The sequence below is a fragment of the Mytilus californianus genome, unplaced genomic scaffold, assembly GCF_021869535.1.
Source record: "Mytilus californianus isolate M0D057914Y unplaced genomic scaffold, xbMytCali1.0.p SCAF_12, whole genome shotgun sequence".
Lineage (NCBI taxonomy): Eukaryota > Metazoa > Mollusca > Bivalvia > Mytilida > Mytilidae > Mytilus > Mytilus californianus.
This window is the reverse complement of record NW_026262604.1, coordinates 34186966-34259054: the sequence shown is the minus strand read 5'-3', so window position 1 is coordinate 34259054 and position 72089 is coordinate 34186966. Positions and strand designations below refer to the sequence as shown.

The following is a 72089-nucleotide window of genomic DNA, read 5'->3' as shown; positions in this document are numbered from 1 at the left end:
GATTGTTTAAACACATGTTTTTACATATATACATAACATTTTGTACGTTTTTTATTTCATGAACGTATATATCACTTACCATTGTTGTGAGATCTCCGCATCATTAAAAACCCGAACGGAAAAAATATAAAAAAAAGTGAGAAAATCACAAAAAGCCGCTGTCAGATCAACAACAGAGGGTTCAGTGTACAATAAATATCCATAAACATAATTTAAGATTAGATGACATAAAACCGATTAAAAAACATTATAAATTAAGGCAACAGTAGTATACCGCTGTTCAATAGTCAAAAATAGATTGAGAGAAAACAAATCCGGGTTACAAACTAAAACTGAGGGAAACAACGAAACAACAGAAACACTGAAGTGCAACAAAAAAGTCCAAATGACAATGCAACATACATAGAAACTAACTATTAGATAACAACTGCCACTGAATAAATTCAACCACAATGTTCATTTCTCACAATTGTATAGGTATTTGAGAATAAAATAACTTCATTTTAACCATATTTATTCTTAATGTACATGTACTATTTTTAGGTTAATATGCCAATGTCCAACCAATGCATAACAGATGATCTACTAATGTTGTTCTCTTTTTTCTAAATGCCTTAAAATATTATGTGAATTTGCATTATATTGAAAATTTAATGCAAATCATGGCCAATTAAATTTGAAATAAATGTGGTTCAAATGCGTTTACATTTTCAGCTGTTTCTATTAAGCAACTTTACTTGTAACATTTAGCTGACGTAAACATTAATATCAAAACTTCTTTGTTTTGTAAGAGGTTGCCTACTTTTACAAAAGGTAATTAATGCTGATTGGTAGATTTTTGTTGTGACACCTAGAATGACATGAATTTCGTCCTTAATACTAATATCTATAACTTATGTACTGTTGATGGGGATTGCCAGTTTCCTGTCGAAGTTCGGTGGTTCCTTGGGCACTCCGTAGGCCTAAACCAAATAAAAACTGATCGCCGCTAGATACTTTAGTAGCCAACAGTGCTGAACCGAAAAATGCGTCAAACACCAACAATTCATCAATCATCTTTATATTACAATGTATGTATATGTAAACTATTCAGGAAGTGTATGTATTGTTATTGCGAATTGCTAGAATTTCCATCTAAAAAATTAATGTAAGTAAATATAATTGCGAAAGTCTCAATTAATTACAAGAATTACGTAGTTTGATAGGATTAAATACCTTGACCAGGCATAAAGAACATTTCAGTCGCTAGCTTTTTCACTAAGTTCCTCAGTCAATGCAAGATGGAGTATAAGCAATTAAGAAAACATATAAATATTGAAATATTGTAATATCAAAGTTTCGCTCCAAAACTTTCCCCTAAAAGCATGAATGACCTGTGTATTCTTTCCTTTAACAATTTTGCACATTAAGATTTGTGTTTTTCAACCTAATATTGACTACATACAAATTTATTTAACAAAGAACAGCTAAAAAAGCTATTTTTTTTGTAGATGGCGGTATTTTGGGCAACTGCATGGTTGTTATAATTGGCTGTATAATTAACAAGAAGCGTAATTGGAGTAATCTAATTATGTAAAAAACATCCTAAGCACTAAATAAAGTATGTTATATGGTTTAATAGTGAATAATAGTTGAATCACAGACACAAATTTTGGTTTTCATGCATTTTTGTCATCTTCAATGGAATTTCTGGAAAACGGCGCTATTTATTAAAAATCCGTCATTAATATTTCAAAGTGCTTTTGATAAGTTACTATTAACATCTGTTCTAACAGATTTCCATATGTCCATAAAAATATTATCATTCAGAAGACAGAATATGATAAAAATGCTGACATCTTGTAAAATTAGAAGTTGCCTGTCCTTGACCTTTCGTTGTGATTTGACGGAAACTGCACCATACGAATTTTTGACGACCGGGCAAAAAAGAAGGTACAGATGTTGTGCTTTCGAATGGTATATGATTTAGCCGTATGCTAGGTGGGTGCATTAAAAATAAAAAAAATACGGTTAATGTCACTCGTCTAAAATGTCATAGCGGAAGATTAAACATCAAAGCTGAAAACAATATTTATGTTTGGAATATCAAACACTAATCGAAAAGCTACAGTAGCAAATATTAAATCGTATGGTACTTTCAGCAATTTTAAAGTCACTCAGTATTCTACGCATACTAATCGTCCGTTTATCTTTGGACGATGGAAAATTGTAAACACAGTGCCCCTATGTGTATACTTCCCTAGGTTATGCAAAGTAAATTATATTCTGGTGATGTGTTTTGACAGTAACCTACGAGAAATGGGATTACAATCCGCCGGCTCTTAAAATTGAACATGTAGTGTTATGTATTAATATAAGAGCAAAAAAGTATACATTGATAAGCTTTATACAATGCATCTAAGATCATAAATATATACAGCCATTGGTGACATACATGCCATTAGCATGTAACTGAAACGAAAGATCTGTTTTAACATAAGATATTAACTTTATATACTTTATTCTGATTTAAAACCCCACCACATGCTCCAGGCTATCAGGACTACGTGTTGCCAGTACATGTATGACTCATTTTTGAGAAGGTTCCAGAGTTTTGGAAGGAGTGGTCTTTTGTTCCGAAGATCAGAAGATATGTGTTTCCACCCTTGGTTGTTGGTAGATGTCCAAGCACATCCACAGCGACAAGTTCAGATGGCGCACCAACTTCATTAGTTTACAGAGGATCCCCAGCTTTTTCTCGATGATCGTTTATTGATGCACATTTGTCACATATTCGTACTCAATTGTTGCACTTCACGACTCACACCACACCAAAAAACGACTATTAATTTTACTGACTGTTTTTGCAGCACTAAGATGATCAGAAGTCGGTGTTTGTTTGTATGTTATCATAGTGTACATGTGCTTTTACTGTTTCCAGTTTTTCAGTCCGAGTGTACCACTTCATTATTCTTTTTTTTTTCCATTTATTCATGGCCTGTTCGACGGAAAGTTCAAGGTTATTTTTCCCTTTTCCTCGACCACTATAACCCCTAAAGATGAATCGGTCTTATTTTCTTTTAAAAAAAAATCTATTCTTGCCCTGGTTTCCACAAACAGTTTGTTTCTTTGTCCACTGGTGAAATCTTTGAACATATATTACATTATCAGACTGAATTTCCTGCAATGGTGCTGAACATGCCTGGGGTGAAACTCTGGTGAAGCTGTGGTTTTCTAGGGTGAAACTGTGGTTGCCAGAGATGGTGTTGATTATGCAGACAGATTTTTTTCAACACCCTCTAAAACAATAAATAAAATTTATAAGAAGAATCTGTCTATTATCAGTATGTTTTAGAGGTAGTTATTTTTTACAAAATATGTGTTGTTGGAATCTGAAATTCAAATGTTATACCTGAGGTAAATTTATTTTCGTTAGTTGGAACTTTAACCAGTTGTCTGTGCGTGGTCGTTGTTCGTTGAATGCCTTATCAGCAAGAAATTATGTTTTTTTTTGTATTTAACATGAAGGCACTACTCCTTCCACTTTCTTATTCACACTGCTGTAATCCATTTCTCAGTCTGTAATAATATTTATAATACAACGTCATAGGTAAAGCAATTCGTGACGACAATACTGTTATAAGTAGCCAAATGCTACAAAAAACATGCCTTGCCTTGTGAATTTTAAGAAATAAACACGAATTTCTGTTTACTCTGTCACTGACTTTAACTTGATTGTACATGAAATTCATTATTGTTGTGATCATTTGGAATACAAATTTTAATTTCCTAGCCTATGAATTAATTTTTTTTGGATTTCCAAAAAAAAAAAAAAAAAAAAACTGACAATACCCAATAGTTTTTATGAACAACTTTTTGTATTTTGAATAATTGTCCAAGCGTCAGCAAGTTTACACTTGCAAATTGAGTTTTTCCGCAACACATGCTAAAGCCAAAAAAACAAGATATATTTTGTTTTTGATGTTAATCAATCAAAATTGCATTACTTCATTTGAATGTTTATTGTTATACTGTTCTTTTATGATATCTAAAATCAAATTTAAACTTTAACAAAAACAATGTATGGGCTATACAGTACTAGTATTGACGAATAAATTAAATATTTGGTACATTTATAGATTTGCAATACAAAACGCCTTAACCTTTGGATAAGATCGTCTAACAATTGTCATTTCGTCCTTGACAAGAAACATTAATGAAACAGGCTTACGTTCCAACTCACGTAGCCGAATGAGCTGCATCGTTCTTTGTTCATAGCGTCAATCTTTATTCTTCTTTCGTTGCATATCTTCGCTTTCTTCTTTCTCAGTGAAATATATTTTCTCTCAGACCCGAGATTTTTCGACACTGCAAACATAAGAACATAATTATTATCGGACCAGTTAAAAGTCATGCTAAAGATGTTTTAGTTGATCATGGTAGATATCTTGATCAGGCTAAATTATAAAAGAACAATAATAATTATCTGTGCATTATTGTTTAGTATATGCTGATGCATTTAAGGAATCGAATAGAAGCTTGTAAAAGTTTTGCCTTAGTTTAAGACAAACTTTTAACACAAACGTAAGTGCATTGTTCAACTTTTATTTTATAATGTATCACTTAATTTTATATAATTTAACCCAAAATTGGGCAACCTTATAAACATGTTTGGCTGCAGTTTTTCGACTGTATTTCCAATGCCTAGTGTAAAGAGGGTGTATTTCTTTAAGAAAATGTATGGAAATTAAAATAAATTTCATTTGCGCTTTCTCAATAATTTCTTTTGACAGTGTGATGTTCTACTTTTGGGACAAATTAAGTTATAAAAATATCCACCAGCTCCAACTCAAAATATGAACAATTTTATGTCGAATTGTTTTGACAGATTCCGAAAAAAAGCTATTTTTTAACCTTTTTAGATTGACCAAATCACTACCCTTTTTTACACTCTAATTTCACCCCCCCCCCTTTTTTTCTACTTGCTATTTGAGACACGAAACATTAAGAAATAAATTTGGAAAGGGTATACAAAATTTCTGCATTCTGTTCAGAATCAGTTGCAGTTGGGATATTTAAATTGTCCCTAAGCTTTTTTTTTTTTTTTAAACTGCCTCAAAGTCTTTCATCAATTCTTTGAAATGACCTAGCTACTAGCTTCAAGCTGACACTGATCATTAAAGAAGCTTATGGTAATCTCATCTGCAGGTAAACAGAATGCTGTAGTCCCTCAACAGATTTATTTTAGCATGACTCCATCAACAATTAATTTGGTTTTAAAGATTTTGAGGTAAATATCAAAATGCTGCAGACCTTGACATTGAATTATTTTGTGCATAGTCTAGCTGATCTCTAGTCTTCTCTTAGTCCTTTTCATTCTTAAATGAGCGTCTTTTTTTCTTGCACAGCTATTTGCTCCGGGGTGGGTGGATGACAAGAATGGTGAACCTTTTATATTTCCTATGGCACAACAAAACCAACCGTCTAAATCAGCTATTTAAAACAAGAAAATGTGATGATGCAGTGCCCTGTCAAGAAGATGACAGTTCAACAAAGAAACTGGTTAGTTAAACAAAGTAACACAATAGTTTTACACAATAACAATTGTCAGAATTTGAGCTTTCTGACTCATCTTCACTAGATACATCAGAATATGGGCTTGCTTCCCTTTGTTTCTGTTTATGATCTTGTGTCTGACGAAGTTCTCCCAGTTCTTTGACGTAATTTTGTGCTAAAGATGTACTCGTGATCCATGACCACTTTCGTATCTTTATTTTTTTAGTGATAGTACATGATGTACGTTTGCCAAGTTTCTTTTTCTGCACTGGTGTGTAAGTGCTTTGATTGTGCAACAAAGCTTGCTTAAGCAATTGTATTTTTAACAGTAATTGGTACATGTTCGGACATTGTTTACCAACTTTCGGTGTTTGGTTGATTGACATATGTGACAATGGAGCTCCGCCCCCCTACGAAAAAACTTTCTACATTTTGAACTCTTGCTTCATAAATTACTTCATCATTGCAGTGTTGTTGATTTACTTCATAAAAATGAAGTAATCGACTGTCATTTGAAAAATGTCTTTCCATTTTGGAATGTTCTTCGTTTTTATCCGCCATTACGGTCGGACATTTGGACAGTTACACGGTGGTCACAAGAACAACATGGACCGCAGTCGTCAGTCTTACTAATGTTCAAGGACATATAACAGCAAACGTTGCTGATCACTGTTCATCCATTGAACATAATAATAAATCCAATTAAAGAAGAATAGAATCAAAACTTTCAACAATAAGTTACTAAAAGTTTCCACGTGTTAAACTCTTAAGATCTGATAACGCAGTGACATCTATCTGCGCATGCGTTTCTCATGGGAACTATTGCATAATATTGGTTTATAAAAACTGCCATTATCTCTATTTCAGTAACCAATTTCACTCCAATCGCGAGTTGAACTTATAATAAGCATTAAGCGATCTTGGGCTTGGTAATAGACGTCCTGATTGTTTAACTTTGTGGTAATCAATTGTCTAAACTCAGTCGAGCGCGAGGATTGCCGAATGTTAGAATGTCAACAATCAGAAATCCTCAAGTGAATCCGCTACTCTCACAACGGAATCGGCCGATTTTAAACCAGGGGAAAGTCAACATTGATAGATAGGTTTATTTGATGTAAGCAAAATTTCAATCGAAGACCTGAAATAGTTGAATTAAATAGCTCATATCAATTTTCATAATACATGGAGTATCTTAATGAAAACTTAGTTCAGTAATGGTGGTCATATTTGTTTGCCAATCAGGTCTGAAAAGGCATAAGAAGGAAAACATTTTATCAATGAAATTTATCTTTTTTTTTTTTGGTGATAACAATAAACTATTGGGATATTATTATGCATTTTATACCTTTCTTCTATTATAAACTGTTAGGATAATTATATTCACAGCGTAAGAGAAGATATCTTCAAAAATGTTTATAATAATGCACGAATGACTATGAAAGAAACAAAGACCGAAGCCCAGTGAGGACAAAATTGTGCATGACCAGTGGAATTAATCATTTAATCATATAGAATTCATTCACTGAAACTTATAATAAACCGGAAGGGTAAGCAGATCCTGCTCCACATGTGGCACCCGTCGTGTTGCTTATGTTATTACAAATCCGGTAAATAGTCTCATTCGGTAGGTCACATTCGTGAAAAGGGAAGGGTATTGTAGTTACGACATAAGGAACATATCCGACATCATTTGTGAAACGGTTATTCCATAACGGTCAACCAACTTGTGATAGCGGCCGTAAAATTTACGAAAGGATGATTTCACCTTCACTATTTGGAACTCTAGGTTTAATAGCTTCCTTGTGAGCAGCAATCCTCTATCATAGAAATCATGATGGAAATACAAGCCCGGGAATATCGTATCAATTGGGAGATATATACTCCGTATGAAGGCGCTGCTGGAATGTTGCTACATAGAAATGGAAAGTTCACAATCGGCTGAAATCATCTCTTTTGTCGTAAAGTTTTGTTTTCAACCGACCCTCATTGTCAATTTCTAGATGTAAGTCAAGATATGAGGCAGACTTAACTGTATCTGTAGTATCCTTTATCTCTAGTTCGATGGGATAGATTCGTTTAACATAGTCACCAAATTTTGTATTATTTAGTGAGAGAACATCATCTATATAGCGGAACGTAAAGTTAAAGGATATTGCTAACTTCTTATCTTTCTTCCTAAGAAGTTCCTGTATGAAGCCAGCCTCATAATAATAAAGAAACAAGTCGGCAAGAAGAGGGGCACAATTGGTTCCCATTAGAATTCCGACAGTCTGTTGAGAAACATCCTCCAAACGTAACAAATATGTTGTCAATCAAGAAATCAAGCATCTTGATAATGTCAGTTTCAGAGAATTTTTTGGAGAATACAATGTATGTATAACATGTATAATGTTTTATAATCATGATAAAAAAGACAAAAACATATCTCCAGGTCAGATTTTTGATTTATTGTCTATCATGTCTATATTTGTTTTATTTATATTTAAAGTTTTCTCTCAAATACATTTTAGATATATTAAAAATTATGTATAACACTATCAAATGTCATTTTCATTAATGATTTATAGAATAATTAAAATTTTCTGTCTTTTTTGTTTATCAGAATTCTGTGATAAATTATGATTAGTTTGATGAGCTGAAAGTAAAGACGACCATAAATCATTCTCAAGATGGTTATTTAGTTGTCAAACTGCTTCTTTATAATTAGTTTGCAATTGAAATTACTAAAAGTAATTATTTTGAATGAGTTAATTTACATCATGTACTGCTGCTGGACAGAAAGATGCTGGATCGTCATAGTACTGAGGTATGGAAAAATAAAAATCTGTTGTTATACAGCTGCTGGTCAGTTGGAGTCATCAATAGAATCAAGGTATATTATGTATATATATAGTACTTTCCAATACTATCTCAAGAAAGTTCTCAAATATGTTAGTGATATTTGCTATAAAAACAACATCTGAGAGTATATTTTTATTATAAAGAATTAAGGTGGGCAAATAATAGTCCAATTGATGCATATTGTTTTAGGGGGAGAATAAAGTTTCATTAGAAAAGGGCAAATTATATTTCTTTACAAAGTTAAAATTTCACTTACTAGTATTCATGAATCATCTGTGGTTTGAAAAACAAATTTATTTGTCTTATAAGTACAAGCAGATGTATGAATTATTTTCTTTTTCTCCTGAAGTCAACTTTGGTGTTAGTTTATAATTTTTGCAAATTACGTCTGTAAAATTACTTCCAGTTTTCTGTTCTATGTACGGGACAATTTTTTTCACTACTTTAATCATTTTGCCATCATTGCTAGTTTTTGAAGTGTTGCAAACTGTTGTTGTAAGTTCAGTACATAATTGGTCAATATCAAATATACATTTTGGGGTATTTGTTCATTATTACATGATAATTGTTATATCTTTATTATGTTAGTCGTCCTGAATATGCATGAAATATTTGCCACTGGACGTTAAGCAACCAACAATCAATCAATCAAATATGTTAGTTTTTATGCCCCTGCCGTAGCGGTGGGGGCATTCAGTTTTTACCTTTGTCCGTCTGTCCCAAAATTGGTTTCCGTTCTGTAACTTCAGTTTGCCTCAACCAAATGTTATGAAACTTATACATAATGCTTAATACCACAAAACACAGATCAAGTTTGAATTTTGGTGTCGTCACTTTAACCGTTCTAGAGTTATGCCCCTTTATAAATGGAAAAATTGCAAAATATTTAGTTTCCGTTCTCTAACTTACGTTTGCCTCAACCAAATCTTATGAAACTTATACACAATTCTTATTACCACAAAACACAGATCAAGGGATTCAATGGTGATCATATTTCTATTCCCCAGTCACCCTTGGGGGTTATTCATACATCATTACAAGGAGCAAGGAGAAAATACCTTTACATTATATATATATAATTTAATTTTGGATGTAACGCGTCTTCTGATTGGCTGACGTTGTTTTGTTTATCAGCTCATAGACATAATTTTGTGATGTGACCGTGACGTCATCAACGTTTTTTCATGGTGTACTCCGGTTTAAAATGGAATTTAGAATTGAATTATAAGAAATAACTGTAATATTTTTCTGTCTATTCGAAATAACATAAAAAATGTGGTTCACACTTTAAAATAACCCGCTACATTCAGTGTGCACCACATTTTTGATGTTATTTCTTCATAGACAGAAAAAATATTAGTCATTCCTAAAATATATTAAATGTTTTATAAGTTAAATCACATGCACATATAAATAACGGAGATGTGGGGGTGTATGCAAATTACCATGGCATGAGACAGCAACTGAACTGCAAACACAACAAAAATCATATAGAGGTCCACACAGCTGTTTAAATACAATATGGCAAGCTCTAATTCGTCCAGTCTATATAAAAGTTTTGATTAATATTGAACAGAAACAATAAAAAACATACTACTACCCTGGTAAAAGATTTATACAGTATCAAATCATGTTATATATGAAGTAAACAATAAAATACTGTATCATAGAAAGCTCAAAGTTCTTAACTGGCTTTATATGAAACCAGGCTGTATTATACTCTAAATGTAGGAATTTTTGCGGGAGTGAAATACTGCTCACAACATCAAAAAGCAGTTAACACTGTCTATACTCCTTGTCGAGGATTCGAACCTCGATTTCTCTTCAAAGATGTGCGTAATTGCCAATTATACTAACAAGGATTGTGTATAGATGTCATTAGTGTTAACATACTAAGAAAATCGCATAATTTTACTTTGAAAAAAAAATTAACTGAAACACCTCCAACCGATTTCTTAAATTTCACTTTGTGGCACCTTGACCCGTTGAGAAACAAATGAAAAATTAAAGAATGAAATAAAAGAAATCAGTTAAAAAAAATGGTCAAAATAATCCTTGTGAAATGTTCATATCAAAATAATTCATACATCTGCTTGTACTTATAAGACAAATAAATTTGTTTTTCAAACCACAGATGATTCATGAATACTAGTAAGTGAAATTTTAACTTTGTAAAGAAATATAATTTGCCCTTTTCTAATGAAACTTTATTCTCCCCCTAAAACAATATGCATCCATTGGACTATTATTTGCCCACCTTAATTCTTTATAATAAAAATATACTCTCAGATGTTGTTTTTATAGCAAATATCATACCTCAATGTCACGTGGGCTTTCATTCTTTCTCTGTAACCTGTGGCACTTCCCTTTCACTAGGCATCCATTATCTCCTTTATGCACTGAAAAAGACCAACAAAAAAGGTCGTGCAAAATTCGGTCAAATTACTCCATATACATTTATGTACTGTGCATGTATACGTACTGGTACATATCCTCTGTTAATTATCAACAATAGTTTTTAATTAGATAAAAATTAAGTGATCAAACCTCTGTTATACTTACATTCATATACATGTACAAATATGTATATATGTTGGCAGTTTCAATTTCTTAATGTCTTTTTTAGGGGGGTTTGGGGCACGGGCATACCACATCTCATTTTTATACATATCCAATAAAGTTCCTTGAAGTCACAAACAACATCCACTATACTGATGCATTTTTTTTATTAAATAGAAATTGTATGCAAGTATATATTTGTTAAGAATATTGATTGATTGATTGTTGGTTGCTTAACGTCCAGTGGCAAATATTTCATGCATATTTAGGACGAGAACAAATTAACAATAAATACAATAGGAAGGTTCTGTAATAGGAGTTTCCGGGATTAAGGTCGGAGAAATTTAGACTGTCACGGGAAATGAGGGTATATTGGATAGAGAACAGAAATTTAGCCTTGTAACAGGCCACCTACGGACCCCTCAAAGAGTTGTTGCAAGGGTTCTTTACGTGAACGTGGCACTCTCTTTACACGAGGCATCGGGTTTAACGTCCCCATTCTGACCGGACGTGACTGCGAACTTGTACATCCCGCACAGTCAAACGGACGCCCCACTTTAGCGAGGGTTTTACCACCGGTCGGAGGAAGACCAATGGTGACCATATTTCCATTCCCCAGTCACCCTTGGGGAGTCCCATATATCGATACTAACATTCTTGGCACTAAACATATGTACATATTTGTTTAAAACACAGATTTCGGTTAGTAATTTCTTTCCTGATCAGAAAATTTAACCTGTTAATCGATCTAAATCTATGATATTGTATTAAAAACCAATAAAATTATTCGTACTTTTCCAATCAACATGTACAAGTATATAGTTTACATCAAATCTTTTAAAAAGAGACATTACACACAGGTGTCACGTGCCCCCTCTGCCTCCGGTAAATCCGCCACTGGTAGAAAGTTTTATGTCTTTGTTAAGGAGGTGAGGTGGGTCTTTAAAAGTTGCAGTCCCATCAGAAATGGGAACTGTAATAGTGTTGATATGTTGAATGTTGTGGGGTATGTAAAGTGTACAGAGTATTTTGTTTAATATCTATATATATCTATAACTTATTTTATAAGTGCACAGTTTTTATTGTGTCCGAGGATATTCACACAGTGACAATTCGCAAGGATTCAACAAGAATCTCCACTCTCAACACTGACAACACTTAACAGTGCCAGTGGTTCATCTGATAGATGTGGCAAATAAAGGATAGGAAGGGTAAGGTAGACGAGCAACACCGACATGTTGTATCAATCAAATAAACAACTGTGCATTTTGCTGGATAGTAAACATTAGAATTTTGATGTTTTTTCGTTTAAACTATAAAGAAGATTGATTGATTGATTGTTGGTTGCTTAACGTCCAGTGGCAAATATTTCATGCATATTCAGGACGAGAACAAGTTCACAATAAATACAATAGGTAGGTTCTGTAATAGATTAAGGGATTAAGGTCGGAGAAATTTGACTGCCACGGAAAATCAGGGTATATTGGATAGGCATAGAAATTTAGCCTTGCAACAGGTCACCTACGGACCCCTCAAAGAGTTATTACAAGGGTTCTTAACGTGCACAGAGCGTGGCACTCTCTTTACACGAGGCATCGGATTTAACGTCCCCATTCTGACCGGACGTGGCTGCAAATTTGTACATCCCGCACAGCCAAACGGACGCCCCACTTTAGCAAGGCTTTTACTGCCGGTCGGAGGAAGACCAATGGTGACAATACTTCTATTCCCCAGTCACCCTTGGGGATCTATAAAGAAGAAGAGGACAGTTCACACATGTAATAAATTTCATCGTTGGAAGGAAATACTGTACAATTACCTGATTTTGAAGAAAAAAATAACAATCTATTGAACGATATAGTGATAAATACTAAAGAAATTGTTGATATAATTAAACTTCTAAATCCCAACAAAGCATCAGGTCCCGACACAGAATACTAAAAAATTGTCCCAATAAAATTTCAATTCCACCAAGCATGCATGATATTTGATAAATAAATATTTGATTACAACAGTGCAAGTATCCATTTAGCTGGAAAATTGCAAATTGTTTCGTCCAAATTTATACAATAGGCTAAGAAAAATTATACATCAGCTCTGTTTTTTGAAAATTTAAACCGGCGAGCCTTTAACCTTGAATTCTATGTTGATGACACCGAGTTAGTTTATCGTTAGACTGTATTCCTCATATATGAACACTCATTGCAGATAGAGAAATCGACGTTACATTTTGGGCATTCTGGCGCCAAAAGTATACCACCACTTGGATTGGAGAAAAAAAAATAAGAATAGAACTTGCATTTTTTCTCTTAATAGAAGGAGACTAGATTTCCATTTGCATCTACTTGTGGGTTAACAATGATCTACCAAGAAACATTGGTCACCCGGATCTAAGTAATCTGCTGGTAAGAGCCATAAAATATTCAAGGGAATTACTTAAAATTTAAACTTGTGTTGTGTGTTCGATATATTGGATATGAAACAAACTACATCTGGCCTAAACCAATGGACATTTTGATACTATGTTTAGAATGCTGGTTATACATAATGCTTGTTGAAAGACAATATGTACTATAAATTTATTTCTTTTCAAGAAATATAATCTGCAAAATGACCAATCTTCTGAAGATCAGGTCAATCATAGGAAATTCTTCTGCAACACCATTTAAAGTCTAAAGTGATGGAAGTTTCACCAACAAAAAAGTACAAAAAGGAGGGACAAGATAGTTCGTGGACCATTTTGGGAACTATTATGACCATTAACTTGATATTGCTCTTTCGTTAAAAGATCCATTCTTTACTACGGAATATAACTGCAAAGAAGTGTCAATACGTTGTAAGAAACCTTCAAACTGGACTTTTGGGAAACCTTTCACGTACATTCCGTACATAGGATACCTTCTAAACTCAACTCCTTCAAGCAAAAAGGACTTCAGGTTTATCCTTCTTTTCATACTATCAACAGCAGAAATGCCCGATTCATCCTCTTCCTCGTACCACTCGCGTATTAGGTGGCACATATCTGCTTCGCGTATGAATCCTAGTTTTCTCATTTCACTCTCCACGTCTGTGGAGAAGGTGCGTAGTGCAATAGCATTGTTCTGTTTGTTAATTAAGTCAACTACGAGGCTCTTACGTATCAAGTGAAGGGGTTAACAAAGATGGTCAGATGAATAGAATTCAATTTTTCAAAGATCTACAGGAAACAATGAAACATTGCAAAACATATGATGAAATTGTTGAATTGTGTACCAGTAGAATCGAAGAATGCCGACTATACAAGATAGAAGGAAGTCCTAGTAACTTGTACGTGCTTCATGGTAGATTTGAGGTAGATGAACATTCCTTCGAGATTGCACCAGTAGACGTCCCTGGTGTAATAAAAATTCCAGTAAAAATGAAGGCAGACGGAAATTGTCTTCCAAGGACTGGTAGTGTATTTGCCTTCGAACACGAAAGGTTCCACCAAGATATAAGAGTTAGAATAGTTATGGAGCTAGTTATTAACTAGAACAAGTATCTTGATAAAACCTATCTGAAACAATGTACACATTTGAGAGGTGATTTTGCAAAAACACTATGCTCAATATAGTGATTTGTATGTCCCGGGCATTTGCCTAACAGACATCATTGTGGAAAGGAGTTATGAAGAGGAGGCCAAAGGATGCTGTAAAATGGGCGAATACATGGGCATTTGGCAAATTTTTGCGTTAGCAAATATTCTCGATCACCAGATAATGTCTGTTTATCCTGAATTTGGGCAAAAATCTGTGAGAGCAGACCTACATAGATTCATTCCTACTCAACAGGCCACGTCACATGAAATAGACACCAACAAAGAAGTGAACTACCTATTATGGACCAGCACAAGAAGTGATATGAACCGAATCAACTGGGTACCAAATCACTTCACACCATTGCTACTAATAGAGCAGATACAGGAAGAAAAGTAAGAATTATGATTGATTGATTGGTGTTTGCTTTACGCCGCCTTAGCGCAAAAAGGCTATATCGCGGCGAGAGCTAGTTCGAACATTTAACAATTTAAAGTATATTTTTAAAATCAGACAAAAGGTCTTTCAATATACTTAAACTCAAGTCTAAAGCAAAAATGTTTATTTACAAATAAAATTCAACACTAAGATAAGGTGATAAAAATTTAAATCATTTTCAATTTATACAACATTTTTATATTTTATAACACATTCCAACTTCTTTTGAGAATGAAACAATATTTGTAATTGGAACACTATCAAATAATACATACATATTATTGACATTAAAATGCTTCCTACAAATATCAGCAAAGTCAATACAATTAATTAAAACATGTTTAATAGTATACTTGCAGTTGCAAGGTATACACTGTGGTTCTTCTTCATTTTTCAAAAGATACTCATGTGTTATTCTAGTATGACCAATACGGCATCCAGAAATAACACACTGATCTATTCTGCACATAAAAGTATTAAAAGGTTTAGCTAATTTAGGTTTAATTTCATGTAATTCATTATCAACTTTTTGACTCCATTCATTTTCCAATATATTTAAAACATATTCTCTAATATTAGATCTAAAATCGGTATATGGTATATCAAAGTTAGATAAAGGGTCATCCAGGGCATTTTTTGCTTCTTCGTCTACAACCGTGTTTCCATGGATTCCAACATGACTCGGAACCCATAGAAAAATTATTTTTTTTATGAAGAATTTTTAAATTCCTCATTACATATAAAACTTTTTATCCGGTTTTTAAATTTAGTATGGTGTATAGCTTGTAAGCATGAAAGTGAATCAGAACATATTATAAATTTGGATTTGTCTGAAATGGCAATAAATTTCAAAGATACAATTATTGCATTTGCTTCAGCAGTAAATATGGAATTACAAGAGGGCTTGTTTCCGTTTTTTTTTTGTATTTACGGAGGTCAAATATCATTTTCGGTTTTGGAAGTTCCCATGGAGGGCATTTACAAGTTTCAACTTGTGCAACAGATTTTAAATCAAAAGTGGTTAAATGTGGGTTTAAACGAATGCCTAATTGAGGAATTTTATTTTTCTTGTTTTGCAAATATATCTTCATAAAGTGGATTAAAAACACAGTTGTAGGCAAGATTTTCTGGATATGCTTTTAACTTGACAGCGTATTGAAGTCCAAGCTTCAAACGTCTGTTGGAGAGTTGGTGCTCATCCGCCTCTACATACAGACTCTCATCTTGTGAGGTTTTAAGGGCATCAAGACATAAACGCAAACCCTGGTGATGCACAGCATCGACAATTTGTATGTAGGACTTCCTTGCAGAGCCATACACTATTGAACCATAATCTAGTTTAGATCTAACTATAGATATGTATAAATTAAGTAAAATGTTGCGATCAGCACCCCAGTCAGTGCTGCCGATAACTTTTAAAATATCTAATGCTTTTAAACATCTCGATTTTAACATTTTGATATGGGGTAGAAAGGTTAACTTTTTATCGAAAACTAGCCCAAGAAATTTAGTTTCATCAACCATTTTAATTGGATTTCCGTACAAGGTGAGTTCTGGATCAAGATGCAATTTCCTTTTGTTACAAAAATGCATCCCAACCGTTTTTGAAGTAGAAAATTAAAAACCATTTTCCGAGGCCCATTTTTCAATTCTTCCAAGTCATAATTGTAATTGTCTTTCAATGTTATTCATATTTTTGCCTGTGTTACATATTAAAAAATCATCAACATACAATGATCCTTCAATATTACTTTTCAAAACTTCAACAAGGCTGTTGATTTTTAAACTAAATAATGTAACAGATAAAATACTCCCCTGAGGAACATCCGTTTCTTCATCATACAGATCAGACATGGTTGAATTTACTCTAACATTAAATTGTCTGTTAGACAGAAAATTCGAAATAAAATTTGGCATATTGCCTTTCAACCCCATATCAAAAAGATCTTTTAAAATACCATACTTCCATGTCGTGTCATATGCCTTTTCAAGATCGAAAAAGATTGATTCATTTTTCGCAAAACCATTACGGGTAAATGATTCTAATCGAACTAGATGATCAAGAGTACTGCGGCCTTGTCGGAATCCACACTGGATATTGGCTAATAGCCCATTTGATTCCAGGAACCAAACAAGGCGATCATTGACCATTCGTTCTAGTGTTTTACAGACACAACTGGTAAGAGCAATTGGTCGATAGTTAATAGGATCCGTGTGATCTTTACTTGGTTTTGGATAGGCACTACGGTTTCAAGCTTCCAGATTGATGGTAAGTCACCAAATTCCCAAATGTTATTCATGAGTTGCAAAAGAGCTTCCAGCGAGGAATCTGGCAAGTGTTTTAAAAGTTGGTAGTGAATATTATCAGGCCCACAAGCTGTATCATGGGCCTTGGACAGAGATGTCTTAATTTCTTCCAGAGAAAAGAACTTATTATAAATATCACCATTTTTTTTATTTAAAATTCAACTTTATTTTTTCTTTTTATTTTTAAACTTTTTAAAAATCTTCCCTGTAGTTATTAGAAGAAGTAGATTTCACAAAAGTTTCACCAAGCTTATTGGCAATATCTTTTTTTATTTAAAATTCAACTTTATTTTTTCTTTTTATTTTTAAACTTTTTAAAAATCTTCCCTGTAGTTATAAGAAGTAGATTTCACAAAAGTTTCACCAAGCTTATTGGCAATATCTTTTTCAGATGTTAATAAATTATTGCCATCTTTCAAATGTTTTACCGTGGCTTAAGAATTTTTACCTTTAATCTTTTGTATCATGTTCCATACTTTTGTCATCGGAGTGCGAGATGTTATCCCCGAGACAATTTTTTTCCATGACGTTCGTCGTGCTTGCCTGCAAGTCCGCCGTGCCTTAGCGCGAAAAATACGGAAATTACTTAAATTTTTCGTCGTAGGATGTTGATTAAACCGTCTTTCATATTTTGTACGGTCGTCTATGGCTTGATCACGATCACAAGCGTCATCAAACCATGGTTTACTGGGATGTTTTGGATTTGCCGAGGTCTTAGGAATTGTTCTGTCAACAATAAATGTTAAAGCTGTGTTAAAAGTTAAAATTGAATCTTGTACAGTCTCAAACATTTTTGATTGAAGTTCCGCTCGACAGAAATTCTCAAACAAGGGCCAGTCCGCCTTGTCCAGTTTCCAACGTGGAACTCTCTGTTGAGCAGAAGTAAAAAGATGTTCAAGTATTATTGGGAAGTGATCACTTCCACATAGATCATCATGATCACAACATGAATAATCCAGAAGGAGAGACGGGTCGCAAATAGTGCTATCAATAGCAGAATAAGACCCGTTTTCTAGGTTGAAGATAAGTATTAGATCCATCTTTAAAAATGCATAACCCTTCTTGAGAAACAAAGTCTTCAATGATCTTACCTTTGTCATTATAAGACTTGCTTTTGCTTTTTCCTGCCTCTTTCTGGGGATTTCTGTGAGTTTCTTGATATGTTTTCTGAACCAAACAAATTTATTATTGATTGATTGTTGGTTGCTTAACGTCCAGTGACAAATATTTAATGCATGTTCAGGACGAGAACAAGTTAACAATAAATACAATAGGTAAGTCCTGTAATAGAGATTGATTGATTGATTGTTGGTTGCTTAACGTCCAGTGGCAAATATTTCATGCATATTCAGGACGAGAACAAGTTAACAATAAATACAACAGGTAAATTCTGTAATAGGGGCTTCCGGGATTCAGGTCGGAGAAATTTAGACTGCCACGGGAAATGAGGGTATATTGGATAGGGACAGAAATTTAGCCTTGCAACAGGTCACCTACGGACCCCTCAAAGAGTTGTTGCAAGGGTTCTTAACGTGCAAAGAGCGTGGCACTCTCTTTACACGAGGCATCGGATTTAACGTCCCCATTCTGACCGGACGTGGCTGCAAATTTGTACATCCCGCACAGCCAAACGGACGCCCCCACTTTAGCAAGGGTTTTACTGCCGGTCGGAGGAAGACCAATGGTGACCATACTTCTATTCCCCAGTCACCCTTGGGGACTCCTGTAATAGAGGCCGTCCGGGATGAAGGTCGGGGAAATTTGGACTGCCACGGGAAAATTAAGGTATATTGGATAAGAACAGAAATTTAGCTTTGCACCTGGCCACCTACGGACCCCTCAAAGAGTTGTTGCAAGGGTTCTTAACGTGCAAAGAACCTGGCACTCTCTTTACACGAGGCATCGGATTTAACGTCCCTACTCTGACTGGACGTGAATGCGAACTTGTACATCCCGCACAGCCAAATGGACGCCCCACTTTAGCGAGGGTTTTACCGCCGGTCGGAGGAAGACCAATGGTGACCATATTTCTATGCCCCAGTCACCCTTTGGGGGGGGGGGGGGGGGGGGGGGGGGCAACAAATTTATTAAAAATGATGACTACGTATAAAAATTGCAAACAACTGTTCCTGTTAATTTTAGACTTTAAGGAATTTAAGGATTGCCTCCCACATTTTCAGCAGAAAGTTTTTGATCCTTTTCTTAATGATCTTTGTCCTTTTGAAGATTCAGATGAGGAGGATGGATTGTCATATTTTCCGTCACTGCCTAAAGAGGACAATTTGCTGCATATGAGAAAAGGCCACCAATGAAAGATGATGAGTGTTCCAAACTTTCAAAAGGACATCTATCTCTTTTACCAGGAGTTTTTACATTGTTTTGTCCTCATGGTAAGCTTTTCAATATAATACAATTTTAACCAAAATGTCTTTTATCACTGTTTCAAATTTGTTTGTTGTCTCTGAAAACAGTTTGAATGGGAAAGTCTTTGGAGTCTTTCAGTCATAAAAAAAAGTATAAAAAGCAATAATTGATTGATTGATTGTTGTTTGCTTAACGTCCAGTGGCAAATATTTCATGCATATTCAGGACGAGAACGAGTTCACAATAAATACAATAGGTAGGTTCTGTAATAGATTAAGGGATTATGGTCGGAGAAATTTAGACTGCCACGGGAAATGAGGGTATATTGGATAGGGACGGAAATTTAGCCTTGCAACAGGTCACCTACGGACCCCTCAAAGAGTTGTTGCAAGGGTTCTTAACGTTCACAGAGCGTGGCACTCTCTTTACACGAGGCATCGGATTTAACGTCCCCATTCTGACCGGACGTGGCTGCAAATTTGTACATCCCGCACAGCCAAACGGACGCCCCACTTTAGCACGGGTTTTACTGCCGGTCGGAGGAAGACCAATGGTGACCATACTTCTATTCCCCAGTCACCCTTGGGGGTTAAAAAGCAATAAAAATCAAGACCAACACAACACAACAAAGAAAAAACACACACATAAAAACCTGACCACCAGGAACATGGAGATTCAAAACTAATATTATGCCTATACAAACTAAGCAGTCTGCAAAGTGTATAATAATTACCTGCTTTAGTGATGGTAGTATGTGTTTAGACATCTCATCAATACTCACAAGATGGAAGAATGCACAGCCAGAATTAAAGCAATCTACTCTTCCAGAGGCGATCATCATCAAGAAAGTTACTATTCAGACATTAGTGATGATGACACTATACTTGATTTATTAAATGATTGTAGTAAAGTGGAGGATAGTGGACATCAGTTTAATGCCGATGATTATTTATCCACGCATTCAGAGGGAGACCTTATGGAAGTAGATGAAAATAACAACAAAGAAGATAAGTGTGTTGATTCAATTTGTTCAGATATGGAAGACAACCAAGATGATTCAATTAGTTCAGGAATGGTTGACAACCAAGAAGAAAATGATGTTATAAGTGATGAAGAAGAAAACAAAGAAACCAGGATGGAACACTTTATTGGGACGACAAAACAACAGACTCAAATTTTAACTTTCAAAAGAACCATAAACACTGTAAATGGATATGAACATGTAATGGATAATGACTTAAAATGTAACTATTTTGAAAAAACAATTTAAGAACTTTCTTTGGTCGGGAGAATCGTCGATGGTGTTTTCACAATTTTTAGGTTTCTCACTTCCAAATGTAACAAGTTTTATTTCTTCTTCTTTCTCTCCTTTCAGATTCAGCTTTGATGCAAGATTTTGGGAAATATAAGTTCTCTGTGATCCCGAGTCAAACAAAATTCGTGTCTCCATCTTATTCTTTGGATTGAACACATCTGTTTTTGCCGTTTGCATAATGGATGCGCCTAAGTTTTCATGTAGATAGCAGAGACAAATAAATAGAAGGTAATTTGGCGCGTGTGCTGGCTCGACCAGTCAGTTTAAACCAAATAATTGAGTTTTAGAAGAGATAAAGAATCAGGTGCTGACTTTTATTCTAGTACCAATCCAAAAGTGGTAAATAACTGCAAATACAAAATAAAGTACAATTTTACAATGTGTGGAATAATTATTAAAGTTAATGATTCATCCGGTATGGAGTAACGGCGTAGTCCGGAATGTATCAATTCAATGCTCTGATACGGCGTAGTCCAGAAGGCATCAACTATAATATTTCAAATGTTACTCACGCTATTCAAGAATGAATCCTGCGACAGTCCTTTGTCCAATGATATGACTTGGCAAGGTTGATTTGCAAAAGACGGATGCGAGGCTACGGTAACAATAGAATGTTGTACGGTGATGTCAAAATTTAACTCCGGAAAAAATATAAACTAATCGTGAATATAATTACACAAAATATATAGATAAATTAGTGGATCAATGGCAACACAGTCCCCGTCTGATATCACTATTCGATAAATAAATCTCATATGAATATAAGATAAATAAATAAATCCCAAAATAATTGAATGTGTATAGGAATCATGTCCACTATTGGTCGTGTGAGAAATGTCGGTACACAATTTACGACTTTCACTTCAGAGTTTCTTAGATAAATTTATCCCACAGGAAACTGGGTTCGACACAGTTTTTGTCCTTTAGAAGAAGGATGTATCCGACGGAATCACTGTGATCTATGGAATTGTCCATTATTGCTGTTACGACGGTAGGAACGGTTGACGATGGATCTCTGGTAAGTCAGACGAAAGTTAATACTTGGTCCTCTTTTGAGTTTGCGGAATGTCACATATTTGTGATTATCGAGCGAAATCAACCGTTTCGCCTTAACCTTTAATCCTGCGGATCTAGTTGTTCTGTCTGTTATATGACGATCTCGGTATTTGATTTTGTAGAAGTAATGTCAGACAAAAGGCGTTACTATGTGATAATGTCCAGATAAGATCACTTGTTCCTTTTCACTAAGATTCGAGTCAGACTTGACGCTACTGCTTCCTACCCGGAGTAGTCCTTGCTGGTTCTAAGGCAGATTGAGATTAGCAATTGGTCCTTGTTTCGGAATAGATTTTTGTTTGTGAATGGAACTTATTTCTTCTCCGTGAATTTCAGGTCTTGCTGATTCCAGAATGAAATTTTCGTTATCCATAGGATATTCTATAGAAGTCATATAGTTTGCATTTGGTGACACAATTGCTGTCCCTTTAGAGAAATTCATGAATCTACCAGACTTGGTACTAGGTCCAGTACACTCAAGGAATTGTATGGAATGCGTTTTTGCAACCTTGACATTCGAATTAAAGTTTTGGTCGTTATCCTGACCAACGATTGGATTCTCGTCCTTGAAGGCTATTTCCGGTCTTGAGGCAAGAAGTTGTTCTGGTTGATTGATTGATTGTTAGTTGCTTAACGTCCAGTGGCAAATATTTCATGCATATTCAGGACGAGAACAAGTTAAAAATAAATACAATAGCTAGGTTCTGTATTAGGGGCTTCCGGGATTGTGATTGAAATGTTAGTTATCTTCGTGTTGACTTCAAGTAGAACAGTTTGCTTGTCAATGAATGTATTTCCAATTATGACCCAACCAAGTTTCAACTTTTGGGCAAATGGAGTTCTGGATACTCCTAGGCGTTGTTTAAGGACGTGGTGTGCCTCTATAAGATCTCTTCCAATTAAGAGTAGAATTTGAATTTGGCAATGTTCCTCTATTGGTGGAATGCTTCCTCTGATTTCTTTTAAATGAGGATAATATGTTGTGACTTCAGAAGTAGGAATTTCGTCCCTATTATTTGGAATATTATCACATTCAATTAATGTTGGCAGATCAAATTGTACGTTACCATGTAAAGATTTTATGACGAAATCTATTCCTCTCTTCCCGGAAGTAGCTACTCTGCCGAAGCAGGTTGATAGAGAGTAGTTTTCCGGTTTATCCCGTACGTCAAACAGACTGAAGAATTCGGGCGAGACAAGAGACCGGCTGCTTTATTCGTCAATGATGGCGTACATCCGGATAATTTTGTCTGTCCTGTCCTTGTGGTACACATCCACAGGTAATATCTTGGCACAAGATTTCTCACTCTTATGATCTTTGTGGATCTCTGTGCAGGTTGAACTCACAGAGGTTAACTTGATTTCAGCGGACTCTGTCTGCTCCCCGCGTAGATTGTTCCAGGCGAATTATTTTGAGAAATGGTTTGTGGCTGCACCTTTGTTATGTGTAGTACGGTGGTGTGTCGTTGACTTCCACACTCGTTACAACTGATGCTCGCGTTGCAATCACGACTTTTGTGTATGGTTGACTCACAACACTTGTAGCAAAAGTTGCTCTGTCTAAACAGTTCCTTGCGTTTCTCGATTGATTTGGCTCGGAACGCTCGGCATTCGTTTAAGGGATGCTTTGTATTATGCAAAATGCAAAGACTTTGTTGTTGACTGCTGTCTCCAGGTTGCTGTTCAACTAAGTTCTTATGGACGTTGACTTTAGAATACGTCTGAGGTGTGAACTTTGACTCTGTCTGTTCCTTCCCCCTCCCATCCTCCCTCATAATGGAAGAAGCAATTGAAAAATTTCATGAAAAACCAGAACAACAGAAATATTCCAGAAATTTGATTAATGGCAAAACAATGGTGTTGCCTGTTGCAAAATGGAAAATGCTCTTAAAAGAGTGAAACGGTTTGCAAATGCGGTCAAAAGATTTTAAGCAGAACAAGATTTTCCTCCGATGTTTTTTTTTATATTCATGCTGGTGCTGATCATGCATTTGATACTTTGCTGCCATGAATAGGAAACCTATTCCTGAAATTAGAATCAGTCATCCACATGTTCCAAAGCAAAACATGGCTTGTTTGTTGTTAGATTTGCAGAATGTTTATTGAAGGATGGAAATCTACCTGATTGGAAGATTAAACGTTCAATTGTGGACATATTAAAGAAACATCATCCTGATGACTTAGTCACTTGAGCAGCTGCTGGCATGCAAACGGAATGTAAGGAGCTCAGTCGCAAAAATTTAGGATCCATATTACAAGACAAGACACACAAATGTGTTCTTACATTTACCCGGGACATATTTCAAAAAGCACTTGAAAGTTGTTGCTTAGTCTTTAGTTTTCTATTAGTCTTGTGTACTAATATTTGTCTTTTTCTTTTTTAGCCATGGAGTTGGTTTTTTTTTCGACAGAATATTTAACTTGTTTTAGCTGGGGCAGCAAATGTGTCATTTAGACAGTCATACATTGCTAAATGTTAAATTGTTTATTAATATATTTTGCAGCATTGATGCATCAAAAGAATGCACAGCATTAGGATGTTTGGTAAATCATGGAAGTCTAGAAGCTAATTGTACAATGAAAAAAAAAATTGTTGAAGACAGAAAACCTTACCTTTGTGTATTTGCAAAAAGAATGATAAAAACAGGCGAGGAAATATTGAATGATTATGGAGTAAAGGACCTTCCATGGGGGAAAAAGGTATGTATGAATATTCAATGTGCTGATGTATTCATTTGAGGTGTTGAAAAGATGCCTTTTTTGTTTTTCACTCTATTCGGTCCTGCCTGTTTTTCATTAGTTTATCCTGATTTTTTTTACATATATATAGTCATACTGCCTTTTTTTAACTCAAAACTCCGGTTCTGTTTTTTTTTTTATTTCAAATTTCATCCTAGCCCACCGCCCCCTCCATAATTGAAATGCTTTTAACTGGTTGACACAGAAACATGAAAAACCAAATGAGAAAGATAAAAGGCTGTACAATGAAAGCTGTGGCAATAATAGCAGCTGCCACAGCAATTGCTGTAACGACAAAAACGCACCCTATTCCACAAATATCATCATAAACATGGGGTCACAAAACCAAGTGACGATTGAAAGAAAAGATAGCGCAGATAGTCAGCAACAGAAATTAATACAAACAATAATAGTTACATGTAATTGTTAATTGTTTTATAATGTTTAACTTGTTTGTGTATGTCATGTTTGTCAATGTATTTTCATATGATTTGATTTATTTGTTTAATTTATTTGTGTATGTCATGTTTGTTCATGTATTTTCATTTGATCTGATTTATTTGTTTAAACATTTGTCTTTTTAAAATATATATATATATATATATTCAGAGATGTGTTTTAACAAGATTTAGCAAGATATATAGTAAAAATAAAAATATTTCAAAACTTGATAACAAATCTCTTTTTATTTGGCTAATGGGAAATGAAGATAAAAACATTTTGATAATAACAAAACACTCCACTACACTCACAATGGTGTTTTTGTAAAACTACATTACAATTATCTGTCTTTAAAAACTCAAATAGTGTTTTTCAGATTGATTAACATTTTCAAAGTTTACACTCGGAACGGCTTCTTATTAGTAATTCATCCTTTTCACTTTTTTCTCACATGGCGGGAAGAAATCAGGGGGGGGGGGGCATGTGGATTATAATGACTTTGCTGATTCCTATCTCTGTAAATGCGGTTTTTTTCAACACTCCGACCAAATGCAGACAACGACTACCATCTTATATATATGACTGTAGGTTGGAACTAAAATCTGTCAAACATTACACACTGTTTGGAGATGAAGTGAGTAGGGTCAACCTACTGATGCCACATTTGAAATTTGGAAAGAAAATGTTCCTCATTCAAAGAGCATACGAATCAAAATCGGGTTCTGCCTTACTATTCATTCTGACTTCAATATCCAGGTTGAGACGAGTAGTGACACTACTAGTGGAAATCTTGTCCAGTGGTGAGTTGTTTTAAATCAGAAAATAAATCATTTGGTTGGGCCTTACAACTATATTTAATATATAAGTAGGTGTTTGAAAAATCATCTTGTCGTTGAGATGTATGCAGTATTTGTTACTTTTATATTATTTCCGTGAATTATGGATCGTCCTAAAAGGAAAGTCGCGACTGTAGATTATAACAAATTGAATAATTTTGAAACTCTTTGAATAGATGACATGGCATACGCGAGTTTTTTATTTCAAAAAGTTGGATAATAGTTATTCGGATGAGTTGCAACTTCATGTTGATGAAGACGATATGATCGATCTTATGTCGGAGGATGAGTCTAACAAAATGAATGAAGCCGCGGCTTTATTTTAGTCTACGCAACCTTGAACAAGTCAAGAAGTGATGAGGGTTAACAAAGCGATTGATGAGGTAAATAAATATGATTCGGATGAAGACTTGGAGTTACGATTTAAATTGCTGGAAGAGAAGAAAAAACTACTCAAAAGAAATCAGCTTAACAAACGTATTAAAGAAGCGGAGGTAGATGTGATTTCAATGACAGAAGGAAATTCTAAAAAGAAGGCCAAGAAGTCACAGGGTGAGATTACGTGAACAAATTTAAGATCTTATGACAAACTAAATAAAGAAGTTAATGACGAAATGAAGAGGTTAGGAAAAGTGGCTGATTCCATATCAAGAACAGATTGTGCGAAAAGTATAGTGGATAATAGAGCAGACATCGTCACCAGCCGAATGTGGTAATTTGTCGATCTGTCCAACAAAGAAGCTTCATATGGCAACCATATACAACCAGAAATGTTCTGTCAATATTAAGGGAGAGTTGCAGTGACAACAATAGAAAATCTGCTAAGAGCTGTAAGGGTTGTCTATTATTACGTTTTCCACTCTAAAAGGAAATTAAAGGATTTTAGGAAATATTGTGTTCTGCATGAATGGAAATTTACTATAAGTTGAAATTTAAGATACTAATCATAGATAAATTATGCAATTACAGTTTAGCAATCAATATATGCTGAATACAACATTTGGTTGAGATGGAAATAAATTACAGTTTTTAAATCGTTAAACAATTTGTTTTCTCTGCATCCACACAGCGCGTAAAAAAATTGCATACACAATTGTTTTCTTCTGCATTTGCATGTCTTGATTACAACAAACAAAACTGCCAGTTTTTTGTGAAATATAATTTTCAAGGTCATTGGTTTAAAGGATAACCAAATATAATGGTTGTGCAAACACATGGGACACACTGTTCATGTACACACTACTCCCTTATTAATGAGATGTCATGAATATGTATATAGTTATAGTTATCAGAACGAGTTTATTCTTATCAATATGGTCGATAGACAAGACAGCAGTGGAACACAGGACTTAACGATCGTTCCGTCAATATCATTTGGATTTGTTGAATAAATAATAAAAGGAAGTATTCAGAACCTTGGAACAAAAGAAGATTCCAAGGGTGTTAAGTACTTTGGCGAGAAGGACGTACCCAATATAACTCACATCTTCTTTTAACAGATAAACATTTTAATAAAGTTTGATTTTCGCACTTGAATACATCAATGATTGTTTTGAATAAAAAAAAAAAGGTTTTGTTTATGCTCTTGTTGTAACACTGTTGTATTGTTTTAGGAGGACAATATATGGCCATCAGGATATCCAACAACATAAAAAAAGTGATGATTAAACTTGAACTGCAGATTAAATTGTACAATAACCTCAAGATGGAAGTTTGAAATATCCAAACACTTTGGATTTAGAAAATGTAAAAGACCAGAAGGCACCAATCTGTAAATATCAGATCATCAACATATCTGAAGTTGCAGATCTGCCAAAACTCTATAAAACGTCAATGCATAGAGCTTTTGAACTATAGTGAGATGTAAAGATTGATTGATTGTTGGTTGCTTAACGTCCAGTGGCAAATATTTCATGCATGTTCAGGACGAGAACAAGCTAACAAAAAATACAATGGGTAGGTCTTGTAATAATAGAGGCCATCCGGGATGATGGTCGGAGAAATTTGGACTGCCACTGAAAAATGAGGGTATATTGGATAGGGACAGAAATTTTGCCTTGCAACAGGCCACCTACGGACCCCTCAAAGAGTTGTAGCACGGGTTTTTAACGTGCAAAGAGCGTGGTACTCTTTACACGAGGAAGCGTTTTACTGCCGGTCGGAAGAAGACCAAGTGACCACATTTCGATTCCCAAGTCACCCTTGGGGGTTGGACAGATTGACAAGTTTATCGAAATGTCATGGACAGGAAATAACTGCTAGATGGTTCTGTTAAGGAAAGCAAAACTCCTGCCTTCCTAATCTACATTTCAACATCTCATGACTGAAGTTGTGACTGATGTCATAAAAGTAGCAAGAGATATGCATTCAGTGCATGTTATTCATGACTGTAAGGGTGGGAGATGCACTTTGAAAGAGGGTTCAGTATCTAGCAAAGTGGAACAGGAGGTGCAAAATATGAAATGTCAGTTCATTAAACACTCGATCCTTCATAATATTTTTATTATCAATAAATGCAGAATTTTTCATTCTGTGAATAGATTGATTGATTGTTGGTTGCATAACGTCAAGTGGCAAATATTGCATGCATTTCAGGACGAGAACAAGTTAACAATAAATACAATAGTTAGGTCCTGTATTAGAGGCCGTCTGGGATGAAGGTCGGGGAAATTTGGACTGCCACGGGAAAATGAGGGTATATTGGATAACGACAAAAATTTAGCCTTGCAACAGGCCACCTACGGACCCCTCAAAGAGTTGTTGCAAGGGTTCTTAACGTGCAAAGAATGTGGCACTCTCTTTACACGAGGCATCGAATTTAACGTCCTCATTCTGACCGGACGTGACTGCGAACTTGTACATCCCGCACAGCCAAACGGACGCCCCACTTTGACGAGGGTTTTACCGCCGGTCGGAGGAAGACCAATGGTGACCATACTTCTATTCCCCAGTCACCCTTGGGGTTACTAATGTAGGAAAAAAATTGCAACAATTTAGGTGCTGTTGTTTTTGTACAATTTCTCTCTTTTTTTTTACCTTTAAAAAAATTGTGCTTTATTTAATTTTTTTAATTTGGGGACGATTTTTCTAGAAGAGTATACAGATGATGATTGTGACCACTGTTATATTTTGACACCTGGGTCTGCTAATTACAAAATGTTCAAATCCACGCCAACAGTGTTATTCATTAAAGAAGAGGTATGTTATAATTTGATTTACAAAATACATATGTACGATGTTTTCTGTTTCATTGCAGATGACATACACTAAGAAAAAAAAACGATGGAGATGTCCAATATGTAAAGAACGTTTTGATTGATTGATTGATTGTTGGTTGCTTAACGTCCAGTGGCAAATATTTCATGCATATTCAGGACGAGAACAAATTAACAATAAATACAATAGGTAGGTTCTGTAATAGAGACGTCTGGGATTGAGGTCGGAGAAATTTAGACTGCCACGGGAAATGAGGGTATATTGGATAGGGACAGAAATTAAGCATTGCAACAGGTCACCTACGGACCCCTCAAAGAGTTGTTGCAAGGGTTCTTAACGTGCAAAGAGCGTGGCACTCTCTTTACACGAGGCATCGGATTTAACGTCCCCATTCTGACCGGACGTGGCTGCAAACTTGTACATCCCGCACAGCCACACGGACGCCCCACTTTGACGAGGGTTTTACCGCCGGTCGGAGGAAGACCAATGGTGACCATACTTCTATTCCCCAGTCACCCTTGGGGACAAGAACGTTTTGAAACTGAGGACTTGGAGGACCACGTTTAAACATGTGTTCAAAAAAAGGTCTGCTGAAGAAGAATTCCTCTCTGACATAGTGATTAAATGAGACACCAAAGACACGGGCATCCGAAATCATTGTTATCAACAGAGGACACGGACAGCGAGTGGGAAAAACGCTAAAACATTTTCCTTTTCAGATTTTCACCATATATACCATAAATGTGAATTTTGCTACAACATGTATAAAACACACCTATGCCTGATGTTGATTAATAGATAATCAATTGTGTACCTCACAGTAAGTATTTGTTAATTGTTTTTACTAAAAAATTCAGAATGAATATCATTCAGATAATAAATATGTATGAATCAGTAAAAAGAATGGTGTTTTATATTGACAGTTTGTACTTAAGCTTTTTTAAAACAAAAAATCAATTAAATTGGTTTCAAATGATATATCCGTGTAATACTTGCTCGGATTATTGAATAATAAAACACTATACTTCTGTTCTAATTTTTCAATTATAACAACTCCATATATACAGTTAGGTTACAAATCTACAACCCTCCATGTTTGGCTACACACGCTGTTATCTATAAAGTCATGAATATTCATTAGCTATGTAGGCGTGTCAAAATCGCATACGCAATAATGACAAGCCATTAAACAATGTTATTATTTTGATTTCATTAACCAGTATTAAAAAGATAAATATAACACACATGCGAGTGGTCACAGTTTTTTGTAGGCCATTTCATAATGAAGATGATTTAGAAATGTGTATTTGCTGTTTCTCTGTAATCACATGGCACTTATAATGATTAATAGAAATATCTGGACCACCCTGAGTCAGAAAAAGTTCCATGTTTATACTACAGTGACATCTTACTTATGCTGACTATTACTTTTTGCACTTAAGAATGATAGAAAACTTTCTGTTGGTCTATTTTAAAAGAGCAGGCTGAATTTTCATATTACATGTAACTATAATAAAGAAGATATGTTATGATTGCCAATGAGACAACTCTCCACAAAAGACCTAATGACACAGATATTAACATCTATAGGTCACCATACGGCCTTCTACAATGAGCAAAACCCATACAGCATAGTCAGCTATAAAAGGCCCTGAATTGACAAATGTAAAACAATTCAAACGAGAAAACTAACGGCCTTATTTTTGTACAAAAAATGAATGAAAAACAAATATGTAACACATCAACAAATGACAACCACTGAATTACAGGCTCCTGACGTGGGACAGGCACATACATACAGAATGTGGCGGGGTTAAACATGTTAGATGGATCCCAACCCTCCCCCTAACCTGGGACAGTGGTGTAACAATACAACATATTGATTGATTGTTAGTTGCTTAACGTCAAGTGGCAAATATTTCATGCATGTTCAGGAAGATAGGACAACATAAGAACGAACTATAAAAATCAGTTGAAAAAGGCTTAACTCGTCAGAAGGATACAAATAGAATTACATCAAACAAAAACACAGATAAGATGTGGCTGGGTACTTGTATATCCCAACAATTGTTCTCTTCTTAATTTTAATATGCATGTTAGTCTAGTTTGTTTGTAATTATAGTTCATTTATATGTATATGAGTGTGGTATGACGTCCATTTTCCCTGAACTAGTACACATTTTTGATAAGGGGCCAGCTGAAAGATCGACCCATTGGTGGCCTGCGGTTGTTGTTTTTTACTCTTTGACATTCCCCATTTCCATTCACTATTTTATGTAATGTTAAAATTTAATTCTTATGTTTCTTTAATAAACTGAATCTAACCGTGTATTTGGATTTTCAATTTTGGGCCCCATTTTCAAATTGGTCCACATTAAGGTCCTAAGGGTCAAAATTTAACTTTGTTCGATTTCAACAAAAAATTAATTCTTAGGGTTCCTTGATATGCCAAACATAACCGTACATTCAGATTTTGTTATTTGAGCCTAGTTTTCAAATTGGTCCACATTAACGTCCAAAGGGTCCAATTAAACTTTGTTTCATTTGAAATAAAATAATAATTCTTAGGTTTGTTTGATATACTGAATCTAACCGTGTAATTGGAATTTCAATTTTTGGACCCATTTTCAATATGGTCCACGCAGGTAGGTTAATGCTGTTTCACAGTAAATCGGCTATTTATTCATAAAAAAATCACTGAAATTTGAAATTATTTAGAATTTCAGTCTAGAAACTTTCATACCCAAAACTAATTATGATCATCCCTTATATCATCCAAACTTTTAATTTCTGGTGTCTCAGAACTCCCCACCTCGTTACCATGATTGATTGATTGATTGATTGTTGGTTGCTTAACGTCCAGTGGCAAATATTTCATGCATATTCAGGACGAGAACAAATTAACAATTAATACAATAGGTAGGTCCGGCAATAGAGGTCAATTGGGTTGCAGGTCGGGAAAATTTAGACTGCCACGGGAAAATGAGGGTATATTGGATGGGGACAGAAATTTAGCCTTGCAACAGGCCACCTACGGACCCCTCAATGAGTTGTTGGAAAGGTTCTTAACGTGCAGAGAGCGTGACACTCTCTCTACACGAGGCATCGGATTTAACGTCCCCATTCTGACCGGACGTGGCTGCGTACTTGATACATCCCGCACAGCCAAACGGACGCCCCACTTTGGCAAAGGTTTTACTGCCGGTCGGAAGAAGACCTGTAGTGACCATATTTCTATTCCCAAGTCACCCTTGGGGACCCTCGTTACCATGGTAACGGGCGACTTTCAAAGATGGCGTTTGAACCTTCAACTTCAAGAGCTCGGTACACTCCAGAGAACTATGCCAATGAATGAAAATAAAGTTGTATTTGGTTGACAAAGATGTTATCTTTCCTGTAACAGCTGTTTCTTTCTTTAAATTTGCCCTTTTATAATAAAATATAACAGAAGTGACATAAAATCCAACCATGCCCACACCGAAAGTCAACTTTCTTGTCAATTTTGAAAATGTTGTATTCATTTTTAAAACAAGAAACAAGAAATGAGCCTTCCAAGAGTAAATATGCCAAGTTTTAAAGAGATCAATAAATATTAACGGGGTGCGCCAATGCGATATTTATAAATGAATGATACTCAAGTCCTTTCGCGGCGACATTTAAACACTGCAATGATTCAGATCGATTATTCCCCTTTGTGGTATCAAAGTGCCGGGAAAGAAATAAACGACATTGTGATAGTTTTTGACTAGAAATGGACACATTAAATATGTAAAACAATGTTATTTTTTCATTTTTATACTTGAAGGTGTTCATGAATCTTGAAAAACAATCACGGTGCATACGAATGTCATGAGGGAAAAAAGGGAGTATGCGCTAACGTTTTACTTTGTAAGACATTGTAAGAGCTTCCGTAACCCCTTATTCATTTCTAATTCCACATATCTGCCGATTGTAAATAAAATTAACTTGGTTACTTTCTTCACTTCGATTCTCATAGGGTTTTTACGACTTTAAGATATGATCAAGGATTAGTAGGATAACGAGATAACGAACGACAAAAAAGGTCTTTCTAAAACAAAATGATTCTCCCGATAAGAAAACACATTTAACTAGTGCATGGAAGTATAAGGCCCCTTCTATCAAACTCATGTTTCATGAGAAATATTAATCTGCTCAGCCCTGATAAAGTATTTTTTCAATTTTATTTTTTTAAACAATAGATGGAATGGAAAACCGTCACATGACATGTGTAAATTGATCTTTTTTGAAACAATATCGGTTTAAGCTATATATATCTATATCTAGAGCTATGTTCATTTGTTGAACATGCATCATTCATTCATTGCAGTCTCTTGAATAGTAAATTAATAAATTTAAAAACAGGTCCATGCATTGGTCGAGAATTAAAACCAGAAAAAAAATATAATACTAGGTCATGTACATGATGTTGGTAAATACAGTATAAACTTATTTTCTATTGTTATAGAAGTAAAAGTAAAATAAGAGTTTTCCTTTAAGAGATGAAACTATTTGTTTATTCAATAAAGTTGTACATGCAAGGGAAAGCCATAATAGATCAATTCTTCAAGAGTTCATTGTGTCACTCATTATTATTTGACTATTAAATACATGTATAAAAACTTATGATAGCTTTTCATTCATTTCAAATAGTTTTCTCAAACTTAATACCAAAAGCATTGTATATGTCACATTAAACTGAAAATCCTTATCATAATGCATACAATACTTTCTTGCGGTTTTCCATGAATGTAAAGTATACACCTCATACAAAGGCTACAATTTATATATTATAAATTTCAGAACATATTTGTATCAAAATTGTCAGCACATTACAGTCTCTTTTTAATCATTTAATTTTGTTGGAGTAACTTCATTTTTATAGATTTCAGATTTTATCTTGGACAACAACAACACATTGGTTGTTATTTCAATTATTTTGAATGTTTTTTTTATATACCGCTTACATGTATGTATTTGAATTTTTCCAGATTTTTTTTTTTAAATAGTCGATCATCAAATATACAATTTCGAAAATCTTTTAACAATATCATGAAGTTCATAAGTTAACATTACACAAAAAAATATCTGTTTTTATATAATTTCTAAAAAAACGGTCAATATCATTTTTCTACCCGCCGTTTAGGATCCACTTATAAAATTTAGTTTAACATGTGACTATTCATGGACAAATCAAATTGGTAAAAATCTGTAAATTGATTTAGTATATCTAGGTAGGTGAACTCCAGATAAACAAATATAATTAATAGTGTCATTTTTCTTTTTGTTGGCAGGTTTTCTTTAAAATATTTATCTGGTTGAAATTGTAATTTAAGGTTGATTTTTTTTTTCTGAGCATCTGTGTTGGGAAAGTTAAATATATAAAATATTTTACAAAGTACATGAAGTATCTTGCAATATACAACAAAATAATCTAAAACTAAAAATTTAAAGATGAAAGTATAAAAAAACCATTAAGTGTATATTTCAAAAAATAAAATCATTTTAGATATGAAGAGCAGATAATTATATTAATATATGAATAGATATAATGGATTTCATTAAATAATTTTAGATTTTGAAGCAGAGATTGAACTAGGGTCTTGAGACAAAGGGAAGGTACCAGATGACATTGACACCACTATCTTTACTGCTACTCCTCTACCTGAGGAAACAGCAGGTAAATTTATATATATTTATGACTGGACATAGCTGTATATTTCTAAATGGACTGGAGGATATGTGCAAGGTGTGAAGTTTCAAATTTTATACATCAATCATTGGCAATCAAATGAAATAAATTAAGTAGTGCAGCACTGTTCTATTTCTGGATTTAAACATATCATAATCTAATAAGTGTCTCATATTAGAATGTTCCTTATTGCAGTGAATTTGTATAGCCACAATGTACTTTGAAACAAATGTTTTATTTTGAGATTTTTTAGTTTTTTACTTAACTAGTGAAATAACAATCACTTTATATTGTTATTTTGAGATTTTTTTTACTTTGATCTATTTGCAGAATGTAATAGAACCATGTGTATTTAGCAAGTTTTTCCATTTGTAAAGGGGCATAACTCTATAACAGTTTAAGTGACACCACCAAAATTCAAACTTGATCTGTATTTTGTAGTGTAGAATTGTGTATAAGTTTCATAACATTTAGTTAAGGCAAACTGAAGTTAGAGAACAGAAACAAAAAATTCAGCTATTTGTCCTTTTATAAAGGGGCATAACTCTATTACTCTAGAACATTTAAAGTGGCGCCATCAAAATTCAACTTGATCTTTGTTTTGTGGTATTAAGCATTATGTATAAGTTTCATAACATTTGGTTGAGGTCAACTAAAATTAGAGAACTAAAACTAAAAATTCAGCAATGTTTCCATTTATAAAAAGGCATAACTCTAGAATAGTTAAAGTGACGCCACCAAAATTCAAACTTGATCTTTGTTTTGTGGTAATAAGCATTTTGTATAAGTTTCATAACATTTGGTTGAGGCAAACTAAAGTTAGCGAATGAAAACCAACTTTGGGACGTACGAAAGGACGGACAAGGGTAAAACTTAATGTCCCCGATGCTACAGCGGGGGCATAAAAATCGGAAAAATGATTTTTTAATCCAATAATCAATATCTCAATTGGCAGCTTTCATCTGACCTTGACCTCATTTTCTTGGCTCATTGGTTTTGGACAAGAACATGAAAAAAACAAATAAATTCCTTTCCAAATTTAAATATAGGGTTTTATAGAGGAAAGAAGTGTTATACATGTATTTATATTTGAACTGAAATTGCACATTCAGAATCTCAGACTTACCATCCAACTTATTCTAACAGCAGTACAAATGTCAACTTGAAGACCAAGATAAGACAGTTATTTGTTTTAGATGTGGAAATAAGCCTAAAGCCTATACAGGTATTTAAAAGGTCCGCTTATTATAGATATATATATATATATGTATATAAGTTTGGAATGAAAGCATGGTCTATTATTCTTATTTTAAAAAGAATTTTATATTTAATATATGTAGACATTTCGAATATTTTTTAGAGATTTAAAAAAAAATTAACTTTCATCAAATTTAGATTTAAAATTAAGATAAATTGAAATTGTTGCAATAACACATTATCAGTTTTAACAGCCTCATTGTTGTAAATTTACAGGAATGACACTGGATGTCTTGAAACTTGTTTTTAGTCATGTAGAATTGAAGGCTCCTAGGATGAAGTATTGGTATGGGTCATCTAGGGTTGATGACAGCTTCGACGATACAGGGAATGATGTCAGTGGAAAAGTGAGTGATCTGCCTCATTATTCACTTTAGTTAAAACCTTACCTATATTTTATTCAAATCCTAGACATCTATAGAAAGGTTTCCTCATTTCCTCTGTCAGATCTGTTCTTTTTAATGGATTTTGAGCACTTATTCAAGCAATGGCCAGTGTTAATACTTTATATGAAAAATCAACACATTGTCATTTCTCAAAAACGTGTCTCTTCATTGAATCACATCCTCCTTCAAGGTTTTCATTGTTACCTGTAAAAACATGAAAAATGTAACAATAAATATTTCTTGTTTTGCATCAAAGTTTTGTTTACAACGTTTTATTAGTGGATACTCTGTTAGAACAGCGCCCCCAAGCGACTTGACATAATGATTTTGTATAAAATTTAACTCTTAAAACTGATTTTTGTTATTCTTGAGGGTACCATGAAATTGTGGTCAAATCGACTTGAATATTTTTTACCATGGTAAAAATTATGTAACTTTTTAAAATAAGTTACCAATGATGATAAGTAACAGTTTTCAGGGTTAACTGAACATCACAATTTATTTGAAAAAATATCAGGTGTATCCTTATGCCAAGTCATGAGCAGAACTCGTGTAAACATACCCTACCATTATTACATATTAGACTAAGGACAATGTTAACTGGTTGTTTAAATTAGAAAGGCAGATAAAAGCAAAGATTAAAATTATGGAAAATAGCCATATTATATGCATTTACAGAATCTTTATGTACAGAAATTTTCCGTGGAAACCAAAAAAAAATCATCTCATATGTTTTGATTAAATTAACTTTCCTTGTGAAACAGTTCCAGAAAATAGTAATTTTAAACATGTCAGTTGGGCTTTTAATTATATTATTTAGAATGCCATATTTGATATGTTTATTTTGATATTTTGCCCCCGGCTTTAATATATGTAAATCTCATAAGCCAGAAAAATGATGATAATCAGCAAAAATAAGTGATAAACATTACAAAATTAACAAATCTCATTATTGGACAATTGATGTATATAGTCTTTTCTTGGATGTTTTTACAGAAAAGGGCAGCATTAGGGGAGTTAAAATTTTGGGAAGAATACCTGATGAGCCTTGTACAACTAAGGAAGGGATTGGACACATATGTTTTAGCAGATATGTTGTGTATAAGTTCTTCAACTGTTTCGAAGATCTTTACCACATGGGTTGTGTTTTTGTGGAAGGAACTGGATTTTCTTATCAAGTGGCCCACTAACGACCAAATAAAGGAAAATATATGCCAAAATCTTTTAAGTCTTTCCCTAAAACCAGAGTAGTTATAGATTGCACTGATTTTTTTGTTCAAAAACCCTCATTACCTTCTGCCCAGAGAATCACTTGGTCAAGTTATAAGCATAATAATACATTAAAACTTCTGGTAGGTATAACACCAAGTGGTTCATTCTGTTTCTTGTCAAAGTTGTGGTCAGGGGCAGTTTCAGACCGCAGGATTACACAAACATCTGGGTTCTTGGAAATGTTGGAGTTTGGCGATGAGGTTATGGCTGACCGTGGATTCACCATAAGTGATCTCTTGGCTTTGAAGGGGGCAACTCTTGCAATTCCACCTTTTGCAAATGGCAGACAGCTGAGCAGTAGAGCAGTTACAAGGACAAGGCGTATTGCAAATGCACGCATCCACGTAGAACGAGCTATAGGAGATATCAAATCTTTTCAGCTACTACAGGGCACATTGCCTCTTACTCTTAAACCCATCCTTGATGATATTATTTTTGTTTGTGGTGCTTTATGTAACTTATGGTCTAAACTTGTGAAGTAAGAACTCTTCATTTTTATCAACTTTGAATCTAATTTAGGTATTTCATGGCCAAAAAACAGCTCTCACTTAGTTTTTAATACCTATCCTGAAAAACAAAAGCATTATTAAGAACACACCCTAAACACTATCAGAAAGGTGCTCTTTAATGGTAAACATATCTGCTTTAATCACCTATTTCCTGTTAACCTTTTTCTGATAAGATTACTAGTGGAAAGTGATATCAGTACAAATAAACCCTTTAAATCACATAAGTCATATTTTTATGCAATAATCATAAAAAGTTTCTGACATACGGCGCGACATGCGAAAACCCCCCTTTTTTATACAAAAAACTCAATATCTCTAAAATAAAATTTTAAATCAAAACCAAAAAGTATACAGATCTTTAGATTAATATAACTAAAAAGTGTGTAAAATTTTAAACAATAATCATAAACCCTTTTGAGATACGGCGCGACATGTGAAACCCCCCCCCCCCCTTTTTTTTTTTACAAAAAACTCAATATGTCTAAAATAAAATTTTGAATCAAAACCAAAAAGTATACAGATCTGTAGATTAATATAACTAAGAAGTGTGTAAAATTTTAAGCAATAATCATAAATTGTTTTTGAGATACGGCGCGACATGTGAAAACCCCCCTTTTTTTATACAAAAAACTCAATATCTCTAACATAATATTTTGATTCAAAACCAAAAAGTATACAGATCTTTAGATTAATATAACTAAGAAGTGTGTAAAATTTTAAGCAATAATCATAAATTGTTTTTGAGATACAGCGCGACATGTGAAAAACCCCTCCCCTTTTTTAAAAAATACTCAATAACTCAAAAATAAAATTTTGAATCATCACCAAAAAGTATACAGATCTTAAGATTAATATAACTAAGAAGTATGCAAAGTTTTAAGCAATAATCATAAATTGTTTTTGAGATACGGCGCGACATGTGAAATAAAAACACACACCTGTTTTAGTTACTAAGTGCCGTAACTCAAAAAGTTTTAATCTTATTTTCACCACAAATGATACAGATCGTTTGACCATCATCAGAAACAACTATGTTAAGTTTCATGAAATTTTGATAAGTTGTTCTCAAGTTACGGTGCGACATGTTTACGCCGGACAGACAGACGGACAGACGACATTTGTATACCATAATACGATAAAGAGGAACTTTCGAAAAGCAAGAGATGTTTTACTAACATTTTTGAAACTTGATATCGTTGCACATCATTTGGAACGACGTAAAGCAATTTCCAAGAAAGAAAAAGCCAAAATATTGAAAACTACATCCGAATATGTGAAGTCTCAACAGTTGATAAAACTGATAATAGAATCTAAGAAAACATCGTTGCACAATTTTATGATGGCTCTAATCAGATCAGGTCAGGCAAATCTATTAAGGTACATCAGTGAAACAAATACTACAGAGGACAACGATGATGCCGACCTAATGAAAAGCCATGAAGGTAGATGCACGATTCATTTACAGGGAAATTGTTATGTTGTAGCTAAAGAGTTTAGAGAACAAGTTCATATAAACATACGTAATTATCAAACAATAGATCAAAAGAAATATCTAACCAAACGAGGCGTATCACTAACCTTATCAAGATGGATGATGACATTAATAAAGCAAAAAGATTACATCAACAGCGTTTTCCAAGTAGTAATTGAAGGTGAACGGATAGATGAAGAAATTGTTCATATAGGAGGTGGTGTAAACGTCACAATCAATTCAAAATATCCTTCCGTGGATATCAGAAATTTCTTGAAACCAGAAGAATCTGACAAGACATTTGCAACAAAACGCGGAATAGCTCAAAACAGTGTTAAATGACAAAAGCTTTGTGATACCATGGAAATAATGACAGAATTTTTCCAGAAATTACTAATGCTGTCAGATGTGAAGATACCCACAATAATGAAATTGGAAAGCTGACATGCTCTGAATGTTCACCGTTCCCAGAAGGAAAAGAAGAAGTAACCTCAAATGAAGAAGGAACTCTAACAATCGCCACAGAAGAAGAAGTAAACCAAGAAAATACTCAGGAACTCTACCAACAGAGATACACTTTAATGAAGTGTGATTAGAAAAACAGTGTTTGACAATATACACTAAAAAACTATGTTTGTATTCATTTATGGCTTCACAAATTGTATTCAATTTATAAAAATAAAAAAAAAAACATAAACATTAAAAATATTTTCATTATTTGTTGTTTATTACAAATGTAAACAGGACTACTATAGGGGGCTCTATACCCCCCATAACAAATGATTATAACCCCCACTATATGAATTCTTATCGCAACACCATCTATCATTACATAATATATATCACCACTTTTTGAACTATAATAAAATCCTATTACATAAGATATTAAAATGTACTTTTCAACATTAATTCCAGAGAGAGAGAGAGAGAGAGAGAGAGATTTAATTAACCTTGTACCCTTATATCCATAATGAAAAAGTAAGCAACCATAAATGACAAATAAGAGTAGTTGTTATTTATTTACAAGTTTATTTACATTGATGACGAGAGAGAAAGGTTGTCATAATATTTTAACCATGTCACATACAAGGATTAATTCTACATCTTCATCATCAAGAAAAAGTATTGCATCTAGTTTGTCAGATATGTACTATCATTATGAAATGCATATAAATATGTTGAAATGGACAGGAGTAATTGTGATATTAATATTATCAGCAACAACTTTATGGATAACTTGTGGTGTATATGAATCTTCAAAACAAAACAAAAACATGACTGACTACATTAAAATTGACCAAAACTTCAACCAGTCATTGTGCTCTTTTATTAAACATTTTAGTCTACCTAGTAAATTTGTGTTAACTATATGTGAATACAACAACAAGAGAACAGTTATAGACATCAGACAATTTTTAAACCATAAACCTACCATTAAAGGCATTTCATTAACATTGATACAGTGGAACTACTTAACAGCCATCACACAGTATATTAATAAAGCTTTGAATCAGAAACATTTAGGATGATATGGTTTAAAACATGTAGAAAAACTGTAAAAGTATAAATGATATTTTCTCTCAGATATTGTACAGTGTAATTTATTTGTGAATATTTGTGAAATAAATTAGGTATGCATATTTTTTTTGTCTTGGTGTTGTTTTTTTTTTTTAAACTATATCTAGTTTTTTACTAATAATCCCCTTTACATGCTATAAAGTTAAATGAAATTAGATATTATATACAGGTATAACATTTGATAAAAACTCTCTACATAGCCTGTCAAGATAACTTTATTTATATAAAGACATCAAATAATGGAATTTATACATTTTATTACACAAATGTATAATACAAAATTAATTCAACAACAAATGTCTTTAGAAATTTAAAAAACCATATATCTGGTTTGTCCATTTTCCAATGTTAACTGTTTAATTCTTCAGACATTAAATCCCTTTTTCGGGATTTTAATTGCTTCTTAAACACAATGTCACTATTCAATTTAATTTTATTGCGTTCCATTAATTCAGCCTGGTACATAATTTTTACAGCCAGATCATCAATTTTCTTTTTCAGGAGGTCTTCAAGATGATTAATAACAGCTATTTCTGAATACCTAAAAAATACATTCAAATTATAACTATTCAGTGAATTATTATTATCATTATCAAATATTGAACTGAATTCAAAATAAGAATAGTTAGTTGGTATATTGTAAAAATATCATATAGTATGCTAATCAATTTTCTTGTTTGAATTGTTTTACATTGTCATGGTGGGACCTTTTATAGCTGACCATGTGGTATGGGCTTTGCTCATTCTTGAAGATCATATGGCTACCTATAGTTGTTAATTTCTGTGTTATTTGGTCTCTTGTGGAGAGTTGTCTCATTGGCAATCATACTGCATCTTCTTTTTTATAATTAAAAATGTAAGAGATTCAGTCTATTCAGTTTCATTATCCATATTGTAATGATTAAGAACAATTATAATAACAGTAATGAAAAATTATTAAATACCTTGTCTGAACATCATTTGCTTGAGGCTCTTGTTTCATCATTGCTGCTCCTTCCATAATAAATTAAATCTGATTATACCTGAAAAAAACCTCCAGTGATTACTATAATTAAAAATACAATAATGTCAACAGGAAAAAAAAATACACACACACTATAATTTAAATTAAGAAACCATTCTATAAAATAACAAGATAAACAGGAGCAAATGTTACAAAATTCAAATAATACAAGTATAACATGTACAAGGATGACATAAAGCTCAAGGATGTTCAAAATGAAAATGGAGGTACACAGTACTAACAAAAAAATTCATACTGTTACAATCATGCTTTTACTACAATCATTGAAGACTTTTAAGATAAAATACTTTATATTTATAAAAGTAGCCTTTGGAAAAATCTAAGTGTAAAAAGAATAGTTTTAGTACTTACAATATCTTCTATCTGTTGACCTGTGCTGTTAAAAAGAAAGTAATATATATTTTATACAAAAATGTTACATAATTAATAAGTAACTGTAAAATCTAAGATTTACAGATCTTCTAATTGACCCTTTTAAACAATAGATTTGAATCTTTACATAACAAATAATTATGTAAACTACATAATAGTTTGAAACTTCCCATTAAATTATTGTTTTATCATTTTTACATCTTTTGAGGTTTATCAATTTACACATCTTTTACATAGACTGTTATGAAAAACAAAGACCAAATATTAAAATAGTGTTACTATTACAAATTGTGTTAAATTATAAAAAAAAAATCATGTACATGTACCTGAGATTAATATCTAAGATGCTTTTCAGGCTGTAGGTTTCCATCATAGACCTTTCCTACTAGACCATGGATTCTGTTTTTAACTAATGGTTATGTAATACAATATAATGTTCACTAGTTAGTTACTGAAAATAGGCAAATTTGGATATTTTTTTTAAATATGTCAGAACAATTTACTACACTTTAAAATGAATAAAATGTTTAGTGTTGGAATCTATGATTTAAAATTACAATATAAAGAATGTTTTACAAGACTTCTTATGAAAAACAACCTCATAATTGTCAATATGGGGGGAAGGATGAAGAATGTATGTGTGCTTTAAAATTGTATGAAATGAGCAATCCAAAATATGAAGTGATGGTAGGTTTTATAAAATGTATGTGGGGAATAAAAACCCACTGTATTAATACTCTAGTACATAGGACTTAGGATTCAACTAAATGTACACAGGAGAAATTATGTGGATAAAACAAATGCTTGAAATGAAATATCTGGAACATTTTTTTTTTATTATATAAAATTTACTCCTCTCAATGTGGAGTACTACAATTGTTAACAGTATTACAATAATGGATGACATTTTAAAAAATTATTCAATGTTATCTCAGGTTATTGATACATTTTCATTTACAGATTTTAATCAAATTGTATGAATAACCCTAGTGTTTACCTATATGTATACGAATGAAAACCATGTCCTTAACCGTAACCTTTTGGTACTTAGTGTTTTTAGAGAACAGTAAGTTTTTCTATATCGAATCTTCTAAAGTAAGAAGGTAACTCGAATGTCATGGAGTTGAATTTATTTTCTTTTATAATATATATAATCCGAAATTGAATTAATATTTTATTTACAACAAATAAGAATAATTACAACGGGTTTTTTTTTCTTCTTATTAACTGAAACAACTAGTGACATTCGATATTATCCCAACAGGTTCTCCATTCATCCCGACCTCTTTTCCGTTCTCTTCAAAACAAAAATGGCGTGGTTTCAAATTGTATCAGTTCTATTCATCTTTATTACAACTACAAGTGGTCAATGTCAGTATGACACAGCTTCGGCCGTTTGCTTCTGCAACAAGGAAGTTTATGTCAGGGAAGTGATGATTGTAGAAGTGATGTCAGAAAATTGTGATTGTATTATCCATCTGGTAGACTTCAATGAGCCCCCTACTGTAGCAAACATGTTTAACAGAGAGTGTAGCTGGACATGCACAAATGAGACATGTGGTAGGTTTTTACATTAACACAGTAACTTATATGAAGTAAAAAATAATGCTGTCTGTGATCAAGAAAACATTACACATCAACCTACCAAAAGTTATGTAAATGTTCAATTTCAAAGTTTTAAAGAAAATCCACCTAAGACCATTCCTTGTGGTTTAAGCACAGCATAAGTATAATACAGATCTTAATCAAACCTATTGTAGCTTATTTACACCTCAAAGACCCCTTGATTGATTATAACATGTATTTCATAAATTTAGCAGCTGTACTTTTGGTGGGAAAATGGACATTATGTAGTGGTTAACAAAACAATAAAAACTGTGTTTATTTTCAAAAGTCTCATGGGAGAATATATTATTTATTTTTGAACCACAAGTTTAAAGACAGACAATACATTATTCAATTACGTCCAATATGTGCAGAGCATGTCATAAACAAACTTATAATATCATTACTACTATGTTGTTTAAAAACTTTATCTTGATAAACTTCAAAAAGTCACCCCATATTCACTTATAGCTTAATTGATATGTAATTCTTTGAGATTTTTTTTTTTTTACAAAATGTCATTCAACTTGTCAGGACTGTCAAGTAAGTTCATCCTAAGGTTAATCTAAAATATAAAATCAAGAATTTTGTTGTTGTTTGAATGATACAACTGACTATTGGTGTGTAAATTTGTACTTTCCTTTTTTTTTTTTTTACACAGGAAAGTAGAAACCACAAATAAATTTGCTTAAATATCTTATACCCACCAAAGAAAATAACAAAATATAAAGTTCACATGAAAATATCTGCTTTGACAGTACTATGTACTGACAAATTTATTGTGCTGGCCAGTAGTAAGTCACTTTATCAAATAATGAATTACCTGCAAGGCTGTCTCCTTACTCAAGGGATAATAACTTTTGTGGTATGATTGTCAAGGAGACAACTTTCCATAAGTGACCAAAATGACACAGAAATTAACAATTACAGGTCACCATACAACCTTCAACCATGAGCAAAGCTCATACAACATAGTCAGCTATAAAAGGCCCTGAAATGACAATGTAAAACAAATCAAATGAGAAAATTAACCACCTTATTTATGTATATATTATATACATAAATTATATTAAAAAGTTTATAAAATTTAGATATATTCCAGAAGTGTCAAATCTTTTATAATACTTTAAATGAATTAAAATCCAAAAATGGCCCCCAATACAATGATTTTAAAGGTGTTTTACTGGACAGAACTTAATTTTGACTTAATTCTATTGTAAAAATTATATTTTTTTCTAACAGACAATTGGTAAGACAACCTTTTGTATATTTTATAAAGATATATTTGTGTTAAAAATGTTTTTTTTTCAGTACCTGACAACATATTAGAAGTGTTTGTGACAAGGAAGGAAAAAAACCCCACCAAACCTATAAGTGAAACAACAACAGACCACACAGAAGCATGGCCCACCACTAGGGATTCAATGACCACAGATCACAAAGAAGCATGGCCTACCACAACAGTCAGGATGACCACAAACAGTAAAGAACCACATTCAGGTAATGATACAAAAAAGGTGATATGTAAAAAAAGAAAGTGACTGTTTACCTAAAATATAAAATTATAAGATCTTTCAAAAATAAAGCATTTTAACAGTACAAGTTTCTGTTTTATATTGTTAACAATGTAGGTTATATGATGCACATACATTTAGTAAGACTTTTAGTGTTGTTCATGACTAATAAAAATAATTTGAGATATAACTTTTTTAAGTAATTTAAATGTGTTTTACTTTTTTTTTTCATAATTTTAGAACAGAAGAAAGACCTGGGAAATTACTTAGAGAAAATGGATGTATTCATGACAGGTACATAAAAATCTTTTATTGTTTGAATAACCATTTCAATTAAAATGTCTATCAAGTCAAGACCATGGCAATACAAATGATCTGGTAAATTATCACATGTTTTGCCAGTTCTTTAGCTATAGATGTATAACACTGAATATGTAAGTTCTGTAGTTTTGTTTAACCCTAATAGAAAATAATATTTTTTCAAATGTTAATTAAGGGTTTAATACATAAATGTGAATGAGGGTTTGGCATTATAGTTGTACTTTTGCACAAGATGAGGAGAATTGGTATTTGATCAACTAAACAGTATATTTTTAACTCGACATGAAAAAACAATGGAAAAAAAAGAAAAGAAATAACATTATATTCTATCATGGCAAGTAAAATATCAATTTATTGTGGTAAGGTTATACAATGAATATAAATGTGTTTTTTTATTTTGCAGTATTCTGGACAGTGTCGGGACTATTTGTTGCCTACATTTCACTGGTTGTAGGCAAGATGATAAACCAAAGTAGACAACAGAAACAGCCGTATCTTCCCATAACAAGATCGCAACAGGATTCGACAGTGACAACGCAAATACCAACACTAGATATTACTCCATCATTTGAAATACCCACCATCATTCCCATTCCAGAAATATCCACCCCCAAAGACCAACAGTACCTAGAATTAGTTCATTAAGATCAATTGAAGACATCCCACCTATTTTTACCCTACGTACATACTCCTCCTCATCAGACACTGAAAGCTTCAATAGGGAATCATCTCCAGAACCATCTGCACCTCCAATGGAAGATCCAACACCCCCCATAGCAAGACGAACCAGAAGTCATCGAATAAAGACCTCCTTAACAGAAGAGACTTATATGTGAAAGAAATTGTGCTGAAATTAGTTTTATTTTTTGATAATATTTGGATTATTTTTTTAGATTAAATTTTTATTCAAAAATACTACATGCAAGATTTAAATTAAAACAAAATTAAATAGCTTTTGACCATAGTTTAGTGAAAAGCATTACGTTTTGGGGAAAACAAATTTTAGATTTCATTCATCTTTAACTTTTTCAAACCAGTGTGAAAATATTAGACTATAAATTTGTGATATGACAGGTGGATAAATAAATAATACAAACAATGGTTTAAAGTATTTGGTGACTTCAAAACAATGTAAATAGATTTTCAATTTTTATATGCATGCACAGTATAAGTGAAATACTCAGGATTGTTTTTAAGTTTTGTTGTTAATTATACAATGCCAAGTCCCATATTTTAAGTGTCTCATCAATCAATATAGTCTTTGTATAAATTATTTTTTGTATATTGATAACTAAACTATATTTAAAAAATTTCTGAGATAACACAAAGAGAAATTTAAAAGATTTTTTTACCTCTTTTGTATTAAGAAAAATAAAAAAGATATGTTGTACTCTTTTTTTTGTTATTGTTTGCAGTTAAAATTGGTGCTAAGTATGTTTCTAAATTGTTTTTTTTTTAAATAGTGCTACAAAAGAAAGTGTTCTGTTTGAAATATCTGTTTGGTGATTACACCAGTATTTGGTCAAATTAAATTAAAACATACTGGGTCAAACTAAATTAAAACAAAGTAGTTTCTTTTTTTTTTTTACAAGTGTGTAAAAAGTGTAAATAGATATATTATGATATTTTTTTTGCTCAAATACTCAGGAATGTTGTGGTGTTCCATTTTTAAAATCTAACAGTTGGTATGGTTTTGTTTTCAGGTACATAATGTCCCAAGGTTATGATTGTTGTTATATATCATGTGATATTGCTCAAATTTTCTGAAAGCTGTTAAGTTTCTCATTAATATACACTGTTTTATATTGTTTGAGTTTTGACTTGCAGAATTTTATTTTTGTTAAAGTAAGATGCTTGAAGTAATTTTGTCTTCCTTGTGTACACATCATTTAGTGAAACAGTGTTCATAAGTTTATAACTATATCATTCCACTATGTATATAAAAGGTTTTGAGCTGATATATATTTTTTTTTCTTTGTTTTGTTTTTATATTAGTTTTTTATTCTTACTGTTGATATGTAATATGAAGTGTTCACTAAACTGTCTCATATCTTTCTTTTTGTAAAAGATTTTCCTTTTTGATACTTTATGTAACTTTTGATGCTTTTATGGCTTGTCTTATTTAGAAGACTATTGTTTTATGGACCAAAGACATTTTTCTAGTCCCAAGTTTTTATTATGAAAATGGTGCTAAAATAGTGTTCAATTAATGTTGTTCACTGTATGAGAAGAGAAAAAAAAGGTTGTTACTTATAGGGTTTTTGTTACTTGGAATTTTTTATATGATGAATGTATATTTTATGATTATATGATTACTTTTTATTAAATATGTTGTTTTTAATGTCTTGAGTTATTTATGAAATGGAGAAGAACCATCCTTTAATCTGATGTTTGTATCTAGGTTACCCACTAAAAGGAAATTAATGAACCATACAAAGAAAAGATGAACATAGTATCTTAATGGGATCTAATAAACCTTAACCTTAAATTTTACATAACACAAAGGTTAGAAGTACAATCAAACCATTAACCTACTTTTAAAATTGCATAATATGGGGGGTTTGACACTATAAGAAGTGAAAAGAACATGAAAGATTTACTGGAGGTATGGGAGATGAGACATAAGGTAGTACCCATAATTATATTAAGATATTATAGTCAAATAAAAAAATAACTTATGTAAAAAAAAAAAAGCGAAATAATTTATTCACATTAGCTTGTACTATCAGTCTTCATGGAAGCAATCTTTATGTTTTAATAATTGTTTTTAAAATCTGTTTTATTCTAAAAAAAAACCATTTGTCGAAATAAAATTTAAAAAAAAATGAATTCACTGTAGGAACAAGTTCTACATTTTTTTTTTTTTTTTTTTTTTTTAGTTGAAACCATGAAACACAAACCACCAACCTTGAACAATATCATCAACAACTTCACATCTTTAAATGAGTTACAAGAATGGGCCACAGACAATGGTCTAATGGATCATATCTTGGTACAAAACAGAATAAATCATTTTCAGTCAATCAATTTGACAGATGTTCTAAACAGTTTCACTGACGCCAACAGTTTGATAAGTTGGGCCACAGATAACTTTCTCTTAAACAACTCTCAAGTATTAGACAAGCTCGTAATTTTACTTACGTGTACATGGTGTAAAAAGAGATTTTATTTATCAACGGAGTTGAGAGACCATTTGGAAATCCATGAAATTTTGGGTGACATGACCACAGGTCGAAACAAAACTGTAGATATAGCCAATAATACTACAGTTGACCATTTCAGCGATATATCTGACGTACCCTCCACAAGCTTTTCTAACCAATATACTCCAACGTTGGAAAACGAACTGGTTACACCCAATGCTCTACACTGTCCATTGGATGATTTGGGAGACTCCTTCCTCGCAAATGTATTACCTTTTAACTTCACCAGTTGCCCCTATACTAATGGGTCAGACATAGAAAATGTGCTTGTTGGTACTGACCAACATGTCACACTGACCATGAATGATTCGGAAGAAGAGGGTTACGGCGAAGAACCCGAAGAAAACCCCTATTTATTTCGAAGATCCGGACAAAAAACATTCTCTAAAAATCTGGCAAAAGAGACCACATATAAAGTAAAATTTAATGATACGTGGAAGGGTAAAAAACTACGTAATCTTAAAAAGGAATTGGAAAACATGTTTGATGATGTTTTAAACAAAGCCAAAGGAAATGACAACGATTCAGGACGAGTTATCATCTCTCATCCCGAACTAAATAATTCCATCGTTGTACCCTTAGATTGATTGATTGATTGTTGGTTGCTTTACGCCGCATTAGCACAACAAGGCTATATCGCGGCGAGAGCTAATTCGAATATTTTTTACAATTTAAAGCATATTCTTAAAATCAGACAAAAGGTCCTTCAATAAACTAAAATTCTAGATTAAAGCAAATTGATTATTTACAAATAAAAATGAACATTAAGATAACGTGATAAAAATTTTAAATCGTTTTAAATATAATAACATTTTTATATTTTAGAATATATTCCAACTTCTTTTAAAAATGAAACAATATTTGTAAATGAAACATTATTAAATAAATCATACATATTATTGACATTGAAATGCTTCTTACGAATATCAGCAAAGTCAATACAATTGATTAAAACATGTTTAATAGTATACTTGCAGTTGCAAGGTATACATTGTGGTTCTACTTCATTTTTTAAAAGATATTCGTGTGTTATTCTAGTATGACCAATACGACATCTAGAAATAACACACTGATCTTTTCTGCACATAAAATTATTGAAAGGTTTACATAAATTAGGTTTAATTTCATGTAATTTATTACCATCTTTTTTACTCCATTCATTTTTCAATATATTAAAAACATATTCTCTAATATTAGATTTAAAATCGGTATATGGTATATCACAGTTAGATAAAGGGTCACCCAGGGCATTCTTTGCCTCAAGGTCTACAGCTGTGTTTCCAAGGATTCCAACATGACTCGGCACCCATAGAAATAATATTTCTTTAAGAAGAATTTTTAAATTCCTCATTACATATAAAATTTTGAGAATTGTTGGGTTTTTAATTTTAGTATTTTGTATAGCTTGTAAGCATGAAAGTGAATCAGAACATATAATAAATTTGGATTTATCTGAAGAAGCAATAAATTTCAAAGCCAAAATTATTGCTTCTGCTTCAGCAGTAAAGATCGATGCATCAGATGGCAAACGGAGAGTTGCAGCTCTGTCCCTGAAGACAGCAGCAGATGCAACTCTGTCACCATCTTTTGATCCATCAGTATAGACAGTTGAAAAATCTGAATAATTGGCTTTGATTTCAGCATAGTGTTGCTGAATTAAAAGAGGATTTGTTTTATTTTTATTGTGTTCACGGAGATCAAATATCATTTTTGGTTTGGGAAGTTCCCATGGAGGACATTTGCAAGTTTCAACTTGAGCAACAGATTTTAAATCAAAAGAAGCTAAATGTGGTTTTAAACGTATACCTAACGGGGGAATTTTATTTTCATGTTTTGCAAAAATATCTTCATAAATTGGATTAAAAACACAGCTGTAGGCAGGATTATCTGAGTAGGCTTTTAGTTTGACAGCATATTGAAGTCCAAGCTTCAAACGTCTGTTAGAGAGTGAGTGCTCATCAGCCTCTACATACAGACTCTCAACTGGTGAGGTTTTAAATGCGCCAAGACAGAGACGCAAACCCTGATGATGCACAGCATCGAGAATCTGTATGTAGGACTTCCTTGCAGAGCCATACACTATAGAGCCATAATCTAGTTTAGATCTAACTAGAGATCTATATAAATTAAGTAAAATGTTGCGATCAGCACCCCAGTCGGTGCTGCCGACAACTTTTAAAATATCTAATGCTTTTAAACATTTCGATTTTAACATTTTGATATGGGGTAGAAAGGTTAACTTTTTATCGAAAATTAACCCAAGAAATTTGGTTTCATCAACCATTTTAATTGGGTTGCCGTACAAAGTGAGTTCTGGATCAAGATGCAGTTTCCTTTTGTTACAAAAATGCATCCCGACCGTTTTTGAAGTGGAAAATTTAAACCCATTTTCCGAGGCCCATTTTTCAATTCTTCCAAGACATAACTGTAATTGTCTTTCTATGTTATTCATATTTTTGCCTCTATAACATATTAAAAAGTCATCAACATACAATGAACCTTCAATATTACTTTTTAAAACTTCAACAAGGCTGTTGATTTTAAGACTAAATAATGTAACAGATAAAATACTGCCCTGAGGGACACCCATCTCTTGATCATACAGATCAGACATGGTTGAATTTACTCTAACATTAAATTGTCTGTTAGATAAAAAATTCGAAATAAAATTTGGCATATTGCCTTTCAACCCCATATCAAACAGATCTTTTAAAATACCATACTTCCATGTAGTATCATAGGCTTTTTCTAGATCGAAAAAGACCGACACTACTTGTTCATTTTTCGCAAAACCATTACGGACAAATGATTCGAATCGAACAAGATGGTCAAGAGTACTGCGACCTTGGCGGAATCCACACTGGATATTGGCTAAAAGCCCATTGGATTCCAGGAACCAAACAAGGCGATCATTAACCATCCGTTCTAGTGTTTTACAGACACAACTGGTAAGAGCAATTGGCCGATAATTAATAGGATCCGTGTGATCTTTACTTGGTTTTGGAATAGGCACGACGGTTGCAAGCTTCCAGATTGATGGTAAATCACCAGATTCCCAGATGTTATTCATAAGCTGCAAAAGAGCTTCCAGCGAGGAATCTGGCAAGTGTTTTAACAGTTGGTAGTGAATATTATCAGGCCCACAAGCTGTATCATGGGCTTTTGATAGAGATGTTTTAAGTTCTTCAAGAGAAAAGAGTTTATTATAATTTTCACCATTTTTTAATTTAAAGTTTAATTTAATTTTTTCTTTTTGTTTTTTTAACTTTTTTAAAATCTTCCCTGTAGTTGTTAGAAGAAGAAGATTTCGCAAAAGTTTCACCAAGCTTGTTGGCAATATCCTTTTCAGATGTTAATAAATCATTGCCGTTTTTTAAATGTTTAACTGTGGCTTTAGAATTTTTACCTTTTATCTTTTGTATCATGTTCCATACTTTTGTCATCGGAGTGCGAGATGTTATCTCCGAGACAAATTTCTTCCAAGACGTTCGTCGTGCTTGCCTGCAAGTCCGCCGTGCCTTAGCGCGAAAAACACGGAAATTACTCAAGTTTTCTGTCGTTGGTTGTTGGTTGAACCGTCTTTCAGATTTTTTACGGTCACCTATTGCTTGATCACAAGCATCATCAAACCATGGTTTGCTGAGATGTTTCGGATTTGCCGAGGTCTTAGGAATAGTTCTGTCAGCAATTGACGTTAAAACTGTATTAAAAGTTAAAATTGGATCTTGTACAGTCTCAAACATCTTTGACTGAAGTTCCGCTTGACAGAGATTCTCAAACAAGGACCAATCCGCCTTGTCAAGTTTCAAACGTGGTACTCTCTGTTGGGCAGAAGTAAAAAGATGTTCAAGTACTATTGGAAAGTGATCACTTCCACATAGATCATCATGAACACGCCATGAATAATCCAGAAGAAGAGAGGGATCGCAAATAGTGATATCAATAGCAGAATAAGACCCGTTTCCAGGATGAAGATAAGTATTAGATCCATTATTAAAAATGCATAATCCTTCTTGAGAGACAAAGTCCTCAATGATCTTACCTTTGATATTATGAGACTTGCTTCCCCACAAGGGGTTGTGTGCATTGAAGTCGCCCATAAGTATAAATGGTGAGGGTAATTGATCAGTGATGTTTTTGAGTTTAGCTTTATCTATAATTGAATTGGGTGGAATATATATAGAGCATAATGTAATTGTTTTATCTAATGATAAACGAATTGCAACTGCCTGCAGATCCGTGGTGAGTTGGACTGTGCTATGAATGACGTTGTCCTTCACAAAAATGGATGATCCGCCTGCAGCACGTTCATCTACCTTAGAAAATGTGCTATACATGTTGTATCCTTTTAAAGATACATTGTCACTTTCTTTTAAATGAGTTTCTTGAAGACAAAATGCAGTAGGTAAAAATGACTGAACTAGAAGCGTTAACTCGAGAAGATTTATTTTAAGACCTCGGCAATTCCATTGGATGATATTAGTCATGATTTGTTAATAGACGGGCGAATGCTATCGAGTTTGCCAGCATTCTTATTTCGCTCACCCTGAGATTGTAAACTTTCGGGTGGCGGAACACTTTCGATTTCCATTTCTGATTCGTCGTAAAGTGTTGAAAATCTGTTGTGTGAGGAGAGTCGTCGATCTCCAGGACCATGCGCAGCTGGTTTTACTCCGCCTCGACCCCTACCCCGCGACCTCGAATCAGAAGACTTCTGAGAGGATGTATTTGCTGGCTTCTTTGGGACATCCTTCTGTTCTGGAGAACGAAGAGGAGACGGGGCTTTAGAAGACTTTGTACTAGATGCAGAAGATAAACTAGTTTTATTAGATGCAGATGAAGGAGGACTATTGGAGATGGAAGAATCATCTATGTCACTGGGAAGATCCCAGACAGATTCACCGCCCCAACTGTCTGATTTAACTGTATCTTTTTTATTTGATTTCTTTTTTTCATTATTTTTAGATGATGACATTGAGCTCTGTAAGGAAGATTGAGTTGACTGAGTACTGGTTTTAGAAGGTGTTGGTTTTCTTGGAACTAATATTTTATCGTTAGGTTCTGTTTCAACAGGCAGCATTGTAAATGTCTCAGCATCAATTGGCCAGGTCATGCGAGTTTGTGTATGCTCGTGACTGAATGAGCGGACAACTTTGCTGGCGTACGATGGTCTGTTCGAAACAAGGAGATCATTCGAAACAGAAGCTATCTGTTTAGCTTCTGGGTAACTGATGTTTCTTTCTGTTTTAATTTTGATAATATTTTTTTCTTTAAGGTAAACAGGGCAGTCCCTAGATGATGAAAAATGGGATTCACCACAGTTTACGCATTTAGAAGATTCAGAGCTACAGGTTGTTCCCTCGTGTCCTTCGTCAGAACACTTGAAGCATCTCTGCGTACCACGACATTGTTTGCTTCCATGACCAAACTTTTGATAAGTGAAGCATCGAATTGGGTTAGGGATAAACCTGTCAACTCTGATTCCGAAGCAACCTAAAGTAATAGATGGAGGAGGAGTTGGAGTTCTAAATGTCAAAAGATATGTATTTAATTTGATTATATTTCCAGTCTTTTTTATTTGAAATTTAACAACATCAGTTACACCTTGGCTTGAAAGTTCCTCACAGATTTCTTCCACGGTAAGGTCACCAAGGTATTGACTTCTGTCTCGAATGATCCCCTTACAGCTGTTCAAACTGTTGTGAGGAGAGGCAGAAACAGGAAAGTTTGTAATTGTTGTCAGTGTAAGCAAATTTGTTGACTGACTTTTGTTGGAACATTCAACCAACAAATTGCCTGATCTCATTTTTGAAACTTTTTTTACAGTACCAGCAACGCTTTGAATTTGTTATGAATCACAAAGGGAGATATTTTGGAAATTGGTTTTTCATCTGTTCCTTTTATTACAATAAATCTGGGCCAACTGTCATCTTCCTGACAGGGCACTGAATCATCACATTTTCTTTTTTTATGTATTAAAGCTGATTTAGAGGGTTGGTTTTGTTGTGCCATAGGAAATGAGAAAGATTCACCATTCTTGTCATCCACCCACCTCGGAGTGCCTACAAGGGCGATGCTGTGTTTCCGTGGCGAGCCGGGGTCAAGTGCTAATGCTGAAAACGAGCTCCAAGTATAACATGTATAACGTAGCTGGTCCCCAAAATTAGCACCCAAGATCCACTGCGGAAAGCACCAGATGTTCCAAGAATAGTATACTCAAGCAGAGCGTATCCATCAAGCGAAATAGAAAGCGTACCACTTGATTGACCCATGAGCCATCGCCTTCTTCAGTTATCCGAAATATAAATAGCTTAATTTAAAACACATGTGTATATAATGAAAATTGTTACAAGAAAGCTTATTGTTGAGGATTAACTGAAGGGCTCGACATGACCAGCCGATTGATCGAACCGGGTCCATCCGACCTCCCGTTTAGATGATATTGGAGCCAAAGCAGCTTATTGAACTATAGTCTCGTCCGTCCGGGTATTTTTCTGACCGTAAGAAGTCTGGCTACAGCCCTCATCCGCAAGGATCTCGTCAACCACCGACACGGGTAGCAACCCACGGCCAACGGGTTGGAGAGCCTATTTTATTTAAAACATCGGGCAACTCATACGATGTTCGGATCACTTTAGTCTGGTCTCTACCCTTCGACCTGTCCAGCATGGGTAACCCTACCAGGAGGCGAAGCTCCAACTGGCATAGCTCTTGGGGTCACTGAGACACGCAAGCCCCCCGACCACGGCAAGGATAGCGATCCACCGGGGGGAGTACCCTTAGATAAATGGTCAAACATAAACTCACAAAGAGTAATGGAAGCTGTCGAGAATGTGCTGAATTCAGAGGAAAACCTACCTTTAGATACGTCAATGCATGTCACGATAGGAAATATAACAGTACCTAGAGGTAGTGGGAGATTGCCAATAATTCGCCTAAAAGTGGCATCGAATTCCATGGCTTTGAAAAGATCGATTTTACAGGTATGCAATGAAGATAAAATGTATCTGGCAACGGCTATTGGTAGATGTTTTTTTAAAACTCTGTAAAACTGTACCATTAGAAAAATGGAGGGAAACAACAAAAAACGACGAAGACATGAACACTTTTCAAAAAGTCATAAAACACGGAATGACGACTAAAAGTTATTTCAAACACGTGAGTGCATCTGCTCTAAAGAATACAAGTTACAGTAAAACAATGGCGATAACATTATGCAAAGAAGCCAATCTTTCAACAGACGAAGCTTTAAGTATAAGAGATATCGAAAATTTTGAAAATGTATTAGACGTTAATATTTTGGTACTTTCTGCAAGATTGGGCAATAAGTTTTGTCGAGTCAGTACCAAAGCACAGCGTAAAAATATTTACTTGTATCTGATAGAAAATGCCGATGGAACGGGCCATTTTCAAGGTATAGGAAGTATAAATGGTTTTTTTGGCTATGGGTATTTTTGCGAATCTTGCTTAAAACCTTACAAAAATAAAGGAAAACACTCTTGCGTTGACACATGTGCCGTATGTGGTAGCCTTTCGTGTCGCGTTAGTAATCATCCTGTTATTTGCTCCCAATGCAACCAAACATGTCGCAGCCAGGACTGTTATGACAGACACAATACCAAAACGTCTAGAAGGGACAATGAAAATAGCAAAACGATGTGCGAAAGATTTTACCAGTGTAAAAACTGTCGTAATATTCTGTGTCGACAGAAACGCTCACCTGAACAACATACATGCGGTGAGTGGCGGTGTAAAAATTGTTTCGAATATCACATAGGTACACATTGGTGTTATCAACGTAAGACATTAAAAGATACGACGAAGAAAGAACCGAGAAAATACTTTTTTTACGATTTCGAAACAACCCAAAACGAAAAGATGTCGTGCGAAGAAGGGTATGCACCTAACGTTCCGTGTGGGAAATCATGCACGGACAGAGATAGATGTAGGAAATGTAAAACGTGTACCCATTGTCATCGGATTACATGCAATTATAATAATCAATGCACGGACGGTCATGTACCTAGCCGACCCTGTCTAAAAAATGTTCAGCAGATGAAAGATGTAAGACGTGTAGAATTTGTGAAAACTGTAACCAGTCATGATGCGGATTAGCGGAACACAAGGTGAATTATGCGGTTTTACAGTCCACTTGCGTCATTTGTGAAAATGTAGAATTAACCGCGGATTCAAAATGTAACACTTGTGGAAGTCGCTGTGAAAAGTGTAGAATTTTCAAAAAGAATACTACGACACTTCCATGCGAAAGCAGTTGCGGTTACAGACAAAGGGTGTTTAAAGGCGAAGACGTTCCATACGAATTTTGTTCCCTGTTTTGACGCCGCATTACAAAAACACGGTACTCATAGCACACAATGCGAAAGGTTTTGATAACTACCCCGTATTGAATGCCCTGATAGAACACCACAGCGTAAAGCCCAATAACATTATTTTTGACGGTTCGAAGATAGTATATATGCATGTATCAAAGAATTTAGACCTGACCTTTCTGGATTCGATCAATTTCATAGGAATGAAATTGTCGAAAATTCCCAAGTGTTTCGGTTTACAGGAATTACAAAAAGGTTACTTTCCACATCTGTTCAACACGAAAGAAAACCAGTCTTATAAAGGGCCACATCCAGAGGCACACTATTACGGAATCGAATACATGGGCGAAGAAGAAACCAACACATTTTGGAAATGGTACAATAGCAACAAGAGCAAAACATTTGATTTTCAGTCAGAGATGTACAAGTACTGTGTATCGGACGTAGACATTTTAAGACGCGGATGCATGCAATTTCGAAAAATCATGATGGAAGTTACTTCGGTTAGCAACGAAAAAATTACCGAAGGCATAGATCCATACGATTACGTCACGATTGCCTCTGCCTGTCAGGCGATCTACAGACAATTGTTTCTGGAGGAAGAATATGAAACTGTTTTGACAAATTTGTCGAATAACGAGACTGAAGTGTCCATCGAAACAGGAAAGTGGTGAATTTCTTGTACGTTTGCCCCGTGGTGAATGGGTAACCGAAAAAGCTTTACATTCTTCAGATACATACAAAGTAGAGAAAACGGCATTTGTCAAAAGTCCGATTGCTGTCGTCCCATCAGAAGGTTATGTTGCAAGGGATAATTTTAGCAAAGTTTCCATTCAGTGGTTGGAATGAATCATGGAAACCAGCGGACGTAAGGGAAAACGACTCCACATACAACACGCCTTGAACGGTAGAGGGGAATACAAAGTACCTGGAACAAACTACAGACTAGACGGTTACGTGGAGTTCCCAAAAAAGACAGCTTACGAATTCTTAGGTGAGTGGTAATAGTAAATGTATAAGACGAAACGGTGGTGGCGGCGGCGGCAATATTAATATGTTTATAAAATATATTATTATTTATATATTATATATATATATATATACACATATATACATTATATATATATATATATATATTATTATATATTTTAAGGTTGTGTTTTCCATGGATGTCCTTCCTGCTACCCACACGATAGAACAAAGACAACACATCCAATGACAAAACATTCTATGAATGAATTGTATTACCTAACCAGAAAGAAAGAGAGAGAACTGATACGTCTTGGGTACATGTATGTCTGCATTTGGGAGCACGAATTTCACCACCAGCTGGATTTAGACGACCATATGAGAGACTACGTATCAACGTGTGATATCGAAGATCGTTTAGACGTTAGACAAAGTTTTTTTGGCGGTAGGACCAATCCAATTACGCTCTATCACGAATGTACAGAACCAGGAGAGACCATCGAGTATTTCGACTTTACGAGGTAATCTCAATTCTTAGAAACTGGATTATGATAACTATAATTATTCAAATGATTTCATCCCTTGTTATATCATTTTTTTTTTATTTTGTAGTCTGTATCCCAGTGTCAACAAATATGGGAAATATCCAGTTGGTCATCCTGTCATCATAACATCAGATTTTGAAGATATTTCCAATTATTTCGGAGTCGCGAAGGTCAAAGTCTTGCCTAACAGACATCTGTTTCATCCTGTTCTACCGTACGTTTCTAATGGAAAATTGAAGTTTCCACTCTGTAAACAATGTGCAGATAACGAAAACCAGAATGACTGTACCTGTACAGATGAAGAAAGAGCTATTGTCGGAACTTGGTGTACTCCAGAGCTGAATCTGGCACGTTCGAAAGGATATAAAATTCAAAAGATATACGAAGTATATCACTTTCCAGAACATCGAACGTACAATCCTCGAACGGGCAAAGGAGGACTTTTCGATGCATATGTCAACCTCTTTTTGAAATTAAAACAAGAAGCATCGGGGTTTCCAGAAGAGTGCCGAACGGAACAAAAGAAACGGGATTACATAGCAGACTACGCTAAAAATGAAGGAATACATTTGGACTATAATCAAATTTAAAAAAATCCAGGACTTCGTAGCTTGGCAAAAATTGCTTTAAACAGTTTTTGGGGTAAATTTGGTCAACATCTAAACATGAAACAAACTACATTTTTCCACGAGAACGAGGCAGAGAATTTTTTTCAGTTACTGTCGGATCCTAGAAAAGAGGTTATAGATTTTCACATCATTAGTAAAGATTTGGTACAAATGGAACATACGGATCATCCGTTTTTTATTCCTATGGACGTCAAAACTAACATTTTCATAGCTTCATTTACTACTTGTTGGGCAAGGACCAAACTGTACGAATTACTGGAACGTACTGGTACCAACGCTTTGAACGTGGATACGGACTCGATTATCTTTCGGGATAAAGATAAAAACTTAACAAAAACACTACCCATAGGGAATTACTTGGGTCAATTGACAAACGAAGTTTCACCAGAAGATGGACATATTACACATTTTGTGTCTGGAGGTCCTAAGAATTACGCCTTTAAGATGGCCTCCGGCAGAGAAACCTGTAAAGTTAGAGGCTTTTCCTTAGACAATAAAACCAATTCAGATCTAATTAATTTTTCTTCTATTTGCGATGTTGTAGTGAATAAAAATATCGAGTATATCAAAACGAGGAATCCACGCAAAATTTCAAGACTATCCCGTAAAAGGAAATTGTATAACAGGGTCGAAGAGAAAGATTACAGAATGGTATACACGAAGAGACGGTTATTAAACGACTTGACAACTTTACCATTTGGCTATTGTAGTGTAAATAAGTGATCATTATATTTTTTATTTGAAAACCACTGTATTATATGATAATTAAAATGAAATCCATTTTACATTCTTTTTTAATGTCTTCCTTCGTATCTTTGGAGGGCGATCTAGTATACCGGGCGTACCATGTTCATTAGTGTCTAGTTTTTCAACGAATTGTCCATTTCCTGTTAGCATAGAAACTTCTTTCACCGGATCACTATCTTCAGGTTTTTCATGCTCGTCGACCTGTCTTGTCATTTCTGTATCCCTATGATTCCCCGATTTTAAGAGTTCTTCGTATTTTCTTTTTGACACTAATATCAGCTCTTTTGCCATTGTTACAAGAAATCCAATAAGGGTCCTAACAAATGTGGAATCAAATTGTTGTAACGTATCAGTAATTGTTTTTTCTTTCGTACACCTAATGATTTTGATCCTAATTGGTAAAGAACTGATTTATATGGTTTCAAAGTTTTTATATATTTTTGTTTGTTCGGAAACACTCCTTTAAAAATGTTTAAAGCCACTTCGGATAGAACATTCACCTGTTCTTTAGTCAAATGTGGAAAGATTGCCACTCTTTGATTTTTACTAGCTTGGTATAAAAATCGTAAAAATACTGTATTTGATTTCATTCGTTGACTCATATTTTACAAAATGATACGAAAAAACACATTCATCAATATTTATACAGGTCTGTAGACTACACACGTGTCACCGGGAAAAATTCCTGTTCTGAGCATGTATTGTCGATCTTCTCTGTGGGGTGAAAGGTCAGCGAGCATATACGAATACCTCTCTTTTGTCGCTTTTAAATAGCTGTCCATGAAATATTGCGTCATGCCTGGGAGAATCTGCGATGCAAAGGTTATCAGCTGACGCATATCTCTAGGGTTTCGAAACAAAACGAAATTGGCACATTTCAAAGAAATGCTTTTAGAGTATTTTCCTGGAGGGTACAAAGATTGCGGAATGAGAACTACGGATGCCTTTCTATGGTGACTTGTAACAGAAAATAAATGCAAGAGCTCTTCCGATTGTACTATTTTAGATATTAGATCGTCCAAAATAATCAATGAATGTTTTCCATTTTCCGTAAATTCTTCAATTTTTTGTTTATCCGGAAGACCTTCGTGAAATATCAAGTTGGACTGTTCTTGCATGTCGTCAAACAATGGTTGATATTCAGAATAAGCATACAAGATTTTTTCCGGTGGTTCCACGAACATGACATTGGCATTTTCTATGAGTCTTTTAGTAAACATCGATTTGCCAGCCTGAGTTGGTCCGACTACACAAATTGTTGTCGGCGAAGAAAAGGGTAACATCGTTTGATCATTCTCCATCACGTTTGTTTGTGACAAATGAACTATTGTCGAAAAAGCGGGTTTTTTTTATTAAGACTTACGTCATAAGGTTCATGAAGAATAAGTAAAAAAAAACCTGTTTAACATACTTTATTTAGAATATACATTTGAAAAATATAACTTAACAAATCGATCATTTTCATGCGTATTTACAGACAACATATCATATACATTTTTCAATGACATTTTAAAACATAATCTCATTGTTACAAAAAATACAACATACAGTCCACAAATTTTTGAAGTGTTAGCTTGTGTTTGTCTTTGGATTGAAGTACATCTTTGACTGTTGTTGGCTATGAAATTAAATAGGCTAGTTCCGTAAAAATTAACCTGTTTTCCAAGACTATCAAAATATTCCGCTTCTATGGAATTGTAGAAAATTACACATATCCAATGTTTTCCCGGATTGATTATATAAACTTGGGGATAATGATTCTGGACGACATCGTGAAGATTATTAATATCGATGCTATGGATAAATGCTTTTTTTAAACATTCGTAGTCGGTTAACAATTTGGTTATTTGTTTTCCATTCATGGTTCCACAATGTTGATGTTTCTTGTCTCGTCACAGGTCAAAATGGCCTGCGTTTGGTAATAACAGAGACAATTTATAACCTCTGGCGTAGGTACGCTAAATCTCATTTCTAACCTGACGTTCCCATGTTTTACGAGATTTAGAAAATCTTCCTGCAAGTCCGAAGGATCCAGTTTAAAAACAATGAATGTATAGCCGTTACCGAAATCATTTAAAGTTATGTTTAAACCGGTGTCTTTTTGCCATTTATCGCAAATTTCAAATAGCCGAACATATGCTGCTGTGTAATTTCTGAAATCCAAGTTTAGGGGTGACCCGTATACTTCTACACCATTCACTTTCAAAGTGATATTGGACATGTTAAAGTGTTGAAAATTGAAAGGATTGGCTGTATAATGTCCATTTGCTGCTTTTTGAGCTACAAGTCCAAACACTACTTTAGAAGGCAATGCTTTTGAAAACAAAGAATCCCAAAAAAATTCAGTTGATCCTTTAGGTATGACATTTTGTATTACATGGCTTCTGTTCATGAGGTATTTAGCAGGCGACTCTTTAATTTGACGTCTGTGATTCAATATTACACCAGGGTCTACCTTGACTCTTGCTGTTCTGAAAAATACGTCTAATATTTTTACTTTGTATTTGGGTGTCTTCTCTGCAGACATGAGTAAAAAGGGAGCATTGGAACGGTAAAGTTTGATGTAGATGTCTACGCCATTTATCAAATATTTATCCAGAAGTAAAGTGTCTTCCATTAAATTGCTTTCTAGCTCAAAAGTCCTAGATTCTTTTGTAATATTCGTATCTGTTTACAAATCCGGCATTTAAATTTAAAGAGTCCATAGGTTCGCTGTCCTTCATGAAGAGTTGACTTTGCAGCTGAGAATTTTGTTCATCACTGCCAAAAGAAAGTATGACTTTAAAGTATGCCTTCCACGGATAATTGTTAGAATTTGCCGATATTAATTTATTATTCATGTAAACATCGATGTTGGAAATCATACTCTGCAAAGGTAAATTAATTATCCCTGCCTTCTCTTTTGGTGCAAGTTTAGTTCCATCTTCTTTTAAAATCTGCATTTTAACGTATAAACGACTTTTTCTCAAATCAATGTAGTCATTACCAGCTCCAGAGATTACTATTTCAATAGGTGTGGAGTCGTTAATCAAATTTGAAATAGGCCGTTCTTCCGTATATATCATTTTCTCGATTGCCACTTGATTAGGAGGAGATGCAAAAATAGAAAGTTCCATTGGTTGACCAATTTCTTTATTATCATCACTCAAATATGCCATAATTTATCGCTTTCTTTTATCACGGTATTGATTCCACGCGTTATCGTAATAGTTCTTGTCAAATTTTCTTTTCAATTTTTCTTTCTTGTTTTATCTCGATGTTGATGCTTTGTTGGGTTTTTTTGTTTTGAGCTTTTTCTTTTTTCTCTTGTCTTTTATAATGTTCTTTACCTTCACATGAGGTTTTTCCTCTTTTTTAAAATCTTTCATTTCTGACATTGCTCTTTCTTCTGCAGCAGCAACAGGTGATACCATAGTTGACTTGATAACATTTTTGTTGACGTCAACAGCATTTGGATTAACTGGAATCATGTAGGAATTTCTAAAACGACCATGAAGTCCACGTCCCGAATGTTTTTTTCTTTTTATGCGTCTATGTTGGTATGAGTTAAATTTATTTGAAGCCATGTTTTTATAAAATTGCTCCCATAATGTAGATTCCGTTGTTACGTTCATTTTAGAAAACGAACGGGAATTTTTTCAAATGAAATGTTATCGTCACTTTCTGTTTTAGAAATGAGGCATCTTGTCCTTTATCATCCATTATATAAAAATGTAGATGTTGTATTTCGCTAAATCGAACGGGTATGTAATAAGGATTATGGTAAACTATATTGTTTTTTTTTTTGTCGAAATATATTCTTCTAAGTAACGGTTGTTCGTTATTTCCAATAAAAACAGCATGTAAGAACTATTTAATGTCTTTGATGGAATTCTTGAAAATCCAAGAATTAAATTTAATTGGCCAACCTAACCATTTTACTAATACTTGATCTTTACCGTCTAACTTTCTTTTTTTAACAATCTTTTCTATTTTATACAGTTTCGTTTTTGTTTGGTCAATTTTTTGGAGCTCGTACCTATAGAAAGACCCCTTAAGTTCCTCATTTAGGGTATCTTTTAATTTGTAAATATCCTGTTGTTGTCTTCAATATCTTTTAGCTATCTTAAAAAATTCCAAAGTCCAATTTTCTTGATATCCCTTTTCGAAAACTCTTTTCAATTGCGAAATTCTTATCTGATCTCCAACCCTGTATTTGTAAAATTGTCTTCTCTTCTTTTTATGTTTAATAACTCCTGTAGAAATTGTCTTTTTTCTGGCCAAATATTGCATGTATCGGATTTCGTCTTCATTCGTTTTGTCACAGAGGCAGGTGTTGTACCTCCCAGTGATTGATGTGGTGTGTTGTTGTAACTGTTGACCAATTTTTGAAGAACATCTATGTACTTAGATGTTTGATTTTCCATAAACTAGGAATAGATACGATTATTCAGAGTTCTGATTACCCTCTCTGCGTAGTTACTTTTAATCCGTGAATTACATGTGTAAAAAACGTGAATTTTTTCCTTTTGTAAATATTTTTTCACACTTGATTGAAACTCTCCTCCTAATTCAAAACGAATTGTTTTGGGTCTTCTGTTGCCTTCGGTAAACATTGATTTTAATGCAGCTGTTACTGTCTCACTTTTTTTGTCTATTAATGGTCTTACTATCAAATATCTTTAAAATATATCTATCAATACTAATAAAAAATGTATTTTAGAATTAAACTTAGACACATTTTCCATTTTAGAATTAAAGTTGGATACATTTTCCATTGATGCTAAATCTCCGTCCCATTGAGCATTTAAACCAGCAACAACTACCCTATTCCTTTTAAAGTTTTTTCTTGAAGGTTTTTGAACAATGTATGTATCTTGACCAGCAAAAATATTTTTCAATTGTCCTCTGCTGATGTCGAATTTTCCTTCTTTACGAATAACCTTTAATAATTTATTAGGGCCAGCAAAAGCAGCTGGATGACCTGGATCTGTCCATATTCGTTTGACATATGCTTCTTTTTGTTTTTGTGTCATTTTCCTAATGTGATGTATTTATGGACAGTTCAATTTTTATTTGTAAAATGAATGTGTCCATTACTACAACTCTTTATAATGAAAATTAAAAAAAAAACATCATCTTATATATTTTTATTTACAAATTACATTATTTATATATTATAGTATTGTCTTTTCAAATACAATGAAAGTGTGTAAACTATTGGTTCATGAAAGTCACATGTATTTATTTCATTCTTTGTCTGTTTTTATATTATTCAGATTCAAAATCTGGTTCCAATATCAGTTTCATAATTCCGAAATCTCCTTCTTGATTCTGTGGTACAAAGTCGTCATCCTCATCAATGTGGTAAGGTTCGCATTCAGAACAATTGAACATTTCCATTTGGTTGTTGTGGGTATTTCTACAGATGATTGCGGTATTCAGTTCTGGAACAAAGTCTCTCATTATATTCATGGAATCGCAAAGTTTTTGCCATTTGGTGTTATTCAAAGGTATTCCTCGTTTTGTAGCTATAGGCTTATCTGCATCTTCTGGTTTCCAAAATTGACCGACGTCAACTGTAGGGTATTTAGAATTTAAAGTAACATAAACACCCCCACCTAAATGAATAAGTTCTTCATCAACCTGTTCTCCAGTCAAGCATAGTTTAAAAACACTGTCAATAAAATCCTTCTGAGTTTCCAGTACCAACCAACGTGAAAAAGTTAGTGCCACACCTTGTTTCGTGGGATATTTCTTTCCTTCGATTGTTTGATAATTACGAATGTTAATATATGTTTGACCCTTAAAGTCTTTAGCTACCACAAAAGAATCTCCCTTCAGATGATTGTTGGACATCATTTTCATCATCACCACTGTAGTTACTCTCTTTTTGTTTTGTTTCATCGATATAAGGTAGTAAATCAGGTTGACCTGCCTTGATTAAAGCAATTCTAAGGTGATGCAGTGATATATTCTTCGATTCCACTATCATGTTGATAAGTTTTCTTGTTTTAAGTTGTTTCGATTTACATTTTAGTAACTCATCCTTTTGACCGTTTGTAATCACCCCTCTTGCTGTTAAATGGCATGCAACGGGGTCTGTATCCAATTTTTTGACTTAATGCATAGCGTGCATTTTCGATCACTTCAATCATTTTGGTACACTTGCTATGATCTTCGTTTGCTGATTCTTCTGAAGGATGTCTTCCACATATGTTTCTGTATTCACTAGATTCCGTATAATCAAAGGAGTCGTGAGACATTTCCTCAGAATAACATCCACATCGATACTTTGTCATTTTTCTTTCAAACCCCATTTCATTAACAAGAGGAAGACTGATTTTAGTAGTTTATCCTGAAGGTTTATATAGTAAGCATGTCATGGTGTATGATTAATGAAAAATCTACTGATCAATAAAATTCTGGGGGTTATAATACTGAAGGGTTGAAATTATGTGAAAAAAATAGGGGTTAAAATTAGGTAAAACATTTTATGAAAAGTACATTTCAATATCTTATGTAATAGGGTTTTAATTTGCTAAAAATAACAGATATAGTTCAAAAATGGGTGATATATATCTATATGACCATTATGCTATATTACCGTTATGTAATGATAGATGGTGTTGTGATAAGAATTTATATAGTGTGGGTTATAATCATTTGTTATGGGGGTATGGAGCCCCCTATAGTAGTGATATTTTGCATGAAGACCCATGGTTACTTATAAATATTTAAAGGAGGACTGTACTCCTGTAGAGAGGACTGTACCCTCTAGTATATGAATAATTTGCACGAAGACGCATGGTTACATATAATATTTAAGGAGAACTGTACTCCTTTAAAGAGGACTACTCTCTAGTATATGGATAATTTGAATGATGACGTATGGTTAAATATAAAATTGTTTAGGAGGACTGTACTCCTTTAGAGAGGACTACTCTCTAGTATATGGATATTTGCATGAAGATGTATGGTTACATATACATATTTTGAGGAGGACTCTACTCCTTTAAAGAGGACTGTACTCTCTAGTATATGGACACGTATGGTTACATATAAATATTTTGTACTGATGACCTTTTGTGTAAAAAAAAACATATATCTTGAATATTGCGTATACCGATCCAAGTTAGTTTTGAACTATACCGATATCTGATCGTATTAGAATTTTATAAGTATAGTTAATATAGATACAGAGTCAATCAAAGTCTCTTCCCTTATGAAAACGTTATCATTTATTATTCTGATGTATTTTATAGATACATGTACTACAACAGACTGATGCTACTGGAAAGATTAAGAAAAAATTCAGGAATCATAGCGACTTTTTTGAAGAATGTTCAGTTCTTACCAGATAAAGTAAAAAGTTCGAAAAGCTGCTGCTACAAACAAGAAATATGACAATTGGTTGTTTTTCAAAATTTCAACACTGGTGTTTTTAAAATATAATTGTTGTCTTTAAATTGTCTCATCTTCCACAGTTGCCCTGTTCCTAGGAGGTCTTATTCAACAAAAAGTCTCTTCATCAGTTCTTGAAGCATATTTTCACAGTATAATTGGCACAAAAACCCATCTGTAGCTTTATCCATTTGCAGATAAATTAGTATAATTTATATATATTTATTTATATATACATATATTTACATAACCCCCTTTGACATGCGATCTTGTAGCGACCGCACATCCCTATACTGTGTTTGGTTTTTTCTACGATATCTAGTTCAGAAAAATTTTATTTTCGGAGGAGTGAAACCAAGGAGTAAATAAATACATTTCTTTACGGTCCTATGTTTGACATATAACGGTCTTTCTATATTTAAATGAGATAGGGTAATACCCATTGAATTCCTTTCTGCACGGATGATTTCGGCAGTCAGTATATAAGGAAGATTTGAGGTGTGTTTGACCAATGCGACGCTTGTTACAAGATAACGAGGACTATGTTAGTTTGGTATACTATTCCTCACCCTCCCACCCCATTTAAGCATATTTTATGTAACCTTATCCAAAGATGCCAACCCCTTTGAGAGCAATCAGTAAAAGGCATTTAAAATTCCGTAATTTGTGTCTTTTTTCAGTAATATTTTATTTACGTAACATTTCATAATCAACTGTGCACTCAGTGATATGATTGATTGGTTATTGGTTGCCTTAACGTCCAGTTGCAAATATTACAGGAAAAGAACATTTTACTAGCAAATACAAAAGGTAGATCCTTTAATTAATAGAGGTCGCCCGGGATGAGAGTCGGGGGAAAATTTACACTGCCACTGGAAAATGAGGGTGTATGGGATATGGGACAGAAATTTAGCATTGCAACAGGCCACCTACGGATTTCAAAAAGAGCTGTTTCAACGGTTCGTAAGGAACAAAGTGTGTAGCACTCTTTCTTCAAGAAGAATATGAATTAACGTCCCCGTTCCGACCGGACGTGGCTACGTACTTGTACATCCACCACAGCCAAACGGACGCCACACTTTGGCAGGAGTATTACTGCCTAATGGAAGAAAACATGTAGTGATCATATTTCTATTCCTCAGTCACACTTTTTTGGGTGACTCTCAGTGACAAAATGGTTTTCTTTAATCATCAGAACTACGATTCAAAATTGATGATCAAATGAGGAATACTGACCATTGCGTCAAATGAAAATATTTTTCATAATTACATGCAAAAGGAATAATGCTCCGGATTTCGAGTTTTCTTTCTATGCATTGAAATTAGAATTGTTCCATCAGACATTGCAAAACTGAAAACAATGACTGGTTTCGTTTATTAATTATGCAAAATTAAACAAGAAATATATAGGTCGTTTTGTACTAGTAATCCCGATGATTGTCGATTGCTAAACGTCCAGTGGCAAATATTTCATGCATGTTCAGAACGAGAACAAGTAACAATAAATTAAATATGTAGGTCTTACAAGAGAGGCCGCCCTTGATGAAGGTCGGGGATAATTTGTATCACGGGAAAATGAGGGTATATTGGATATTGACAAATTTAACATTGCAACAGGCCACATACGGACCCCTCAAAGAGTTGTTGCAAGGGTTCTTAACGTGTAAAGAGCGTAGCACTCTCTACACGATGCATCAGATTTAACGTCCTCATTCTGTCTGGACGTGGCTGCGTACTAGATAAATCCCGCACAGCCAAACGGATGCCCCACTTTGGCGAGGGTTCTACTGCCGATCGGATGAAGACCAGTGGCGACAATATATCTATTCCCAAGTCACCCTTTGGGATAGTCCCAAGAAATTCAAAGGAAAATAACAGTCCAAACCATTCAAGCTATTCTTCAGAACGAGAACAAGTAAACAATAAATTAAATAGGTAGGTCTTACAAGAGAGGCCGCCCTTGATGAAGGTCGGGGAAAATTTGTATCACGGGAAAATGAGGGTATATTGGATATTGACAAATTTAACATTGCAACAGGCCACAAACGGACCCCTCAAAGAGTTGTTGCAAGGGTTCTTAACGTGTAAAGAGCGTAGCACTCTCTACAAGAGGCATCAGATGTAACGTCCTCATTCTGACTGGACGTGGCTGCGTACTAGATAAATCCCGCACAGCCAAACGGATGCCCCACTTTGGCGAGGGTTCTACTGCCAATCGGATGAAGACCAGTGGCGACAATATATCTATTCCCCAGTCACCCTTAGGGATAGTCCCAAGAAATTCAAAGGAAAATAACAGTCCAAACCATTCAAGCTATTCTTATCAAAAATCATTTATAAACGGAGAACTATTCTGGACAGGTATTGAACGTAAATCCGTAACAAATAGACTGTTAATCGTAACACCGTAATTTTGGTCCAAAGTTCGTAACAATTACGGGAAAACCGTAATGGTTGGCATCTATGCTTATCGTTTCTTATCGACTTGTGTATAGTAAAAATTGATTCATTATGTATGGCTGATTGTATATATCTATGTTGAACACGTTCAATTAAATGCGATCTTGTAGCGAACGCACAACCCTATATACTGTGTTTGGTTTTTTCTACGATATCTAGTTCAGAAAAATTTTATTTTCGGAGGAGTGAAACGAGGGAGTAAATAATTAGTAGATACTTAGTCAGCCGTAAGCGGTTGATCTAAGGAAGTACTTCTTTGGCTCAGTCGGTATACGCGCTGCCTTGTAACACAGAGGTCCTGGGTTTGATTCCCGGAGGAGACACAGATGATTTTGTAAGAAGAATCATGCTCTCCGGTTACAGAAGTAAGAGAATTCGTAGTATGATAAATGATTAATTGGCACAACCATACATACAACGGCAACATTATTTTTCAGTTACCTATGCAACACCCTCAAACATGATTTTTGATAGGACAAGATATTTTCGTTCTTTATATTATGGATACTTTCGATCCTTATTTTAAGGTTAAGCTGTTCATTATATATATTAATGATTGTCCTAGGTATAAGTATAAATAGTTTATCTTTAATATAAGTAAAGTTTGTTTTAATATTTAACAACCAAATTCATTTTTGATACATACATACAACGACAATAATATTTTTAATATACCTGCGCAATACATATTAAAAATAGGCGTTGTCGCATTACTGATAGTATAAATGTCTTCCGTTCTTTATATCATCGATACTTTGTTCTTTATTTTAAGGTAAAGCTGTCCGAAGTATATTATGGTAAAAGTTCTCGTCATAAGTTATATAAAAATCAATTTTATTAATGTTTAAGCTTGTTTTTAAAATTTCACAACCAAATACACGAACCGTCAAAGTTTTTATTGCCTGTTTTGCCTTCAAGGGGGCAATTCCTGTAATTTTAAAATGATTCACTTATCGTGGAAACCAAGTCTTTTACCATAGCCGGATTTGAAATAGTTGCCCTATTTAACCATATCAGAAAAGACAAATGAGTTGACTACCAATTTAAATTTAATTAAATTCAACTGATTAAATATAATCATCAAAGTACTATGAACGTGAAAATTATTTCTAGATTAACTGTGTGACGTAAGGTGCAAAGTTCAGTCCTTGACTACAATAAATCAGTTATGTATGTGTGTAACCTTCACGTCAATCGTTGTTTAATTAGGAGCAGGTAACATCATTTAGAATTTATTACTAATATACTTTTCTTAACCTCAGATAAAACAGTTTTCACGATGAATTATTCGCTTACAGTATTACTGATAATTTCAATGGAGCTCTCGAGATTATTCAACGATGTGAAAATAAGCAATGCGACTCTCTTTTAACATTTAACAAGTAATTCATTAGTTATCACTATCTCTTATCTGTAAAAAGTGATTAGATGCCACTACATACATCTGTGGTCGTTACTTTCAAAGTGAATTCGTCATTTGAGGAGTTTGTTGTCCCTCTTACTCCATTGAATGCAGTCATCCATGGTATCATTGCATGCATATTCGTGACGGGTCGTCAATTAAGTACTTAGTCTGTTTTGGGATATCCACCAAAGAATAAAG

At 33.9% G+C, this 72089-nt stretch overlaps 1 protein-coding gene and 1 long non-coding RNA gene across 4 annotated transcripts; one reads left to right on the top strand and one right to left on the bottom strand.

Annotated features, from left to right (window-relative positions):
* Positions 1-41629: 41629 nt before the first annotated feature.
* On the bottom strand, positions 41630-43919 carry LOC127721746 (uncharacterized). Of its 3 annotated transcripts, none has more exons than XR_007991425.1 (4): positions 43778-43919; positions 42760-42784; positions 42329-42406; positions 41630-41925 (listed from the first exon to the last, which is right to left on the bottom strand). It is a non-coding gene; the product is annotated as an uncharacterized LOC127721746 (long non-coding RNA). The 3 variants fall into 3 exon arrangements; XR_007991424.1 differs by lacking the exon at positions 43778-43919 and adding an exon at positions 43107-43257; XR_007991426.1 differs by lacking the exon at positions 43778-43919 and adding an exon at positions 43107-43257 and having other exon boundaries at positions 41630-42406.
* LOC127721740 (uncharacterized) lies at positions 43911-47125 on the top strand. Its single transcript, XM_052228550.1, has 4 exons — positions 43911-44340; positions 45697-45885; positions 46140-46193; positions 46624-47125. Exons 1-4 carry the CDS (start codon positions 44091-44093, stop codon positions 46863-46865), a joined length of 735 nt encoding a protein of 244 aa, XP_052084510.1. The 5' UTR covers positions 43911-44090; the 3' UTR covers positions 46866-47125.
* The last annotated feature ends 24964 nt before the right edge of the window (positions 47126-72089 follow it).

What these genes read in the sequence shown, in the direction of transcription:
- LOC127721740 (XM_052228550.1), top strand. Translation starts at nt 44,091, where the DNA reads ATGGCGTGGTTTCAAATTGTATCAGTTCTATTCATCTTTATTACAACT. An exon ending in ATGCACAAATGAGACATGTG is followed by an intron (nt 44,341 to 45,696) that starts GTAGGTTTTTAC and finishes TTTTTTTTTCAG; the next exon opens with TACCTGACAACATATTAGAA. An exon ending in AATGGATGTATTCATGACAG is followed by an intron (nt 46,194 to 46,623) that starts GTACATAAAAAT and finishes TTTATTTTGCAG; the next exon opens with TATTCTGGACAGTGTCGGGA.